The sequence below is a fragment of the Mytilus galloprovincialis genome, chromosome 3, assembly GCF_965363235.1.
Source record: "Mytilus galloprovincialis chromosome 3, xbMytGall1.hap1.1, whole genome shotgun sequence".
NCBI classification, from domain to species: Eukaryota; Metazoa; Mollusca; class Bivalvia; order Mytilida; family Mytilidae; genus Mytilus; species Mytilus galloprovincialis.
The window spans coordinates 58,438,265-58,496,661 of NC_134840.1; the positions used below are offsets into that span (position 1 = coordinate 58,438,265).

Sequence of the window (58,397 nt, forward strand, 5' to 3'; positions counted from 1 at the left end):
GCCGACTGACGGCCTTGGAATGATATAACTCGGGCATCAATCTGTTCATTTTTCATTAATCTCTTCATTTATGTAAGTTTCACCTACATGTACCTGCCAACCTTTATTTTTCCATATTTTAACAGTTTTCACAGTGACCCATCGATTTCGGCATTTTGCCTTTCATTTTCAAAGATAATCACGTGACCACAAGAAAACAGTGATGATTTATGCAAATGACCATAATGTAACACCTCGTTCATTTACGATGCAAGTTATCTAAATGTCCGAGAGCTTCCGATTGTAACGTGGTCGGAACTAAAGGCTTCATACCGATCTCCTGTAAAGGAGGTGAAAAAAATAAATATTTGCATATTTTGAGTCTCGAGACCACGAACTCTCTCGTAACTTGACGTCCATTTGAAAGTGAAAGTCAAAATGCTGAAATTGATGGGTACCTGTGAAAACTGTTAAAATATGGAAAAATAAAGGTTCACAGGTAGGTGAAACTTACATAAATGAAAAGAAAAATGAATAGATTGATGCCCGATTTATATAATTCCAAGGCCGTCAGTCGGCATCAGAAGCGACGAAGCAGCGCATCTATTTTGGGTGGGCAAATATCCACTTTTTGATATGGGACGAGCTCTGACGTCCCACGTCCCCAGCTTGTCTGGCAAAACAGCAGTTGGACGTCAGAGTAATCTCGGACTATGTTTACCTATGATATTATCCATTTTGAACCTACGATATTATCCATTTCGTACCCTATGGGCCAAATGCATTTTCCATTTTGTACCTCATGGACTTAATACATGTTAGCAATTTCGTATCATATTTTTGTAAAGTTTTTCATGATTTTAATGTTTTTTTTTAAATATATCATATTAAATTGAATTATGCATCTAGACGTAACAATTTTATAAAGACTTGATGATTGGTTTGATTAAGCAGCACTTGGAAATTTCAATAGTTATAATAACACTTTGTTTGTTTGCATGATTTGATCTTTATTTATTGTTAAACATGTGGAGTATACAGTTTTCACCAAGACTCATAACACATAAAAATGAAATGTGATACATAATAATCTTCCATGACTAGCATGAGATACAAAATGCATTTGGCATACATAGAAATCTTCCATGAGGTACGAAATGGTATTACATATAAATCTTCCATGAGATACAAAATGCATATGGCATACATAGAAATCTTCCATGAGGTACGAAATGGTATTACATATAAATCTTCCATGAGGTACGAAATGGCATACATATTAATCTTCCGTGTGGTACGAAATAGTATTACATATAAACCTTCCATGAGGTACGAAATGGCATACATGTTAATATTCCATGAAGTACAAAATGGTCAGGGTGCGAAATGGCCAGGGTACGAAATGGTTAGGGTACGAAATGACTATAAATCGTTGATGGATCACAGACACCTGTATCTGTTTTAATTGTACATTGTAAAAATTTGTATGTGTATGTAGATGCCAAATCTTTGTCCAGCCTCAAATTATTGGTCTGTGTCCTTTCCTCAGTTCTGTGTTCCATGACATCATGATTAAAATCTGTGATTCTTTGTCCAGCCTCAAATTTGTGTCTTCCATCAATCGGCATCATACGTCTTATTTTGCATTTAGCAATTTTAACTTTTTATTATTACATTAGAGCTTGAGCTCTTGATCACTGATGTGAAACTGATCGTGGTAATTGCAATTACCACAAATGGCACATTCCTAACATGACATAGGTACTGGTAGAAATAAATACTGTACAATGTATCAATTTGATCAATTTGACAACTATTTTGAGGCCCAGCTGCTAATGACATGGTCCATTGACTTTAATACAATTACAACTTTATAAATGTTAAGATTTCTGATTAAGTGATAATGATAGAAACCACTTCAACTACTGTAGACAACAATATTTTCTATAAAGTCTGCCTGTACATCTCAGTTTATCGAACAATTAAATACATGTATAAAGCAATGTTGCTGTCCATCAGATTGTCTTTTTCTGAGGTAAATGCAGACAAGTGGGACATATCTCTGTGTCAACTGATTATTGTCAGTAACGTCTGCTAACATAATATTTGATAAAGGATTGTGTCATGGAAACAATGAAGGTAATGGCACCATATCATTTTTATGCCCCACCTACGATAGTAGAGTGGCATTATGTTTTCTGGTCTGTGCGTCCGTTCGTCTGTCTGTTCGTTCATCCGTCCGTCTGTCTGTCCCGCTTCAGGTTAAAGTTTTTGGTCAAGGTAGTTTTTGATGAAGTTGAAGTCCAATCAACTTCAAACTTAGTATACATGTGCCCTATGATATGATCTTTCTAATTTAAATGCCAAATTAGAGTTTTGACCCCAATTTTACGGTTCACTGAACATAGAAAATGATAGTGCAAATTTCAGGTTAAAGTTTTTGGTCAAGGTAGTTTTTGATAAAGTAGAAGTCCAATCAACTTGAAACTTAGTATACATGTTCCCTTTGATAAGATCATTCTAATTTTAATGCCAAATTAGAGAATTTATTCCAATTTCACGGTCCACTAAACATAGAAAATGATAGTGCGAGTGGGGCATCCGTGTACTGTGGACATATTCTTGTTAATCACTGCAATATTTTTTTCGCTAAATAATAAAAATTTCTACATTTTATGGCTTAATTAACACAGGCACTTGCATTTTACTATTAAAAAAACTATGTACTTCTCAAGTTCTGACAATATAATATTAAGGTATATATACATGTAGTTAAATTTAAATAACAGACAAGTGACAGTGTGTATTACCCATGATTAAGGTATATTAAAAACCAAAACTGCATTGACAGTGCAATACTTTAATATTTAGTTTATCCTAAATCATCCCTTTCCTTGTTACCCTTCACTACAGGTCTGCATATTTTTGTCATGTTTATTGTGTATGTTATATTAAATTACTTGTGTGAAATTAAAATATGTGTATTGTCAGAGCAAGTGCACTTTTTTCTTTTTTTTACATCCATGGAAATAATATTTATTTTCAGTGGGAGAATAGAAACTGGTTAACAAACAAACATGACCATGCAGCATATCTTAGAGATTTATACATTACAGGAAGTGAATTTATACCTAGAGTAAGTAATATAATATCATGAAGTTGCTTAAACAAATATTTTTCTTTTTGGCCTTTATTTAAAATAGTTGTATTTGCTATTTTCAAGAAATTGCTTATTTTGAACACAATATATATGCCTAAATTCGTCTCAGCTGATCTATTAAAAAGCATTAACCACTTGATTTAATAATTATTATTATTTTTAAATTGATTGATAAAAAGTCTGAAGATGTGGTATGATTGCCTATAGGACAACTATAGACTCCAGAAAAAATTATGTAGATGTTAGCAACTAACATATTTTTTTTTTAGCATTCAGTTGGAATTAATTTCTTCAAATGAATTTAAGCAGGTGGATAATTTGCAAGCTTTTTTTGTGGTTAGGAATTGAAGTTGTTCATAAATTTAAAAAAAATCTGTTTCTACTACTAATGTCATGACTTAAGTATATTTTATCTGTAAATAATTAAAAATGTACCAAAATTATTTTCAAATAAAGATTATAATTATTTTTAATGTTGTTTAAAATTGTGGTCTAAGAGACTAAGACTTATCATGATAATTTCTTTTCCAGGGATTAGAGGCCATTCCAGATGAAGAAAAATGAGCCGTGGAAAAAATTGTGTTGAAAATAGACTTATAGATTGAACTGTACATTTGTTCATATTTGTATTTAAAGTATTGGGCAGTAAATATGAAAACATCACTTATTTTGTCCTCTGATTCTTGTTGTTATATTTTATCATCATTTCTTGGAAAATTTTCCAGTGACGGAGGCCGATTTAGAGGGTTTTTCAGGAGTCCTGTGCCCCCCTTTTGTGGAAAAATTATTGGTAATCACTGAAGCATGACTGGAGCGGCCCTCCTCTTAGGCAGTCAGTGGGCCCCCACTTATGAAAATTTCTGGATCCGCCACTGAGTGAGCTATTGCAATCATTTGGTCTCTTGTTAAACTTGATAAAAAATTTCTTGAATCCATGAGAATCACTTAGTCATTTTATCTGAGTGACTTTTACTCCACACATTGTTGTCAATATCATTGAATTGTATGCAACTGGCATACAAATGAGAGGTTTAGCTTGCTATAAAATCCAATTTTATCCACCATTTTCTACTTTTGATTTGATGTGTTTAAGCTTTTGATTTTGCCATTTGATTAGGGACATTCTGTTTTTAATTTTCCTTAGAGTTCAGTATTTTTGTGATTTTACTTTTTTGCACAATTCAAGTAGCATGTTGTTTTCCAGATTAGATTCATTTATAGTCAAAATATTTGATTTGTGGAATAGTTATGAGTAATAAATCTAACGGTATATGGCATTGACTTGCTTTTAACATTTTATTGGTCCATATCATTAAAGTGAAATAAATCTAAGAACAATGCAACAACAAAGAAAACAAGTCATCTATTATACATTTTTTCAACAATACACAAGTGTCAATATGTTGTTAGCGTTCTCTAAATCTCTTTGGGTAAAGATAAGTTTTGCATAAATTGAATAAGGACTGTTCCAAGAGGTCAAAAGGTACTTTGTTTAACATTTGATTGGTGGTTAGTTTAGAAAGAGTGAATAGTCTGATCATCTGATACAATTTATGCATGGCACTAAGATAACACAAGTACAACGCCTACAATAGCAAAACAGTTATTGAAAGTAAGCTGATATGGCTAATTTGTGAAGAGTTGTCTCTTTGGCTTCTTTCTAGGGTAAAGATTGCATGAATTGCAATCAAAACCATTTGTTACTGATTTGATGTCCAAATCTTCCAAGGCTTATTGCTACATTTTTATACGACCGCAAAAAAAATTTTGCATCGTATAATGGTATCATGTTGTCGTCTGCGTCGTTGTCGTCCAAAGACACATTTAGTTTCCGTACTATAACTTTAGATTTAGTGAATGGATCTCTATAAGTTTTTACCAGAAGGTTTAATACCACTAAAGAAAGGTTGGGATTGATTTTGGGGGTTATGGTCCCAATAATTTAGAAATTAGGGGCCCAAAATAAGCATTTTTGTAGTTTTCAAACAATAACTTGTGTTTAAAGTGTATGAATCTCTCTGAAATTATACCACAAGTTACCATACCATGAAGGGATGGTTAGTTATGACTTTGGGGGGTTATCGCTCAAATTTTTTTGGAATTGGGGGCAAAAAAAAGGCGAAATTAAGGCAAAAAAAGGGAAAAACTAGGTTTTCCGGACAATAACTTTAGATTTAGTGAATGGATTACTATAAATTTTTACCAGAAGGTTCAATACCACTAAAGGAAGGTTGGGATTATAAAATTACATAACAGGTGTGTTCTAGTATTTTTCTTAATCAGACCTACTACTATATGCAAGAGGAGTGTTGTGTTCATATCTCCAATAAAAAAACATTTAGTCTGGTGACTGAGAGGAGTGGGTGTTCACATCCTTCTCAGTCTGAAAACAATATTAGGAGGAGGGAAGCGTTCTTATCTCCTCTGCAAAGGGTGCAATCAACAGTTTTTTTCTATGACGTCACATTTTGAGGGACCATGCATAAGTGACCCTTAGTGGTGGACTGATTAATAAAAATACTTGTATAAAACTAGATATCACTGGAATCAGAATGTTCTCTAGTTTATAATGAAATAAAAATAATGTGTACTTTTAATATATTAAAAATATTCCATCCAATGAACATGGGGATAAAAGGTCTAATTTGAACATAAAAAAACTTGAAACCAGGTCATGTGCACACCCATGAAGACATGATCCATGCACATTTTACATAATCAAAACTGTATGAAATTTGTAGGTTTTTACCTGGCCTTTCAAAAAAATCATGTTTCAGGATACGGTTTTCTGCTCCGAAAAGAGCTACAGTGGCTGCAAATAAGTTTTCAATTTTCACTGCCAAAAAAACAGGATGTTTACAGTGTTGTCTCCCCTCAAAACATGTAAAGTTAATATAATTTTTAAAATTATTTCAATCATTCAACCTGTTTTAATTCAAAGCTAATTAACTAATTTTTACAATCAAATACAAAAAACATGATACTTTTTCACCAATTGAGTAAATAAACAGGGGTTTCCCTCCATGGTTATTTTTAGTCGGGGAATAACCCCTAGTTTTTTCGTGCTTAAATATAAATACTAAGAAAACTAAAGTGTTGATATTCAACAAGGCAGGCAGACATATCTCTCAAAAATTTATTTTCAACAAAGATGAGCTGGAGTGTGTATCTAATTATAAATATTTGGGTATCCAATGTAATGCATCATGTTCTTTTTCATATGCTCAGAATGATTTATACCAAAGAGCCTTAAAAGCATACTTTAAACTATGTAATGATTTTTTAGTGCATAATCCTACTGTTAAAAATGCAATTCATGTTTTTGACCATACAATAAAGCCTATACTTTTATACGGGTGTGAAATTTGGGGATATTTCAATCCCTTTACTGCACGTTTAAAAAAAGAAAACATATCGGTGGATACAATTTACTCAAGGATACTTTGTGAAAAACTTCATATTAAATTCTGCAAATATATTTTAGGTGTTAATAGAAAAAGTACAAACTTTGCAGTTTTGTCTGAATTAGGCCGTTTTCCACTTCACTATGATATAGTCAAACATGTTTTAGGATATTGGCATCGTTTAGAAAATATTGGCTCATCATTTCCCTTGTTAAAAGCTGCATATAATTGTTCTAAAAAGCTATTTGAAACAAAAAAACCCTCTTGGTATGGATCAATTAATATTTTAAGGGAAAAAATGTCAGGCATAGAAAAGCATATTCCTGAAAAATATTCAACATTTAAACTACACTGTGGTCAGATTGTTAAGGGATACTGTACTGCATTGTGGAAAAAACAGCTAGATATACATAAAGATGGTAAACTACGAACTTATGTAACATTCAAGTGCAACTTCGGTTTTGAAAATTATTTGTCAATAATTCAACATTTTGAGCAAAGGAAATGTATTACTAGATTAAGAATATCTGCTCACAAATTGCAAATTGAATCTGGTAGATACCAGGGTACTCTTCGACAAAACCGAATTTGTCTCAGGTGCACCTCAGGTGAGGTTGAGGATGAAGTTCATTTTTTATTTAAATGTGACACGCATTTATTAAAAAGAGAGGAATTGATGCAAAATATATTAAAATCATGTCCAAACTTTCAAAATTTAAATATTGATAACAAATTAATTTGGATAATGAATAATGAGGATCCCAATGTACTATTTGCATTTTATAAATATATAGAAGATACTAAGAATTGAAGGACAACTTAATCTGCAATAACTAACAGTGGCGGATGCAGGAATTTTCGAAAGGGGGGGTGCTAGCCCAGGGCAAAGGGGGGGTGCAGGGGGGGTGCAAACATATGTCCCGATTCAAATGCATTGATCGGCCAAAATAAAGGGGGGGTGCGGACCCCCGGAACCCCCCCTCTGGATCCGCCACTGACTAATTCATTATAACTCTTTAATATGAATTTGGATACCCTGTTAAGCCTGTACAGATCATAAGAAGAATTTCAAATTCTCTGGCACCGTCCCTTGACGATCCTTGCTGGCTGGACACAGAATCTATAATCTTAAAATATGTTTTTAAAATATATTTTAATAATTTAGGAGTTTGACTCATCTGCATAAACTTATCATAATTCTAGAGAGAAAATATAATTCAGAAGTTGAGAAACTCATTCAAGCATGAAAACCTAACATTGATTCATATGAGATAACTCATTATAGAAACCAGTATTGAAATTATATATTTGCCCCAGATGCGTGTTTCGCTTCAAAACCTTTCAGTGACACTGGAATCAAAAATGTTAAAGGCCAAATAAATTACTAAATGTTTTGTTCAATACAGCGAGATAATCTATGCCTGAGACGGACTTTATACATGAGCTTCTAAGGAAAAAAACTTTCAAATATATGACAGATCTGTCCCACTTCAAATCCCTTTTTCCTAAAATATGTCAACAAATTACCTAATTTTTTTACTTATAAAAAGTAAGTATACGGGTGCAACATGTCGATCTGCTTCAACCTTGTCCTTCCTGAGCAGCTAAGACCATTCTCAGAATTAAGTGGGGTTAGAGTTGCTCAGTCTTTAGTTTTCAATGTTTGGTCTTATTGTGGTTTTCCATTTCATCTTTTGACTGAGTCAGTTTAATATATCCTGGTGTCTTCTGTCGCTCTTGCACTTATATTTGGCTTATTAAAGTGGTGTTCAATCTGCCAATATAAACTCGACAGAAGGGAATGATGGTTAATTATTTTGGTTCAAATTCCACCATGGTACATTTCTTTCAAAAATCGTGATGAAGTGATCAATTACTACTAAAAATTTTGTAACAATTCTACATCTCTGTCACTATATTGCCCTTGTGGTTATAACTCTTGAAGAGTTCGGTATACATTGGCATGACACGGGTTATGTTCTTCTCATATATGTTATGATGGTATGATACTAAACCCCTAACGGGAAGGATTGTGCCTGATATTCATATAATGAAATCATAATCTTTCAATCAGTTTAATTGAAGTCCGGAGCTGGCATGTCAGTTAACTGCTAGTAGTCTTGTTATTTATGTATTATTGTCATTTTGTTTATTTTCGTTGGTTACATCTTCTGACATCAGACTCGGACTTCTCTTGAACTGAATTTTAAATGTGCGTATTGTTATGCGTTTACTTTTCTACATTGGCTAGAGGTATAGGGGGAGGGTTGAGATCTCATAAACATGTTTAACCCCGCCGCATTTTTGTGCCTGTTCCAAGTCAGAAGCCTCTGGCCTTTGTTAGTCTTGTATTATTTTTATTTAGTTTCTTGTGTACAATTTGGAAATTAGTATGGCGTTCATTATCACTGAACTAGTATATATTTGTATAGGGGCCAGCTGAAGGACGACTCCGGGTGCGGGAATTTCTCGCTACATTGAAGACGTTGTTGACCTTTTGCTGTTGTTTTTTCTATGGTCGGGTTGTTGTCTCTTTGACAAATTCCCCATTTCCATTCTCAATTTTATGGTGACTTATATGACAAACGAAAATTAAGTGCAGCACTTCGGTGTTGACATGAGTATCAATTATGTGGTCATTTTTATAGCTGGTGGACGTTTCGTCCCCGAGGCTATCGCCAGCCCAGTAGTCAGCACTTCGATGTCAACATGAATATCGATTATGTGGTCATTTTTTTTTATTTCCTGTTTACAAAACTTAAAGCTAAGGATTCTCGTATCCAGGCAGAGATTACCTTAACCATATTTGGCACAACTTTTAAAAATTTTGGATCCTCGATGCTCTTCAACTTTTTACTTGTTTGGCTTTACACCAATTTGATTTGAGCATCACTGATGAGTCTTAAGTATAAGAAACTCGCGTATGGCTTTCTAAATTATAGTCCAGGTACCTTTGACAACTATGAGCAAAGCTCATATAGTGATACCCTTGCTTTTAACAACTCCAATATAAATGACTTGTATGGAAAAAAATCCACAATAGAAGATGCCAGCCAATATGCAGTGAAGATTCTGACAATTTAACATTAACCACTGATGGTGGAGGGGAGTAGGAGAAGAGTATCTTAATGTATACTGGAAGATCAGGATGTTATTCCAATGGAAATCGCAAAATTCATTTCAGATTGAGAAATGAAAAAAAGAATTACTTAAGTAAATCTTTTGAGGAAGATTCTTCAAATATCATTTTTTATAATTCTGACAAGATCTTCAAGGGAAGCAACAGATACAAAAGTCAGACAGAAGACTGACACCAACATCAATATATACCACTCACTTCAAAAAGCAGCTGGTATAATAACTAATGTCTAAAGGTATGGAGACTTTTTTTTTAATAGAAAGCAATTTCGAACCCAAAACCTCAACACCTTTTCTTTTCCATTATCATGCATGGATTGGGCTGTTGTCAGATTAATAAATATACCACATATCTTATCTTTCATATTGTCAAAATAAAGGCTCTTGTAATCATTCAGTATTGCTAACTGTCTGAATCATTTCATTTGAAAGTGTATAGCTTCTCAATTTCGTCTTTACTTTTTGTTTTGAATACCGTACATTGTGTCTGACCCTAATTTTCTTAGTATTTCATCAGATTTCTTCATATTGATATCAAACCAATGTTCATTTTCTAATTGAGATAAAATCAACAAGATCAGGTATATTCAATCTATTATATACACACAAAATATCATGAAAATGTTGGCACAGATCCAAGATGATAACACAACTTTTTAATGTACAATAAAAGATACAGACATTCCTATGAAAATAATGGCGTCAATTTCATTCACAAACACATATAAAATTCTAGGACCTGTTCTGTGTATATTTTTTTTCAAATCAAATGCACAAAAGACAATAAATGATTTACAATTCAAATGTGAAGTTAAATAGAAATGCTTTCATTCAAACAAAAATCATGAAGAAATCTTCGTTCAAATTAGATGTTTTACCTATCTAACAGTGAATGAATGAAAATGAAAATCCCTGGGAGTACTAATGTACATGGGTTTCCCTCCAAAATGTTCCAATGGCTGCATATTTTGGATAAATCTAAAAATTATGTGTTGCTTAATTTTTTATTCAACTTATTTGTCAACTATGATGGTATCAATTCTTGTGCTATAGAAAAAGGTGTTTTATTCTAAGGATAACATGGAATTGCTATAAAATTAATTGTTAAGTAACTCCCTATGAATCCCCTAAAAAGGAATGCAATGAGTAACCATATACACACAATACAAGTCTTTTCAGTTCATATTTCTGATTATTAATTTTTTATGTTTTTGTCTCATTGACATTGATATAATATCTTCTTAAAGCTTGTAAAGAAAAAAACACTTGCATGATTTAAACATTTATATTAGGAAAAGTTCTGATTCTTCTAAAGCTGTGCCTATTTCTACTATGTTATAACTTAATTGGACAATGAGGCTTAGTTTTATATCCTAATGTGCAAACACAGTACAAAAGTACACATCATAAATGTCCACATTTCCAACCACTAGTGATAATCTGGTGAGTCTGGTGTGCATATTTCAATCCACTACCATGGAAGTGTAATAAAAGGGGTGAATCTTAAATATTCAACAAAATAACATTGATTCAGCACACTTGTGCTATTTCCTGGGTGTGTCCTGAGTAAGGGGTGAATTTTAAATATTCAACAAAAAACATCAATTCAGCACTCTTGCACTATTTTGTAGGGTGCCGTTTTTGGTGGATAAAGCAACAATGCCTCAAGAGAAACACCAACCGTCAATTGATAATCAAAATAACTAATGATTCTGCAAGTCACAAAAATTGATACCAACAATAAATAAATGAATCCACAACACTAAATCCTAATAGATCACCTTTGTAATATTATATTACAATTTATCACCTTTGTAATATTATATTACAATAGATCACCTTTGTAATATCATATTACAATAGATCACCTTTGTAATATTATATTACAATAGATCACCTTTGTAATATTATATTACAAAATATGTAATTGCTTACTTAACCTGAATATTAAATCTGTTGCAGAATATAAAACTCTTTTGAAGCGTTTATGATGTCTATAAAAGTTGATGCATTTTCCTCATAATTAATGTTTTCTTAATTATAAAAATTTTACATTTCATGATTTAAATGATTACTTGTTATATAGTAATATAAAAAAAGAAAAACAAAGATGATCTCAAAATGTTTGTTCTCATGATTCTCAAAATTCTTACAATTCACAATCAAACATTATTTTTGTCAAATATCAACATTTAATTCCATAACTAATAAATAACTTAACACTGTTTTTAAAACAGATACTGTTAGAACTAAATGTTTACTTTCATAATGACCTAGTAAAAGACAGACAAATGTATTTGTGTTACAATTACAAAATACATTGAAGTAATGAAGCTGCCAATCAAATTTTGTTCAGTAATTTAATTATGATTTACCAAACCCAATAAATAAATGGCCTACAATTTTTTGTATTTATTCATCAGACTTGATACTAGTTTACTTTTTATATTATGTACATAATATGTGGATTTTATCTTACATTTTCTCACCAAATTTCATAAGAAAAATACAACATATCACATGTGTTTACAATGCTTTTCTATCAAAATATTCTATTATCTTTTTCTTCAAATTATTTTAAAATCATTTTTTATCTTGTTAACTAGAAAAGCTATTCCCAATCAAAATGGACTAGCTACAAAAGTATTATGCATAATTTTTTAACAATAATGTACAGTAAACATTACTGAAAATAATAATCAGACTACCCCAAAATAATACATCACAGTGAGAATTGTGAACAACATTCATTGTCTTTGTCTTAAGGATTTATAGCTAAATTTACAAATTGTCAAATTCATATAGCACTACATGTATGTATGTTAAGTTTATTAGCACTTCATATATAATTTAAACTTATTTCTCATTATCGTGTTTTATCGACTTTAACACAATTAACAATCTTCATGATCTTTGCCATCGTGCAATTTTAATGAATCTTTAAGTTATCCAATGCAGGATTTAAGATAATCTTAGAAATTAACCCAAATTATCAAAATGGATTAAAATACTAGTTTTTTTTTAAGTGAAATTCAGATTTTTCCAAAAATGACTTCAAATTTACTCATTTTTCAAAGAATAGGAATCAATGCCCATTTCTGATCTATCTAGCATGAATCTAGCCTGAGGAAATATATCTAAATACTGACACCTAATTGACGGTCAACAATGAATCTCACTTCTTTAAAATGAAAAATTAAGAACGAATTCCATATGCCATAACATAGCGACCTTATGTTATATGGAAATCACTTATTTTTCATCAAAATTTTTATTTAATAAAAATAAAGAAATATATATTCGGGAAAATGTTTCTGTCCAACCCATGATCACATATACACATACACATATATTCAAATACATCAGGTTTTGTTTGTTTAAATAATAGAATGCAGAATGTCCAGATAAAACATCTTGGAAAGGTTGCAATGCAATAAACAAAAAATCATTAATATAATGACTGACTCTTTACTTCCAAATGTATGGTTGGAGTATCTAATCAGATGATCATTCATGATAAAATGGGAAAGATATTGTATAAATTATTAATTTTCTCAAATCATTTAAGCTATAGGAAGAAAATGCTTGCAAGTATACGTAGTTCCCTGTAAAATAGTGCATTTTCTTGTTGATGACTGCAAATGATTGACATAACACTGTTGTAACTAGGATTGTCCATTAAAATTTCCATCCAGTTGTAAGAGAAACACACATACATAATGTACACATGCTATAACAGATGAACCAATCATTCAGTTATGCTAAATGACAACATATTTTATAAATGAACATGGACTTTATAATCATTTTAGAAAATCTAATCATTTTTCAATTTGCCAATATTTTAGGAAAAGATTAGACTGTGCAACTTATGTGGGTTTTTGAATTCACATGTATTCTGGATGGAATATTTCAACAGTACAACCATATAGATATCAATTAACAAATTTATATAAAGCCTATAAAATGACACATAAAATCATCCGTCTAAGGGTGGTCCTAAGTAAACCATAGAAATTTCTGTATTTCCATAAACTGCAGATACTGAGGGGTATAATGGTGTGTCAGGCAGTCCACGGAAAGCTACACCTGGAAAAAAAATCAGTTGCTAACATTATAAACACATGTTTAATAAATGACTTTTTAAAAAGTGAAGATATGGGTGAGATTTGAATAAAAAATTTAGGTTGTTTTGTTTTTAAAACAATAAGGGCACAGTTTTTAGTATGAATTCATATTTCCTTAAAAAAAATCTGTAGTTTTAGGTGACACTTTACAATAAATACCAAACACCAAATAACTCATACACATTTCTTCCAGCGGTCAGATGCATTCTCATTTCAACTAAAGAAGCCATAAGAAGTATTCTTAAATACATCCCCTACTCCTCCCATCGGTTTAAAGCAATTAACTGTTAATGTTAAATGCAACTATCAATACTTTTTACTAATAAGGGTTCTCTAAATTAATGAAACATTGAAATCAAGCCATGAATGTGTCTATTTCTTGGAAAACATGTTGAAGGTTAAGCATTTCAGTTTTTCATGTATATGGATGTTACAAAATGTGTCCATTCTTAATCATGACGTAAGGTGTGAATTTACTATCTCTTACAGCTTATAGCTTTAGTTAGCAACACATTAAGATAATTAACAAGATGAAGTGCAATCGATGATAAACTACAAATTACCTAAAAATTCATAATTCTTTTCAAACGCTAACGTATTATCTTCACAATCAAGTATTACTCTTATTCTTTCTCCAACCTGAAATAAACAAATATTTAAATAAAACAATTTAATAAAAACAAACTTGAATTTATAGCAAGTTCAGTCAAACTCTGAAAAGTACATATAAATATGTATCTATCTATAGTAACAATATTTATATCTTTGGTTAAAAAATGTATGAAGGTACTGCCTTTTTCTAGCATGTCTAGGTAAATTAATTAGACACTGTATCAAATATCCCATTTTTTAAATGCAATTTTGTTAAAATTTGCATTATTACATTGTGGCCACATTTCTTCAACTTGTCCTAAAAAATATCATCAATGTTTACATGCTCATTGTTAAAGACCATACAGTGACCCATGGTTGTTAATATAAGTGTCATTTGGTCTCTTGTGAAGTTTTGTGTCATTGGCAATCATATTACATTTTTATGCTAAACGTTCAAAATAAGGAATAGTTATAGCATAAAAGTAATGAATTCATCCTTCATATTTTTTTGGCAATTTCAACCTTTTTAGTTTATATGTTATACATGTGGCCTGGGATAAAAAAAATATCCACAATTTTCGTATATTCTGTCTTTCAGTTGTTGACTAAAACAACTTTTGTTGAGTGCCTTTTTGCAAATCCATGAACTTTTTCTTTTTTATCTTGATGTCAATTTCGCATTTCCCATTTTTGAAATCATACACAGACTAAAATTTAGTACACTATTCCTATCCAACAGTACATGTCTAATATTTATTAGAATGCTCATGGGCCAGAATGTGCAGATTTTCATCTGTGTATGACATATAAAAAGAAGTTTTAATAATTTGAGTAATGAGGAAATTTTTTTTAATGTTTCATGATGACAGAAGTATACCTTTTAAGAGAAAGTGTACTTTATATTTGTAATACATGTAAGTGTATATAATGTTGTTTATTTTTTTGTATAAATAAATTGTTTTCAAAAGTATCACGTGGTGTTTTATGCTAAGATATATTGATATATGTTATACATGTAGATTTAATATAAATGTATTTCAATATGTGTTTTTACAGTATCTCATAACTCTTTTTAGAGTGTCTCTTTTATAAATTGATCTGATAATAATATATTGTGTTTTATATCAAATGTTTTAAAGAGGTGAGACTCTAATAAATTATTTGTTTGTTTGTTATTTGCTTCAGCATTTTTTAGTTATTTTATGCTGATGTTCAAATACATGTATCTTATTTTTCTTTAAAGTGTACATGTACAAATGTATGCTTCTTACCATCTATATATTTAACTCATCTATCGATACCAGGTTTAAATCCACTCTATTAACTGTATCATATACATTTTGCAGATGATTAATTTTTAACTAATTACCAGTGATAGTAATTGCACACCCTGAATAGCATGTATGTTTATCGTAGATTCGTACAAACATATATGAAAATTACTATTTGTTTTGTCTTGACATTATTTTTTATGGGGGGGGGGGGGGTAGTTTAGATCTGCTTTTCATGCTTTAAGGCATGTTACTAAGACATGAAAATGAAACAAATATAAATGACCACATTTATACCTAAAAAATACAAAGTTTCTTGTTATTTGTTTTATAAAAATCAAGTAACAAGTACTGACATTGTCAGTTTATTTTCAATTTGTATTTGTGAGTTTTATATTCTTTTTTCCATTTTTCTGCATTTTTACTGATACATGTATGTGTTGCAGTATTTATGTATTTCTATACAATGCCATACTATTTCTTGCCTCGAAAAATGGATTATGCTTTTTTTTAAATGACTGAAATTCTGACACATAATGGAATGTGTTGCTTGTGTATACATATATATAGTAACCTAGTAGGTAAATGCTATTGCTAATTAATATCACACCTGATAGGTTGGAGCATTATTTAATGTAGGATAATTGCCTTGACTATCACCATTGTGTATCAGGTGATTGTCAACTAAATTCCATCCCCAGCTCTGATCGTCTCCTCCTAATAAACTGACATATCCTATATTATGTAATGAAGCTTTTTTAGTTGCTAATCCAATCACAGCTACTGTCCCTAAAGGTCCTTCCCACCACACTTCCCAACAATGTCGACCTGTCTTAAAACCTATTTTCCCTCTAGCTCCGTCCGTACTTTGAGCTACTGGATTTCTGTGAACTGTAAATCCGCCAGATTTCACTACAATGTTTTTTGAACAATCATTTAAATTCCAATTATGGAAAAATGCTCGAAGTTTCGCTTTATATGTTGGAACGTTTTTCAAAATGTCAGACTTTAGAACTTGTTCTGTCACTTTTCGTATGCAGTGAAACCGCCATACATCATTATTTTCATCGTTCAAAAACTTATACCATTTCTTACACACTAAGGAACATGTTCTTAAATCAGATATATTTAAATAGGAGAAAATTGATTCTAAAATCTGAGGAGGAAGGTTGGCTGCTGCAGCCATAACGGCGAGACATCCGGTCAATATAGCTACCAAAATGTGAGATACAATAAAATGGACAAATTGGTATTCTATTTATTAGAATACCGACGATAGAATATTGGTCTGATATCTTTGTAGGTTACAATTTGTAATAATTTTGACATTTGGACATAGTAGCAACTTGTATAGCTACGTAATGATTATAAGCAATGGACACATTCATTTGTACGTTGCATTCTTATTTTTAACTTTTAGGTTTATGATTAAATTTTTAGCAATCACGTGTAAATTCATTCAACGAGATTCAAGATGTCTGCGCCCATGTTTTGAAGTGAAAAAGTTAAAATTATGTTTAAAAATCAAGAAATATATTCGATATTGAAGGAAAGGTAGACAAAAATGCCACAACTTAACAGAAATGTCATAGTTCCCTAAACGAAGGGCTCATGAGACACTGTTAAACGAATTATCATACTTTTTTCATAGATAAATAAGATATTTTGCTAAAAAAAAGGTTTTACAAGTTTTTCTATTTATACAACTTATAATATCCCTATCCACCACAAGTACTGGACATCTCAGTTATTCCTGTTAATTTTTGACATCATAACAGTTAATTGATTATTGAATGAAATCAATATTTCCAAGGACACGGGTTTATTTGTCACAATAATATGAGGTAAGCATAACCTGTGAATGGGGATTAAGTCTGTATGTATTATTTTTTTTTAATTCAAACATGTTTATGAAAGAAACATTAATACCGTAACGTTTCCGATTTTGGTTCTGTTGTTAGGGATTTAGCTGTGACGTTCTTTAAGTTATGACGTCATATTCAATGTAAACAAAAACGCTTTTGTCAGGTAACGTTTTTTTTTCATATCAAACAATTATTAAAAATGAATTTGTATCAAGTTCCAATCTTATATTTTACTAGACTGATAAATATATATTTTATTCAAAGTCTCATGCAAACAAGACCGAAAAAGGAAGTAGATTTCTGCGCAAATGTGGTGAAAACCGGAACAGGAAGTAGATCTGAAAAAAAAGTTAACGATTTTGAGTTCATTAGTAGAATGAATAGTAGGATGAAAAATTCCGGAAATTTTCCCGATTTTTTTTTTTTTTTTTCTTATTGATTTTTCTACCATAGTTGGGGACTTCGTCCCCATAATACTGGTATTAGCATTTTAGATGCCACAATATCCATTGAAAAAGTCTGCATAGTATAATTGCATATGACGTACAAAAACATATGATGTGACAATAGGTTCAATAACTCTGTTACTACGTGGCTTCATACATTCATATTGGCTTGTAAACGGTAAAACAAATTTCCACATTGATTTTTGGCATTTTTCAAAACTCAGTTGACATTGAAATCTCAATTGTGAGGTTGATTACTTGCAGCCCATGATTTTTTGGAATAAGAACATGGCTTAATTTCTTAGGGAAAGAAGCATGTAAGGCCACGGTTTTTTAATTTGTTGGTTTACAGATTTTTCCAATAAAAAAGTCGGGTCGGTCGGTCGGTCAGGGAAAAAAAAGAAAAAAAATATCTTTCAAGACAGAAAAATATGCATAATATATATATTTCACCTTCCTTACATGCTATTTTGTCATCATTTCTTAAATTTTAGTTTGATGAAATATTATTGCTCAGCTGTCATAAACATCGCATCTAATAATTTCCTGTAAAAAAGGGGTGTACATGAACAAAGACGAAATTAAATCGTCATTTAACAAACAAGAAAAAAAATATCTTTCAAGACAGAAAAATATGCATAATATATATATTTCACCTTCCTTACATGCTATTTTGTCATCATTTCTTAAATTTTATTTCGATGAAATATTATTGCTCAGCTGTCATAAACATCGCATCTAATAATTTCCTGTAAAAAAGGGGTGTACATGAACAAAGACGAAATTAAATCGTCATTTAACAAACAAGAAAAACAGAGTCGCGTTGCTCTTAATGAATTCCAGAAAACTTGGTGAATAATGATCTTCAAGCACGAAAACTGATAAAGAAAAAAAATGTAAAAACGTCGTTTAAGTTTCAACACAAGTGTCAAAAAACGTAATACACACGACCACTGGAAAACGAGAATATTGGGTTAATCTGTTGTCATGCATTCCCTTTTTTTATCCAAATGACCGATATTTTTTTTTTATCTATGAAACAAGAAAATTCCAAATGATTTGTGAATATTCAGTATTTTAACATGATATCACATTTGGACAAGTCTATTCCTATGAGATGATGCATCTTACGGACTAATGACAAATAAGGGAAACAAACTTATTGTGTCAGTGGTTTTAAACACAGGTTTCGTTCTGCAATATTTGCGCAAACAACATTTCAAGGTCAGTTATAATTGATTTGTCTATTTTTAGAAACGTAAACTGGAAGTTCTATTTTTTCACAACAGAAAGTGTTATCAATTTTGTTAGTGATTAATGCATTACATTTCATAAAAAAAAGAATATTTTAATTATTTTTCAGGGTTTATACATTTTTTATGGTCGGCGGGAATAAAAAAGCATGAAAAGTCAATTTTATTTTTATTCTGAAAATCGGCAAAATCGAGTCGGCGGATCCGTAAACCAACAAATTAAAAAACCATGGCCTAATATAAGAATATGATAAATTTATTATTAAGTGTTGTGATCTTTGGCGTAGAATCCCTACTAACACATTATATGTGATTAATATAGGGACGAAGTCCCCAATTACAGAAGAAAAATAATAAAATAAAAAAACAGGAAAATTTCCTGAAATTTTCATTCTATTAATGAACTCAAAATCGTTAACTTTTTTATTTTCAGTCTTTTTTAAATTCCTGCATTTGCGCAGAAATGTACTTCCTTTCTGGTCTCTTTGACAGGAAACTTTGAGTAAAATTTATATCTATCAGTCAAGTAAATTATAAGAAGGAACACAATACCAATTTTATTTTTGATAATTCTTTGATATGAAAAAACATTACCTAATGATAGCATTTCTTTGTTTACATTGAATATGTCTTCATAACATAAATAACGTCACTACTAAAGTCCCTAACAACAGAACCAAAATCGGAAACGTTACGGCATTTCCGTGTTTTTTTTAACCAAGTTTGAAGTTTGAATAAAATATGTTTGAATTGAAAAAAAAATTATCATATAGACTTTCGTCCCCTTTTACAGGTAATGCCTGCCTCATATTATAGTAGAGCCTTCGACTTTAGTCGAAAAAGCGAGACATAGCGATCCTACATTCTGTCTTTGTCGGCGGCGGTTTCCACAATTATTCACTCTGTGGTTAAAGTTTTTGAAAGTTTACTAACTTTCTCAAACTATACTCAATTTCTACCAAACTTGAACAGAAGCTTGTTTATGATCATGAAATAGTATCTAGAAGTAAATTTTGTAAAAATAAAATTCCATTTTTCCGTATTTTTTACTTACAAATTGACTTAGTTTTTCTGCGGTGAAACATTATATTCACTCTGTGGTTAAAGTTTTTAAAATTTTAATAACTTTCTTAAAATATCCTGGGTTTGTACTAAACTTAGACAGAAGCTTGTTTATGATCTTAAGATAGTATCCAGAAGTAAATTTTGAAAAAAAATATATCCATTTTTTCCGTATTTTACTTTTAAATGGAGTTAGATTTTCTGCCAAGAAAAACACATTCACTCTGTGGTTAAAGTTTTTAAAATTTTAATAACTTTCTTATTATATCCTTGATTTGTACCAAACTTGAATAGAAGCTTGTTTATGATCTAAAGCTAGTATCTAGAAGGAAATTTTAAAAGTTAAAATTGTATACCTGTGCATCTGTATTTTACTTATAAATGGACTTAGTTTTTTCCCATTTAACATTACATACAGTCTGCATTTAAAGTTTTAAAAACATTCATTAGATTCATAAAATTATAATCCTGGATTATTTACAAACGCAGACAGAAGCTTCTAACAATCTGAAGATAGTATGAAGAGGAATATTTTTATTGATTTTTTCCTCATTTTTGTTGAGCCTGCGATTTACAGCAAAAGTAGGCAAGACACTGGGTTCTGTGGAACTCTTACAAATTTTTACTATAAAAATCTGGAAATAAATTTGTTTAAGGATATGTATTACATGATCATGTATTTTCAAAAAAATATTTTTTAATGTTCCCTGTGTAATACCTGGATAATTGTGAAATGTGAACTGTTGGTATATTGGCCACCAAAAACACATGTACTTTGTGCTTGAATTTAAACAAAACTTTAAATTCATTAAAAAACATCATACATGTAGATAAATGCCTGTATCAAATTTATAAAAATTGATACCCTTTGAATGAAATGATTTTACATCAGTATTAATAAATTATGTCTGTGTTTCATTCAAAAATTTGCTAACAAGACCTTTGGTGACATGTCAATTGTCTCTACTTATTATTTGTTATTTTTGACTCTATAAAACAGATTTGTAGAATTAAAACTATAGGAGATTTTTTATTTATATCTTACAGGTGATAGACCTTAAACAAATTCCAGTATGGTTTGGTTTATAGGAAGGCGCTCTTTAAGATACATCCAACCAGTCATCTTAAGGAGATCTGTGTCAACTTTATCACCATTAACTCAGTCTTTTAATGCCAAACCATCAAAGAAGTTTAATCTTAATTTGAGAAAGGGACAGTCAGTGAGTATTGCACATGTAATAGTTATTCAGTGCACTTTTTTTTTCTTAACAGGTTGATTTTCAACAAGGAATGCTTCTGTTTTTAGGTGAATTGCTCTAAAATTCATATAAATTTATGGTAAACTTTTGTCTTAAAGTTTCTACTGTGTTTTAAGAAGCTTTCACATTGGCATTCAAATAACATTTGATCTAATTATATTGAAAAAGTTTATTTCAACCTCGCAAATTTTGTTTTACTTATTATAATGCAAAAGTCTGTCATAATCTGTGAATGTGTCTGTTTAATTCCTATTATATATTTCTGTATGTAGGTTTAACTTTTTTACTTCTTTACTTCTTTTCTTCTTTTTCTACTTTTGTACTTTAGTTTTAATCACAATGGGGCATGCAGATGCATATCTTGTTTACTGCATTTGGTGTTTGCTTAAAAAACAAATAGATTCTGTTTTAACCTTTACATATAAATTGTTTTGAGAATTCCATGACAACAAGTCACCACACAATTAGCAGAAAATGTAATGAGTTATAATAAGCAGAAAACTCAGGCATGTTGTTGTTATCCTGATTTTTGCCTTAGCAATTAGTTTTATACTAACACCTTTTACTTCTGTTTTATCCTGCTATTTTTCATGTCTAATTGTTTGTTTGCTATCAAATATTAATATTTTTTATCTCTTTTTGTAGGGCTTGTTTTTAATACCAGAATTATCCAGCCATGAAGGATTTTATCTTTTACAACAACAAGTTGAAAATGAAATTGATGATCTGGTTAAAGAGACTACAAGTACTAACAGGAAGAGAAAGATTGTACAGATATTTGATCAGATGTCAGACTCTATCTGCAGAGTAGCTGATATGGTATTTACAACATTTATTATTTTAATGGCAATGATTGTTGTATCAGCATCATCTTATTTGGCCTTCAAACTTTTTTATGCCCCACCTACGATAGTAGAGGGGCATTATGTTTTCTGGTCTGTGCCTCTGTTCGTTTGTCCGCTTCAGGTTAAAGTTTTTGGTCAAGGTAGTTTTTGAAGAAGTTGAAGTTCAATCAACTTGAAACTTAGTACACTTGTTCCCCATGATATGATCTTTCTAATTTTAATGCCAAATTATAGTTTTGACCCCAATTTCATGGTCCACTGAACATAGAAAATGATAGTGCGAAGTTCAGGTTAAAGTTTTTGGTCAAGGTAGTTTTTGATGAAGTTAAAGTTACATCAACTTGAAACTTAGTACACATGTTCCCTATGATATGATCTTTCTAATTTTAATTCCAAATTAAAGTTTTGACCCCAATTTCACGGTCCACTGAACATAAAAAATGATAGTGCGAGTGGGGCATTCTTGTACTATGGACACATTCTTGTTGTTAGATGAATCATGCATCTGGCGCAAATACAAAATTTCAGGGTATCCATGATGAGTTGATTTACATGTACACACCACACCAGACCTTATTACCAAATTATTTTAGAATTGTTATCACTGTTCTTCACATTTATATGTCTTTTGTTTTTTTACCAGTAAATAAAAGATCTAACCTGATACCAAGGGGTCAGTTCAAACCTAATTGATCCTAATTATCTTCTTAACTTTCGTAGTAAAATCCTATTCTGAAATTATTTAGTATTGGTATTTGAACCCAAATGTTGAGATGACTTTTCTGTTGTAGTATGATGAAAAAAAAATTTGCATGATAAAGGTCAATCAAATTATTGTGATACTGCCAGATAAAATCTAATAAAGATAAGTGTAACAATTAATATTAGTAAACAAATTTAGAAGATTACATTGATGTAACTTTTTTTTTAGTCAGATTTTGTTAGAGTTGCCCATCCAGATGCCCAGTTTGCTTATGCTGCAGAGGAGGCTTGCATTAAACTTACCAGCATTGTAGAAAGGTATATCATTTTATTTTAATGAAATCAATTGTAATAATGGATAAAAATACTTTATAAAGGTTATCCTGCTTGACATGTGTGATTTTATTTTTGAAAATAATCTCTAAAATCATTGTTTATTACCGGGTAATTGATTTTGTCAAATATAACATTTCTCAGAACACAACACACAATTCACCTTATTGATTAGATTATGATGTTTTGGCTTTTACAATCAGTACAAATAATATATTGTCAAACATTTCTTATGATTATTTGCCTGATTTTAAAAGATGAGGTAAACTCATTACAAAACTTGCTATTTTATTCTTGAATACATTTACAATATTCTTTTCTTGAAATTTTTAATGATTAAATTTAACCCATGTGTTCTTAAAGTTTTGAACCCTAAATGTCACATTGAGTTATCTCCACCTACTTCAAAGTTTTGACTTTATGTCACTGTGAGTTATCTCCACTTACTACAAAGTTTTGACTTAATGTCACAGTGAGTTATATCCACTTACTCCAAAGTTTTGACTTAATGTCACAGTGAGTTATCTCCACTCCAAAGTTTTGACTTAATGTCACTGTGAGTTATCTCCACTTACTTCAAAGTTTTGACTTAATGTCACAGTGAGTTATCTCCACTTACTGCAAAGTTTTGACTTAATGTCAGTGAGTTATCTCCACTTACTTCAAAGTTTTGACTTAATGTCACAGTGAGTTATCTCCACTTACTTCAAAGTTTTGACTTAATGTCACTGTGAGTTATCCCCACTTACTTCAAAGTTTTGACTTAATGTCACTGTGAGTTATCTCCACTTACTTCAAAGTTTTGATGCCTGTGTGCCAGTGAGTTATCTCCACTTACTGCATGGAACTTTTTACTGTATTTGAATAATATTAAAACTATTCATTCATTATTAAAAGGTAAAATATTATTGAAAGACTGTGGTTTTGAATTTACCGTACAACAGTAGAATTTTCAATAAAATCTGGCACTGTTTAATACTGATATTCTGATCTTCTGTTTGTTTTGAAATACATGCATAAAAATTTGGCTTTGGGAGTTTTATGATTTTTAGCATTGTGTATGATAAAAATAAAATAAAGAAACTATAAGTACTTCATAGATACTTAGATACAATTGCAAAATGGAAATGTAAGTGTCAAATAGTTTAACATACCTGCCAACTTTCACGATTTAGGCGTGTACTACACGATTTTGACCCTTTGTCACGATTGCACGATCGTGATCGTGAAAAAAGCTATAAAACACGATTTTGTGAAAATTTACACGAAAAATTTCATTGTTCCCGATTTTGAACTGTGTTCAAGGGAGACAATCGTGTTAGCCAATCAAATTCAGTGTTTCTTGTGATCAAATTAATGAGCCAATCAAAAACGTTTTTTCTCAAGATTATTCTAACATGCTAGATTTTGAACTTGTGTTGTAGAATTTTAAAATCTTGAACATGGGTGATTTTTCACCTTCAATGAGGTTCTTACACAGATTAAGAATAAAAGCATGGCTGATTGACAAAATTCAATGATGCAGTACTACCATCAAGATAATAAATAGTAGTTTATTCACTAATTTATTGACATTACACTTGCTTTAACATATGTTATTTATCTATTCAATTATCGAATCATTAAAGTACAATGTACTATTCTTTATTTTTCACAGGAACCAAACAAACAGGTAAATGGGGGACTGTCCCTAAGACAAGGGTCATTTGACTATAATAAAAAATAAATTAGAAATTTTTTTTTACTTGAAAATGGGAAAATTCATTATATTTGTAAAAACTTTTCTAATTTAAGTTTGAAAATAAATCCTGGTCTTATAGCTACATGTTCATCTTTTCTATTGATATAATAACTAGAATCATGCAAATATCCTTAAGAAAAAGGCTTGTAAGCTCATCATACAAATATGACACTTTTTATAGACCACAAAACAACACGCGCAAAATACGTCGCAAAGAACTTAACCTTTGAAATTGTTGTCGCGCACTAAAACCCCCATGGGCACTTTCAAAAGTTGGCAGGTATGGTTTAACAAAAGACAGATTTTTTTTTATCAAAATCTATTGTAACAGAAAAGTATTTTTTTATTAGTTTGAATACAAATACAGAAATATATAGAGCTTTGTGTCGAGTGATCGAGCATGGTGATATCATACCAACAGATGAGATGGATCAACGAGTTGGTGAATTATTCCTGTTTGACTTTGAACAAAGTGGCATACATTTGACAGAAGATAAAGTAAATATATATTTTAGACTAAACCACCATGATAAAGGTATTGTTTTGAGAGTGTATTATGTGTGGTGTATTTATAATCAAAAACAAAATAAATATACCCGTAGTACTCACTTCTGGTTACATCATTCAGGAAAAGAATATTAAAATTTATCATACATTTAGTAGTAATTACAGAAGTTCTGAATATTTGATAAATAGCCTGCTGTTTAATCCATATCGCACAACTTTGATGCGCACCCTTTATCATACCCTTTATCACACCCCTACCCTTTATCGCATCCTTTATCACACCCCTACTCATTTTTTTTTCTTTTTTTTTTTTTACATTAACTATGTTTTAATTTATGCTAGCTTCTTCAAAAAAAAATTTCCTCAAAATGGGTCCTAAATAAACGGTCATTTGGGCATGACCCAATTTATTAAATGACATCATTGTTTGGAACGTTACGTAACAAACGTTGAGTTTTCATATTTCTAACTTACGAAATGCAACTATAAAAAAGAACTCAATGAAATACCATACAAAACACACAAAACAAATACAATAAACAAAATATTTTTAAAACAACAGCACGCAAATTGTAAGGTAACCCAGGTGCTTTGGATGAGTAATTGAGCAGTTCTTTTAAAACAAGACAAAAGTAGAGCTGAAAGTAACCCAGGTGCTAGGGATCAGAAAGCAGTTCATATATATTCTCCTGTTGAAATATATGATAAAGCGTATATAACATGACAAAATCCGTATCAGATGCCGTTTCATCCTCGACCAATATCATCCCTCGGGCCTAAAGGCCCTCTGGTTGATATTGGTATCTCGGGATGATACGGCATTGATACGGATTTTGCCATGTATTATTCTCTATATATTGCATTGAAAATTATTTATAAAGATCTAAATTATCAAACAAAGATGTTATTGATTAGAAAAACGCAAAGCTTCCAAAAGGTTGTACATTTCAATGATAAAAAAATAGCAGATTTTTTAACAGTTAACTTTACAGTTTTAACTTAAGAATTAGAGATACACATAAATTATATAATGTTTAAATTTAAACTAATACATTTCAAATAACAGAATATAAGTGATAATGAGTATAGATTTCATTTCCAGAGAAAGAAATTTGTGCAACTGAATGAGAATATAATGTTACTGGGAACTCACTTTATGAAAGGAACGCAGAGTGCAAGAGCTATATACAAACAGAACTTACCTGAAAATATAAGAGATTGGTAAGATATGGAAAATAAAAAAGGAATTGGAGGCTAGATATTAAAGGACTAATTTGTGACACTAATTCTGTTCAATGGACAAAACTGCAGGATAACAGGATACCAAAATTATAAAACAGTTAAACAGACCACATTTAACGCTATTACCCTGAAATCTCAGGGGGGGGGGGGGGGGATGGATGATCAAAACAAAGACAAACAAAAAGATTATACAAAAACAAACAATATATGGTCCAATTGTGCAATATGAATATACAGTTCTAACAACAGTATTTGAGAATTCTTCTTCGTGCACACCATTTTCCACATTTTTTTTTAAAGGTTTTTCATTGGTTTCTTAAATAAAGAAAAAGAATGCTACCTGCAGGCCAAAACATTTAGATGTTGTTAAACGTTTATATAATGTTCCCTTCATATTATTTGATTAACACAACTTTATAATTTCAGTTTTAGTATGGAAGGAGACAATATCCATGTAACAGGACTCTATACTGATCATTACAGTGATACTGTAAGTTTTACATCACATATTATATCTCCTTCTTTTTTCATTGAAAATTTGGTATGAACATACAAAATCCTTCATTTTCACAGAATTGAATGAATTCTATTTCCCAGTAGTATTAAGTCAGCAAATGGCATTAAGTGTAATTTTATTTTTAATTGAGTATGGGCCAATGAATACAACAGAAAATGGCCCTAAAAAAAATTGCTTTATACAGAATGTTCTTCATATACTAGTATTTGAAACCAGAAATATAAGAACAATTCCTCAAATCTTGAAATTTAGCATCAATGTTTATATTCAAATTATTTTTTTTTTTCCAAAATTATTTTTGTTTACAGGTTAGAGAGGCTGCATATAAAATATTTCTGCATCCAGACAAACACCAAGAAGATTTACTGAATAATTTACTTTTATGTCGATACAATCTTGCCAAACTAGTGGGATTCCCAACCTTTGCTCATAGAGCATTGAAAGGCACAATGGCTGACACACCAGGTAAACTTTTATATATTTACAATCACTGGTATATACAAATATAGACCACAAAAGGCTTTTCAATAGAAGTTTTATTTAGAGTGAAAACCTGGAAAAAATCATTCATACTTTTTTTGTGGGCAGTGAAAATCCTCAAAATCAATACCTTAATAAAAAACAAATGCTGTCTATTTCTTTAAATCAAATTCCATATTGACTATTTCCACTTTGCCATTTAGAAGTTATTTCCCTAATTATTAAAACAATGACACTTATAAATGTAACAGTATATGTAGAAAAACTTGGGTTTCTGCCATTTTGACAGCTTCATGTTAGCTTATGACCTTATCCTTGTTTTAAACTTTGGCAGAATTCTTAGATTTTTACTTGTCGAATTCACCATTAAATATAAACTTCTTTTTTTCCTAGAAAATGTAATGAGCTTTTTAGAGACACTGTCAAACCGAGTGAAATCAAGGTATTTATGCTTATAACTTTATGCCACTCTTGCTACATATAAAAGAACCCTTGTCAAAACACACAGAGGGGTCAGTTGCAAGTCATCAGGAATAAATTACATTGCAGAACCTGCATTCTTATAGATAATTTACTGGTTTCTGTCCTATATATAAAGAATTGCCATTTGATGTAAAATATGTATCAATCAATCAATCAACCTATTGATTTGTATTTTTATTCTTCTGAGAAAGTTTGGTTTTGTACAAACAAATTAATACAGATTTTTCCCCTACACTACTTAGTTGAAGTATTGTGTATCTCTTTTAAATGAAAAAATCATCAATAAACAAATAATTGTGTATAAATAAAGTTTGTTTTCATGAATAGGTTTATTATAACACTCAACAAGGGAAATATACAGTTGATGTTGTTAGCCCTTATCAAATTGCCTTAACTAAATGCTATGAAACTTATACACAATGTGTATAACAACAAAACACAATTTCCAGTTTTAATTTTAGTGGTGTCACTTTTACCTTCAAGGTTTGCCCGAATGTTGAAAGTTGAAAATGAATGTTGAATGTTAAAAACGAATGTTGAAAGTTGAAAATTGAATGTTGAAAACGCCCCTTTACAAATTAAAAAATTGCTGCATTTTTCGTTTCCATTCACTAAATCAAGTTTTCATTAATCATATGATATGAATTTTATACTCAATGCTTATAACCACAAAACACAGATCAAGTTTTAATTGTTGTGGCGTTACTTTTACTGTTCTTTAGTTATGCCCCTTTACAAATGAAAAAAATGCTTAATTTTTCTTTTCCCTTCTGTAACTTAAGTTTGCCTCAATCAAATGTTACGAAACTTATACATAGTGCTAATTACAAAAGACTCTAATTCAGTATGAATTTGGGTAGCACGTCACTTTTACTGATTTTGAGTTATGTCCATTTGTATGCAAGCAGGGGCATCTTCTCTATCCCTGGGACACATTCCCCCATTTATTGAATACATATCATAACTACAATTTGCATTTCAGAGCTGATAAGGACTACACAGACATTTTGAAAATAAAGAAATCTGAAGCTGGTGTAGGAAAAGTAAGCTCTAGCTTGATTTAAATTGTTTTTCAGCATATAAGATATTTACAGTTTTGTCATTTTTTATACCATTTTGATTTTTTTATTTTGTCTGTAATTAATTTGCAGTAAAATAACATAGAAGATAAGAGTTCAATCAACTTTTGCTTAATTCTGATAAAACATGTATTTCTTTGTGATCATGATCAAATTCTATCATATTTTCCATACAAAAAAAACACGAGCTTAAAATTAAATTAAAAAAAAGATGCTTGCTGTATCGTGGTCTAACACTGTTTTTTTTTCTTTGTAGAAGGTTATGCCATGGGATCCACCCTACTACACTGCATTAGCTAAGGGCAGATGGTAAGCACAGAATGACTTATAAAAAAACCCAAATCAGACATTAAGGCTGTTACAATATTAATCAAAGGGGGATGGGGTAGGGGTAAGAAATCACTTCTGTTAAAATTTGAAGGATGGTGGTTAAACAGTTGATTTTTCAAAGATATAACAATAAAATTTATGAGTGGATAATAATGTTGTTTAATTGTTAGTGATTTTATACCCTTGTGTTGATTCAATGCTAAACATATGGAAATTTTATAGAAAATCCACAGCCTTTATCCTTGTACTCTCATTTTTTGCAATTTGATGACTGATAGATATAGGATTATTGCATGCAGTGCTAGCTTTGATTTCCTTAAAATAAGTTTATTTATGTAGTTATTGGCTAAAATAGATAAAAATATGGACCAAATCAAGTACACCTTTTAGGGTACTCTCAACTTTAGTGAGTCAGCACTAGGCATTTTGGAATTTACAGGTTTGTTAGAATTTTTTGTAAAAAATAAATACTAGCACATCATAGAAAAGCAAGTGAGTAATCTATGTTTCAAATTTTATAACAAAAATCTTTGTATTAAAGGCTGTGGATTTTCTATAAAAATATTGGTTTATTTGCTACAAAGTACTCTTTTCCTATTAAATGCAATGCAACAGTAAAAAATAATGCTTTGCATCAAGTTTCCCCTTGGTATATACAAAATGGCCTATCTCTATTATTCATTATATCTGTAGATTTGATACAATTGAAGGTTTGAAAAGTTCATACAAAAATGGCTACAGAAGGGGTCATAAACCTTAAACAATGTTGCACTTGGATATGAAATAAGGAAAATATCCTTTATGGGTACATTTTAGATATAAAAAAATATATGCCTTTTTAACACATTATGACGAAAATAGGTATAATAAAATATAATCAAATTCTTAATTATATATCTTGGTTGTCAAGGAAACAACCAATACCAAAACAAATTAAGGTGTAGAATATGCATAATGGCTATGATTAAATAGATAAGTTCCAATGGATTCTGTTTTAATCAAAAGTAAGTTCTATCTAGACTTTATTTTTTATTTACAGTGTTAGCCTTCGCAATCAAGATTTGTTACCATACTTTTCTCTTGGATGTTGTATGGAAGGATTAAACAATCTGTTCAGATGTCTATATGACGTTACATTACAATATGTGGAGACAGAACCTGGTGAAATCTGGTCATATGATGTTCATAAAGTGGTATGTTTTTATTGTATTATGAAGTAAATTGAAGAAAGGGGAACACAGCATATCTTTTAAATTATTTTACAGGTTAGCATGTACCAAGAAGTCTTCAATGATAGACATGTGTCCTTACAGTATGTCAAGCTCTTATATTGTGATAGAAATTAGATATTTCATCTGTGTACAAAGCAATACATTCCCTGTTCAAAAATGCTTCATTGAGTGCAAATATCAATACTGTCAAAATGAAATAACTTCATAAAAAAGGGATAAACAAAAATGTGTTTATTAAATGTGAAAACTGCTTTTTCAAAATAATTGTTCTTTGTAGGCTGTTGTCCATAAAACAGAAGGTGTTTTAGGATATATTTACTGTGATTTCTTTGAAAGAGCAGGAAAGTCACATCAGGTTTGTATAACTTTAAGAATTAAATCTTTATCATTACTCTTTATTTATTATTACAACTGATAAAGATCCTGCCATAAGCAATAAATTAAATAGCATTTATACTGAAATATATTTCATAGGTGTAACTTGTTGGTTATTAGATATCATGATGTGCTGATTAGCCTGCTTCATACAGGGTTAAAGCTAGGATTTTGAGGGCTTTAGTCACTTTTGCATGCTATCAAAATCAACCTTTTTTTGGTGTAACAGCTAGGGACCAAGGATGTATATTACTAGCTTCATCTTTGACTTTGTCAGATTTTAAAGAACTTATAGGCATGATTGGCAGTCAGTATTATATGATTTGACTGTATTGGTCTATATTATGAAAGATTCTGACGTGGGATTCAGAAACTTAGTTCACAATTTCTCTTCAGTTTGTTCCAGGGGACATTCATTTTGAAAAGTTGGATTCATTTTTCAGTTTAAATAAGGAATCACAGCAGATATTAACTTGCAACAATTATATCACTGCATAATCATTATCCTAATAAAATGATTTCTATTAAGTTGGAACTGTATAAAATGCTTTTTGGAACGATTATAATGACTGAAAGGAGTTGTAAACAAATCAAGAATAGATCATGTTTACTACTTTCGGTTTTAAAATGAAAGGAAAATGGGAAGTGACACGTGGATAATAAATTCAAATGAGTCCGGATTCATCAGGAAATTATCATTTTTCGATTTAAATTCCTTTAGTAAGAGATATATATTTGTCTCTCTTTTTTAATTGATTCTAAATGATCTCGTATTTTACATTTTTAATGTCTATAAATAGTCGTATGAATACTTTCAAGCATGCGTAGCACAGAGCACAGGAAGCACCAGTTTAACTCGTGAAGATATTTCTGAATGTTTTGAATAAAGTTCTGTATTTTAAATGGAAATTGTCAAAAGTTTTTGTTGAAAATTTCTATTAGATATGACGAAAATGCGTTCGAGTGACAAATGTAAGGCAGCAACCATTTGATTTTCTGGGGGGGGCTATGGTTTTTTTTTCTGTACAAACTTTTTTTTTCGCCTGTGGCGAAAAACAATCTATTTTTTTCTCGACAAGTCGAAAACAATTTTTTTCTTTCAATTTTAGCATTACATATAGTGGCGGCTGAGGGTGTAACAAACAATTTTTTTTTTTCAGAATTCAAAACAAATTATTTTTTTCTCCAAAAACTGGAAACAAACTTTTTTTTCCAAAAAAAACCATAGCCCCCCCCAGAAAATCAAATGGTTGCTGCCTAAGACAAATGAACATCAAATTGTGGTCGTTTCTGAAATATTGAAATTTAAATGCGAACTGTCCAGAGGGTAAAATTTTGCAAATGACAAAACTATATTTCGTGGTTGTTGAAATGCTGACTGACTAATATCCTGGTGGAAATAATTATGATGGTCAATTTTGAGGTTTATTAATAATTAACGGATTAGTGATCCATCCGATGGTGATGAGCGGATTAGTTGTAATCACAACTTGTAACACCTGTTGAAAATGTGAATTGCCTGGGGGTCATAAACTTGTCAAAAACAAAAAGACAGGTAGATATATAGTATTTTAATGCGAAAGTATTTTTACACTTTCAAAATTTAAGTGATGAAATTGATTTGAAATACTTTCGTCAATGCGAAAACTCTTTCGTAAATTACGAAAGTGACGAGCGTTAGCAAAATCCCTGCTTCATATACCTTTGAAAAATAGACAGAAACATAAAACTTTACAAAGAGAAACAAAAAACATGTCAAGAAAAAGAAACAGAAACATAAACTGTACAAAAGGAGTCAATAACATGCTAAGAAAAAAAACAGAAAATAATATATTTGTAATTATGTGTGCACAAAAGATTTCCTTGTTACAGTACTGCTGCTTAACTCCAAAAGAAATATTTAACATACATGAAGTTTAATGTCACTGTTAATTAATTTAGTAACTGACTGTCTCTGTTATCTTTCGCCCCTATTTTAATTGTAAAGGTTCATTATATGACAGTTGCACTTATTACCGATGACATTGTATTTTTGTTTTATTTAGGATTGTCATTACACTATTCAAGGCAGTAGACTTAAAGAAGATGGATCTTATCAACATCCAATAGTTGTTCTACAATTAAATTTTCCACCTCCACAAAATCACATGCCCTCTCTGTTGTCACTTGGGATGGTTGATAATTTATTCCATGAATTTGGCCATGCTATGCATTCAATGCTCGGACGAACAAGATACCAACATGTCACAGGTTTGTTATATTTTATATTCTACATGACGTATGAGTTTAGTATTGAGCTATTTATGTCAAGGTGACATTTGGTGTAAAACTGTCTTGCTGGTAGGGAAAACTTTCTGTGTTCACTGTAATCAGCTGTTCCTTAAACTTAATATTTAGTGTGTGAACATTTAAGTTATTCACCTATCTTATGAATAGAATGTTTGCATTCTACTTAAAATCATGCTTTTGACACACCAAATGACTCCAGATTAGCATATTAATTTTATGTCTATATAGACATCTATTCGAAGTTGTATAAACTTATGTTCTATCCATTTGTTATGAATTATTTTGACTAGGAAATATATTTAAACTAATGTATTTAAGTGAGTTGTATATAGTTAGTGTTAGATATCATATATATTTTAAATGACAGACGACACTTTTATGAAACATTTTATACAACCCCAATTTTAGCTTTACTTATTTTTCTGTGCATAGGTAGTTATTTAATCTTTCTTTCTCTCTAATATATTTCTTTGTCTTTATAGGTACAAGATGTCCTACAGATTTTGCAGAAGTGCCATCAATACTCATGGAGTTCTTTATATCCGATCCAAGAGTAAGTAATATTATCAGAATAAGTCTAAATACCAATTTGACAAAATAAATACAAAATAAGCACATATGGAAAGGAGAGGAAATAATTGATTATACTCTACTTAACACATGTTGCAATACTATATAAAAAGAGATGGTCAATGTTCACTTGCTGGTGATAAAAATCAGAATCCATAAATAGTATTGTTAATATGTATATTTTGTGTCATGGAAGATAAGTGTTGCTTTGAAAAGTTAAAACAGGAAATGAATTATTGCTGGGAGGAGTCTCTCAATAAATAAATTTTAATACATGTAACAATTCTTTATATATATCAGTAATGGTAGCTGACACTGTGTCATATCTCACCAAATGTCTTAAAAACTCAAATTCAGTTCCAATTACCCCTTCATGAGTTGGCTACTTAGAGTCTGTATAATGGAATGATTTTATATTTTCTAGAACTTTATAATGTTGAGTTTAACAGAGCCATTCTGATATTTCACTTCTTGTTTAACGTAACTTTGAATATGTGAAATAACGACTGAGCATGAAAAAGACAATACATGTACTTTAAAATTAATATAATACCTGCTTAGCATGGACTTTTTTTGTCATTTCTAATACCGATTCTGAGTGATATCTGTGTATCACCAGGAACTTCTTGTACAAGTCTGTTTACCATATCCTGTGAAAATGCCATTTTTGTAGAGCAGAAGTACAATTACATACTAATGATGATAGATACTTATTTCAGGTACTTGCTTCCTTTACCAGACATTACAAGACTGGAGAACCTTTACCAGAACATATCATCACAGAGTTGTGTCATGCAAAGAAAATGTACTCTGCATCAGTAGGTGTTTGTTTGTATATGTTTATGTTAATGTTAATGATATATTGTCTTAGAAATGAAATTAGAAAAATTTCAATATTGAAAAAAACATTAGAAGGTGTAAGTTATATAAATTTAAAAGACATCCATGCTTAAATGTTAAAATGCTAGAAAATGTTGTTAGCTGTATTTCTGTATCACTAGCCTGTCAACACTGATATTGTAAGTTTGATACCTGCATGTGGCAGGTACACTCAACTCCAATCTCAATTGACTATTATTGTCAGTTTTCCTAGCAAAGATCAGTGGTTTTCTCTAGGCCTTGAGTGTTGAAAGTGGCGTTAAACACCAATCAGTCAATCAACCAATCAGTCAGAATCCATTGGTCAACTTAAGGTGGTCAATACAATCATTGCAAGGTTTACCCGTGAAATTGGGTCAAACACTAATTTGGCATTTAAATTATGAATATTATAAAATAGGGCACATGTGTACTGAGTTTCAAGTTGATTGGACTTCAACTTCATCAAAAACTATCTTGACCAAAAACTTGAACCTGAAGCGGGACGAACGGATGGAAGGACGAACAAACGAACGCACATAATACCCCTGTACTATCGTAGGTGGGGCATAAAAATGTTTTACTTTAGATATTTCATTTTTTTTAGGACCTTCAGTTACAAGTTTTTTATTCACTGGTTGATCAGTTTTTACATGGTAAGCCTGTTGTTGGCCAATCTACCACTGATGTTCTACAAGAAGTCCAGAATAGATATTATGGTATACCATATGTACCTAGTACTGTAAGTATATATATTATACAATAAACTTGAAAGTGTGAATTTACTGTAAAAGGAAGAGTATGAAGTTGGTGTATACAGTAGCGGGTCCAGAAATTTTTATAAAAGGGGGGGGGGGGCACTCCAGTTATACTTGAGTAATTACCTAAATAATCAACCAAATGAAGAATACTCAGAACCAAATTATTGTTCATAAAGATTCTATAATAAAACGCATAAAATAAGATAAGATAAGTTAAGAAAACTTTATTTTGATTCGGCATTAAAGTACAAATATACAACACAAGCTACAAGGAGCTTTTGACCAAATATAAAAACATATATAAATAACATAAAAACAATCCAATTTGACATTTAAAAACAACCTGTAATACAAAGTTGAACTCATATACATAGCATGCAATAAAAATAAGCAACAATTTTAGATTAAAGTAAAACATGCTAGACCAGAGCAACCAAAAGCAACATCAGTTGTGAATTTGTTCTACAAGATTGTATGAAATGCTAGAAAATAACCAAGAAACATTAAGAATATCTTATTTAAGCAAAATTCTCTTATAAATGTCCACACAAAGATGTGCTGGGGTATAGCAAAACAACTCTCTGATAATCCAAGAGAAGTAACCCCTATGCTAATTTGTTACAATTAACCTGTACTGGATGTAAAAATACATTTAGAAGATATGTAGAATAGCATTGACTTTTCTTATTTGTTTTGCTTGATGTAGTCCTACATGTAGTTATTTTACAGAATACATGTAGTATTAAAGTGACTGATGAAAATTAAAACGAGAATCTTGCCAAACCAAAAACATACAAGGAAAATGTAAAAACACAAACAGCATCAAGCAAACAAGTATTGTTGAAAGGTAGAAAGAACTCCCAAAAAAAGGGAAGCATATAAATCATGAATATTCTTTGCAGTTTGTCAATGATACCCACATGATCCTTTCACCTAGATTCCAGCTGTAATGTTTCTAACAATGACCTTGATACTGTAAACCAACTAATTTTCGCGAGCGATTTATTTTTGTGACTTTCGCGAGTGAAAAAATATCACGAATATAAATTGTCGAGAATATGTAAAACTTGGATTTTTCCTTACATAACTTCACAAAGTAAATTTGAGAATCACGAAATTTACCACAGCGAAATGGACTAGAAAGGGCTAAACGCGAAAATAAGTTGGTTCAGTAAAGAAATTAAAAAAAAAGTCTTTATGTACATGCCATATTCATAAGTTCATATTATCAATATTCAGGAATAATAATTTAAGGTAGCACAATACAAAGATTTTATAACTCCAACTCCCAAGTTTTAACATGCTGTAACTTTCTTAATAATGCTTGAAAATTTATAAAAGTAGTAGTTTTGGATAGCTAACAGATTACTCTTTCAAATTAATACAATGTTAGTATTATGCAACAATTATGTCACCAATTATAATGTTAACTGAGTCTAAAATATTTTTCACCAAATTTCCACTTTCAAATGAAATTAGCTTCTGCATGTGTATCCCTAGAGGGTTGATTTTATTATATGTTGTTCCTATGGCCATTATCTACAAAAGGGTGTCTCAGATTTCAGATAGAATGTATAGAACAAATTTTACACCTAATTAAACATTTTCTTCTTTTATGTGGTTAGGATGTTTACACTAATTAGAGATTTATGAGAGAATGGAACACCATAGAGACAATCTGAGACACCCTTTTGAAGCCCATGAAGTGTTGATTAAGATTTGGTTAAAATTTTCTGTATAGTTAAAGAGATGATAGAGCTAAATTCATTCAAGTGAACCTACCCATATTTTGCCACTAATTGCATAATAATTGATTACATAATAATTGCATAATAAAAATATTGCATTCATTTAAAAGATTGATCTTTTATCTATCTATATATACCTCTTTTATTATTTTCTATGCATTCATAAGAAAGTTACAGCATTTCAAAGGTTAGTGATTGGAAGTAAAAAAATCTTTGTATTGTGCTACCTTAATCTAGTAGATAACCATATTTTATGTCTTCACAGGCATGACATTAAGGTTTTTGGCCAACTAGCAGGATATGGTGCTAGATATTATTCATTTCTCTTTTTCACACTTGTAGATTACTATTTATAATTTCTATCTTCACAGGCATGGCAGTTAAGATTTGGCCATCTAGTAGGATATGGTGCTAGATATTATTCCTACCTCATGTCCAGAGCTGTAGCGGCTATGATTTGGCATCAGTGTTTTAAAAATGACCCATTTGACAGGTAAATGTTAGATAGTTAATAGTTGTAATTTTCCTTTTGATATCATACTGTGAATTCATTATTATTTGTTGGATACCAATTTTAGTGGGTTTGGTGGGCACAGGTGATCCATGAATTCAAATGTTTCAAATTTCAATTTTTCTATAGGCTTTTTAAGCAGACTTTTGCAAAACAAAAAAATAAATAATCCACAAAAATTGATACCAATGAAAATAAATGAATCCACTATAATAAAAATTACAGTAAACATCATTTTTTTAAAGAATGTTTAATAGGCATTTATTTCTATTTTGCATTCAGAAATATTAATAATTGAAAAAAATATATATTTGAAAGATTTTAAAACAATTGTGTGATGACATAACATAGAGTGACATTTCATTTTCCCATATGTATCGGAATTTTGAGTTCTTAAATCTTTTGAGAAAATTATAGGAGGAAACATTTTTGCTAGCCAAAAAAATAGCATTTTCGAACATTTTATGAAGTTAAAGATAGGTTAAAATGTGTAAATTGTTGATTTCTATGGAAAGTGAGTTAGTTACCCACTATCTCTTTTATTCTGAATTTAAAACCTGTCTTTTTCTACCAGAGAGATGGGTGAAAAATATAGACAGGAGGTCCTGGCACATGGAGGAGGAAAACATCCATCAGAATTATTTGAAGGTTTGTATTACATGTAGACTTCAATGGTTTTTCAATTGATTACTAGTATATTTCCAAACCAAGGACATTTTTTATGTTCATTAAATTAAAGTTTTGAAGATAAATGTTTCAATTGTACTATGAAGCTTTAAGAGAAATATAATTCACAGAGATAAAAGTATTCATCATAAAGTTTTTTCATAAAAACATGCAACTAGGTTATATCCTGTTTTTCCTTGAGAATCAGCTATGGCCTATATAAAAAATAGTTAAAGTTTCAAAGGACAGAACCAGTTTTGATTTTATTTTTGTCTCATCAGCAATGAATTTTGCAGAATGAAAGATACAGGGAAGCGAATTAGTGTAAACTATTTGTTTAAAGTTTGTTTTTTTCTGAAGGAAGAATACCTTGATACTTCATATCTTGTACAGTATCTAAGATAAGAAACAAATTCAATTACGGAAACTAAATGTTGTTATTGCAAGAGCAAGTTAAAATGTTTAGTAATATAGCTAAGCAGAATGGGAAAAAATGATATAGTAGATTCAAAGATAAACAGATAATATCATAAAGATGATTAAAAAGCTATAAGAAATTTTGTTTTATAGATTCTTCGATCAATGTAACAAAGATTAGTGAAAGTTTTTCAGTCAGAATAGGCACTTATTATCACTCAATCTCCATCAATTTTACAGTTGAGATATATGCAGTGTAACATTTCATCAATCATTTCTTTAGATTTGATATAGATTCATATTTAGGCTTGCTAATACAGAATTAATAGTGTTTAGATATAGGAAGATGCGGTATGAGTGCCAATGAGACAACTCTCCATCCAAATAACAATTTATGAATGTAAAACATTATAGGTCAATGTACGGCCTACAACACGGAGCCTTGGCTCACACCATACAACAAGCTATAAAGGGCCCCAAAATTACTAGACGTGTAAAATCATTCAAATATGAAAACCAAAGGTCTAATCTATATGAAAAAACAAGAAAAGAGAAACATGTATAAATTACATAAACAAATGACAACTACTGTACATCAGATTCCTGACTTAGGACAGGTGCAAACATTTGCAGCGGGATTAAACGTTTTAATGGTACCAAACCTTCTCCCTTTTTCTGAAACAATAGTATAACATCACAACATAGAAAAACACATGATAAAATTACTTATTTCTTTATTTCAGCATTATTAGGTGCCAAACCAACAATAGATAAACTAGTGGACTCAGTTATACAGGAAATAGATTCAGATGTTACGTGACAGATATAATGGTTTTAATGAAAACAATCTATTTTATGTGATATATAATATATTATATATTATGAGAAAACTATTGCCCTTTGGGTATGCTTCTAATTGAGGAAAGTGTGAGACACAAACATTCAAATCATATTCTTTGCCTGATGATTTTATCTAAATGACAATGAAATCTAGATGTGTGTCAATATTTGGAGTGAAACATTAGTGCTGCATAATAAAGTTCAAAATATTCTTATTATTTTCAAATATTTATCATACAACTGCCATTTATATTGAATTGATTTTTTGCAGTGAGGTTGTCTTTTATTTTTCATACAATTGTATTAATGAATGTACCAAAGATGTATGAAAAAAAATAAATATTAAAAACATCTTTTATAGTATTAATATTTTCTCAAATATTTATGATTTTTGTATCAAGATTAGAATAACAGTACTAGAGATAGAGGATAAAATATGAATTTCTTTGAATCTAGATTTTACCTAAAAGAGTTATTTATATTGTAGAGGTTTGACCTCAGAGTTGTTGAGGTTTAGTAATGTGTAAAAGTACAAAAGAAAATAATAAATTATTTGACTTATACAGTGGGGAATCTAGTGAATAAGAACAAAAAACAGGCTATTATTTCAACTCAGAATTATTTTTAATTATGGAATTTGCATAATTTCTTGTGCTTGAAATTTTAACAAATTACATGATTATTCTGTATTATAATGTTTTGAGTCGTGCATAACACTTTCCATACAATGTATTTTGTATAGATAGTGTTAATAAATAAAACAATGCTGGTGACGACACTGATCAAAAGTTTTTCTAAATAACAATTGTACATTTTAAACGAAATTATTTGTTAAACGGTGTTATAAGAAAATAACATGATGTTTTATGTACAATTTTTATCCTGATGATTCAATTAGAAGCTTGGGAAACTGAAATATAAAAAAAAGCCAATCTTTGCTACGTATTTATAACAAAAATTGGAAAAATTCTTTACATACAAAATCTTAAGATCTTTTGGGTCACCAATTTTTGCAGTGTTCCACAAAGTCATTAACATGTTACAATTTCCCACAATATAATTGATTTTCACATTCTTAGTTTTTGAGTGAACCAGACTCCTGTTGTCACAGGAAAATTCAATATAGCAATTAATATTGTCTTTTCATGAATACAATAATATGAAATTCTGTCTGTGCATGGGGAAAAAAACCCAAAGACAAATAATCATAGTTCAAACCTATTTATTTATAGTGGATTAGGAAACAAGTTTTGCAATATTTATTAATCTCTTTCCACTTTACGGGTGCCTTGTAGCGGCATTAGCCTGCTCTTTTTCAAAGTCAAAACCTCCTGATAACACATACTAGTGTGCAATTTCCCCATTCATATAGAATTCATATGGGCACATAATAACTTTTGAACTTCCCATTGTCAACAACACTTTTCGACAAAATGCTTTTCAAATAATGAAATGCCTTGAGCATACTCCATAAATTTACATAACAGTATCAAACGTATGATTTACCTTCCTTTACTCATGTATTTAACTATCACAACTTAAATATAGAACGAAAGATTGATTGAATGATGATTGTTTGATACTACTTTCAACACTATTGTGCTATTATGTGGTGATCAATTTTTATTGGTGGAGGCAGCCAGAGTGCCCAGAAAAAAACTACATCCTTGGACAGGAAAATAGATGGATGGAATAATTCTACCTTTCTCCTATTCATTTTTATTAAAATTATATAAAAATATCTTTTTTATGAAGAGCTACACTCCTTGTAAAAAATCTCTCTGATTAAACAGTATTCTCTAAAACTTCATCCAGATATTTGCCTTTTTTTATTTACACCATTTTTGTAATGTTTGGTGAACTTGATTATTTTTTTCCTTTGGGGACCATTTCTGTTACTCTTCTTGTCTTTTTCCTTTTATATCTTGTATGAATCAAAGTTCATACTGGGGTTTCTGTAGAAAAAGAAACTAGCATTTTATCCTTAACTTCACGTTCTGCTAGATAGAATATAGGTATATTCTCACTAAGCAATTTTAAGTTTCAAAACTGTATTAATCGCATCTATCACATTGAACTTGAATTAAAAGATAATACAGGTAGTCATATTTTAACTTGTATATATAAATTGGGTGGTGGGTTGTGAACTTACTTTTACAACATAAGGGATGATTCAAATTGTCAAGCCACATCTGTGTTTTACAACTTCAGGTCAAAAGATATTCTAGGTCTTGCATTTATAATTATGCTTTCCTTGACAGAGTGTCTGCTTACAAAATAGTAAAAATGTAGAAAGGGAAATTGAAAGATAGTGCTTGCTTATAATTTTCTTATAAAAGTAAAATGATAGAAACTGAACTGCAAGGGAAATACAAAACAGAAAGTCCTTTATAAAATGGCAAAATCAAAAGCTCAAACACATCTTTCGAAAGGAAAACAACTGTCAAACTCCATGACTTGGTTCAGGCATTTCTTTATGTAGAAAAGGTGGATGAAACCTGGTTTTATAGCTAGCTAACCCTCTCACTTGAATGGCAGTCGTATTAAATTCCATTATATTGACAACAATGTGTGAATAAAACAAACAGACATAAAAATGTGGTACAGCAGTCAACATTGTAATTTATTATATTTATATACTAGTAGTTTGCTCTATCCCATGGCTCAGCGGAGAGACAATTTCACCCTCTCGTGCAAAACAATCAAAAATCGATAATTTAAGGAAAATGAATTAAAGAATGTTCAAGGTCACTGTTTTGGCATCATAAGATGTTTTTCATATACTGTCAAAATGAAAGAAAAACTTTTAGGTTGTTGTGTATATAACGTCATAGTTGAGTACTGTCAGTTTAATATTTTATAATAAAAACAATAATGATTGAAAAGTAAAATCACAAAAATACTGAACTCAGAGGAAAATCAATTCGGAAAGTCCATAATCACATGGCAAAATCAAATAACAAAACGCATCAAAAACGAATGGACAAGAACTGTCATATTCCTGACTTGGTACAGGCATTTTCAAATGTAGAAAATGGTGGATTAAACCTGGTTTTATAGCTAGCTAAACCTCTCACTTGTATGACAGTGGTATCCCATTCCATTATATTGTCACCGATGCGTGAACAAAACAAACAGACACAATAGTTGAAAATGTCAAAAATAGGGGTACAGCAGTCAACATTGTGTTATCATCTATAAAAACAACAAATGTAACGAAGAGGCACAAAAAGGCATACATCAAATTAACATCCTCATTTTGATTATATTATACGATTTTATTTGTTTATGTAAAATGCACCCATCAAGGAAGGAGGGTTTTGAATACTGGTGTATAATTGCGCGTTTGAAATTCGCACAGGTAGACATGAAATAATTTTGTCGTTCAAAGTATGACGGGATGCATAAATACAGTCACGCAAAATAGATATAACAAAAACTGACTAAACAGTATAAAGTAATAATAAATAAAATTCAGTTTAATAAATTATATAGCACATAGCTGAAAGGATAATAGAGCAGATTGGTACCCCTCGAAAAAGCATTGTCAACCTCGGCTTCACCCCAGTTGACAATGTTGATAGCCTCGTTTGTCATAGATTCTGGTACTAAGATTACCGATTATGTCAAATTCAAGGTACAAGTCTAAAAATGAGGCGAAGGAAGTTCTGTCCGTTGTTTCTTTAATTTCTAGTTAGCATATCCTGCTTGACATGCATGAACACGTAAAGAAGTCCGTATAGTGTAAACATGCAAAGCGGAACGCATCAGGAAATCCCGAGCATCTGATGTGATTCTACAAGTTGAAAAGTTACCATTCAATTCTTTCTCAACCAGAGTCACACGACGATGGAGTGGTCTTTTGTTAATTGTTATTTTATTTTTGGTCTATATTCTTTCAAGATATTATGATCCCAATAATATTTTTTTATTTCCCTTCTTCTCTTTTTCCTTTCATTATCTATTTAAACATCAATCACATAAATCTAAGAAATATTATGTTCCTTATTTGTAAGTTATATTGCTCTTGTAAATGAATTGTACTTTCATGACATCAGTAGTATAAACAATTATGTATTAAAAAATCATAAGTAGACATACAATATAAAATAAGGAGAATATGTTTAATTCCCAAAATAAACTAAAATCTACATTCAAAATGACGTTGATTTTAACAATTATATGGTACCGAAGTACACCATTTGATGAGGGGAAAATCATAAGCGGCTCATATTGTCGTTTGTGTCAATTATAGTATTGATTTAACAATTTTATGCAAGTTTATGACAAAGAGTAGGAATAAATTTACCTCCCCTTGCAAAGTTTAAGTTAAATTTTCAGACAAAATTTGGATCATTCTGTTTTATTTCAAAACGTTTTGAATACATTAGGTTTATGGGATCTATCTGTATTATTGTCAATTAATCACTACTAGTCCTATCAAAAAGGTATCACACATACAATCAAAAATCGATAAATTAATGAAAATGAATTAAAGGCAATGCTCAAGGTCATTGTTTTTTATGTTTGTATTATTTTCAATTAATCACTAGTCCTATCAAAATGTATTTCAGTCCGTTAAACTATTGTGTCCGGAATTACAACTATATCACCAGACATTTATGGAAGTCTTATATTGTCAATATTTTACAAAAAAATTGATACTCAAAAGTTTCTGTCTGCAATTGTCTCGAAGAATTTAAAATCGAAAATTATTTTAACCGAAATTATCAAATTCGATGCAGAAACAGAATTTATGTGCCAGACATTTCATTGAAAAAGGAAACGCAAGTTGTCGGGAATATCGCATAATCTTTATGAAGGAACTGGTATGAACGTAGTTCTCAATATACACTAACTGTCAATTCTAGAGCTTAGTCAAGATATCAGTCAAAATTAACTATATATGTCATTAGAAATTCTATGACAATGTGTAGTTTGTTGTAAGGAAAGTGCTCAACTTATCTTCACAAAAACTTGCTTTAAAGAATAATCAATAAAAACATCAATAAACTACTACGTCATTTTGTTGGTTTTTTTTTTCTCGAAAAACACATCTGTTTTTATTTGTTATTTTAAACAAACTGATTCTGCGTAATTCCAAATAATTCAACTTTAAAGAAAAAGGATGTAATTCATAACTGACACTTGCTGTCATATTTCAATGAATTTAGTTTGCAAATTAAAAACATCTTAATCATAAAACCTAGCTTGTTGATAAAATATGAATTGAATTTTTCTGTACAAGTTTTTCTTTACAATAAAGCGTAAGTAAATATGTTTATACAATATGCCGCCTGTGACAAAAGGTGAAGTACGGCCTGCAAAAATCTGTAATTATGATGTAAGCAAAAAGAAATATAACACTTATTTTTGGACCACAGTACACATACTATTAACAAGTATTTAAACAATATGTTAATTGTTATTCAACATTGTGTATTTCAAAGTTAGGTTCGCACCTATCAAAATTACATCCCGTCACTGGTTTTGGTGTTATTTATGGTTATTTTTTGCCTTTATGTTATGTGATTTTAGGAATGATTTCGAGCACCACTGAAACACATTTTAAAATTGAGCATACGGTGCTTTGAACAAGTAAGGTATCATAATTTTGTATGGAGTCGATATCAGAAATTGCACAATTTTCGAAGAATTATTTCCTTGCCATTGCGTTGTCAGTTTATTTTCGAAGAATTATTTCCTTGCCATTGCGTTGTCAGTTTATTTTCGAAGAATTATTTCCTTGCCATTGCTTTGTCAATTTATTTTCGAAGAATTATTTCCTTGCCATTGCGTTGTCAGTTTATTTTCGTAGAATTATTTCCTTGCCATTGCGTTGTCAGTTTATTTTCGAAGAATTATTTCCTTGCCATTGCTGTCAGTTTATTTTCGAAGAATTATTTCCTTGCCATTGCGTTGTCAGTTTATTTTCGAAGAATTATTTCCTTGCCATTGCGTTGTCAGTTTATTTTCGAAGAATTATTTCCTTGTCATTGCTTTGTCAGTTTATTTTCGACATATTAGTTTGAATGTCCCGTTTGTAATCTTTCGCCTCTGTATTACAAAATTAACAGAAAAGTTATTGAAAAAAAACGTATAATTATAATTTTATCTGAACACAGAACTCCTGATTACTGGGTACTAATAGTCTATAAGACCCTTAGTTTTCTCGTTTGAATTGTTTTACATTGTCTTATCGGGGCCTTTTATAGCTCACTATGCGGTATGGGGCTTTACTCATTGTTGAAGGCCGTACGGTGACCTATAGTTGTTAATGTCTGTGTCATTTTGGTCTTTTGTGGATAGTTGTCTCATTGGCAATCATACCACATCTTCTTTTTTATATTAGCTCATCTCAGGGTACGCAACATAAACTTTCTTTGTGTTATCCAAGATAGAAGAGGGACGAAAGATACCAGAGGGACAGTCAAACTCATAAATCGAAAATAAACTGACAACGCCATGGCTAAAATGAAATTGACAAACAGACAAACAATAGTACACATGACACAACATAGATAACTAAAGAATAAACAACATGAAGCCCAACACAAACTAGGGGTGATCTCAGGTGCTCCGGAAGGGCAAGCAGATCCTGCTATACATGTGGCACCCGTCGTGTTGCTTATGAGATAAAAAAAAATCCGGTAAATAGTCCAATTCGGTAGGTCACATTCATGAAAGGGAAGGGGATTGTAGTTACGACGTAAGGAACATATCCGATATCATTTGTGAAACGGTTAGTCCATAACGGTCAACCAACTCGTGATGGTGTCTGTAAAATTAACGAAGGTATGATTTCAACTTCACCATTTGGAACTCTTGGTTTAATAGCTTCTTTGTGATCAGCAACCCTCTATCAAGAAAAGCTGAATGACTAGTGATAATTGTAGAACTCTATTTGACTTATAATTCTGAATATTAAATATACTGCACAAAGTTTCAAAACAAGGTACATTTTGCCTGTTTGTCAGATCTGAAGTACCTGTTTTGGTACATCCGAGGTTCCGGGAACCATTTTTTTCGTATATGCCATGATGGGTATGTTGATTTTTTAGTACAAGACAGCATAAGGTGTAGATTTGACATGCAATCATTATCGCGTTATTAGAAATTAAAACAAAAGAGATATATATAGGAATTTAACATAGAAAGCACCATGAATTAGTGATATACTTCATTAAGCTCTTTTACATTAAGAGCGCATCATCAACTTTTTTTTTCTGTAAATAAATGGATCATGATAACCGATAACCGGAATCTGTGCAATTTGAAGGACCGCCGAAAATTGGGTCGAAAATTTGAATCTTTTATTCACCACCGTGTATGAATGAAGGTTGTTAAAATTTCTTTACATACCATCATTTCAAAATGTTTTCAGACTTGAAATGTGTAAATAAGGTGTGTAATGATTTAATGTTGAAACTACTCCTTTAACTATGTAAATATCGGCGACGTAAATCCATCGCTGTTGTAGTGAGGTAGATCACAAATAAAACTGTAGTCAATGAAGCCATTAATTCGATGTTAAAATAAACACTAAATATAGAAATGTTATTAAAGCGTTCTTTTCCAATATCGCACAAATTAATGTTAATTGATAACATTCTCTATCAATGCCAGTTTCAGTTTACGTTTTGAAGATTAATGACTACCAAAAAGGGAACAATACTCACTTGAATCGCTCGATGTTTTGAAATGGAGAGCAAATCTAAAGAAATCAAAATGAGTTAAACTATTTCATGCAGTTGTTACAACAAAAACTCATCAAGTGATACGAGGTTTATAATTCTGTACGCCAGACGGACATTTCGTCTTCTCAAGACTAATCAGTGGCGTTCAGATCAAATCAATTTGAACGACAAAAGCATCTAAATAGCTTTTTGATTAGTCACATCTCAACCATGTGCATATGCCACGAAGAGGACAAGATAACAAATGTTTGAACATGAGGAGGAATTAACTCATAAAGCTTGCATCATAGTGGAGATATTTTCTTTTCTGAAGCATAGTCAACGAACACTGAACATTATGGGTTATATATTATTATTAAATCGTGCTATATTTCTTGTTTGAGCTGATTTTCGTTCATTATTATTCAATATTATCGGTATAGTAAATAATTATTATTTGATTATTTGATAAATTATTATTATGATTTAACTCATAATAAGTCCTCTATTGGAATAAAATTAGTGTTGTCAACGATTAACCGGTTAACCGTTCGAACGACCGAACACCGAATACCAAAACCGCTAACCAGTTAACCGGACTTTTTTTCAATTTTAATAGATTTGATATAAATTTGTATTGAAATCATCAAATAGTTATGTTTTCTTTAAAAATTGTCATCGTGGTAATTAATTTGACGGATCAACTGTTCTATATATTGATTGCTATTGTTAATCCAAAAATATAAAGTTAATTAAAACTTTCTCTCAGCTCGGAGCAAGAGCTCAAGGAAACATAATTAGTTACATGTTTTTTAACAGTTACTTTAAATCAGTAATACGATTAAATTTTACGATTCACTTCATTATTTCATTTTTGATCTAATATTGTGTAGACCTACATCTGAATGTGCAATCTCCGTCGTGCAAGTCTTTGTCATACTTTAAACCAATTGCTAATCCAAAAACTGTAAAAAACAAACCAACGTGAATGTTATCAATGTATACTTGATGGTACGAGTATCAGGATTAATCAATTTAAATTAAAACACTCCACATTATTTTCGATGACAACAAAAAAATGAAAGAATCATCGGTTTCAGACATATTCAATTCTACGAGATCAAGATTTTTTAAAATTTTTCAATCTGAAGTTAGTTCAAACGCCATAGTTGATACCGTGTATTTAATTATTAAAGTCTAACTTCGACAGGAATCTTCTCAGACAAGTTATGATACCAAAGGACAAACAATCCATCGTATTATAAAAACGTAAATGTATGACTTGAATGGAAGGTAGTCACATTAACACTCATATCACATCTTCTTATATCAATGTGTAGGGTACTATTGATAAGGCCTTCAAACACCAACTTAAACTACCGGTTAACCGGTTAATCGGTCGAACGATTATCCGAGTAACCGGTTAGGCAAAGGGGTACGATTTGACAACACTAAATAAAATGTATCTATATCAATCAATCGATATTACACAGCTGATGAATTTTTTCTGTGAATTCTTTGAATGCATTAATGAATTGCTCAACAAAATAAAAGTTTGAATGACAATTATATTTTATTATCAGAATTTGTAAAAAAGCAGAACTAACCGAAATAATGATAAGTAACCATCAGTTGAAGAATAGTCAATTAAACCACGACACTAAATAACAAAGAGAAAAAAAAGTACAGAACACTGCAAAGAAAACTTAAGCCTGAGCAACACGAACCCCACAAAAAAGGGATAATTTCATGAGTTTTAGGAGAGTGAGACGATTCTAATCCACCTATGATGCTCATGGAAGGTATACCTTCGACAATAAATTTCATTCGTCGATGTCGAGTAAAGGATGAGCGGATTTACCCTGTCAATGAAGCCAGTCTAACTCTTTTTTTGAGGGTATGTGCAAATACCAAATATAATATTTTGTTTTTACCCTTATACTTTACTTCTTAAATGAGACTTGAACATCGATAAACACTGAACATAGTAAACTAAAGACTGAGCAACACGATCCACAATAAACTAAGGATGATCTCAGGTGATCCGGAAGGTAAGCAGATCCTGTTCAACATGTGGCACCCGTCGTGTTGCTCATGTTATACAAACCCGGTAATGAGTCTAATTCGGTTGGTCACATTTTGGAAAAAGATACGGGATTGTAGAAACGACATTAGAAACATAAAAGTTATCATCTGTGAAACAGATATTTCATAACGGTCAACCAAATCAGTTAATACAAGCCCTGCAATATCGTATCAACTGGGACATATATACTTCTTATGCAGGCGCCTTTGGAGTGTTGCTACATAGAAATGAAAAGTTCACAATTGGGAAGCTGAAATCATTTCTTTTGTCGAAAAGTGTTGTTTTCAACTGACTTTTATTTTCTATTTTCTAGATGTAAGTCAAGATATGAGACCAACTTTACCTGTATCTGTTGTATCCTTTATCAAAAGTTCGATGGAATATATGCCTTCAACCTACATAGTCAAAGAATTATTGAGTGAGTGAAAATCATCTGTATAGCGAAAAGTAAAGTTAAAGAACACTGTTAACTTCTTTACTTTTTCTTAAAAAGTTCCTGTATGTTGTCAGCCTCATATGAATAAATGAACAATTGGCCAAGAAGAGGGGCACATTTTTTTTATTAGGATACCAATGATCGTTTGTTTAAAAAATACGTCCTGCAAACGTAACAAATAAGTCAATCATGAATTCAGTTTCAGAAAAAAATGTTGTCAGAATAAGAGTGATTTTTACAACGTAGGATTTCACCTCCATAAGACAATATACTGGTATATACGTTTGCCATTCTTTTTTAATGAATCAGAGCAGAGTCAACGCTTTCAATTAGTCTTTTGTTTTGGAATATGAAATACGTGTTTAAAGAGTAGAAAAGTCAGATGTCAAGATGACAGAGACTTAGATTGTATGTACTCTAAAAATGATCTTTTGAATATATAAGTATCCACGTCTGATTCAAGCAACCTCTAGAATATGTAATTCTACAATAACTTTGAACCCCGGCTTCGATTGTTGATTACATTTGATGTCATTTTATGAGGTGAATGATAGTACAAAATACATGGACAGAGACAACAATTATTTTGGTAATCAAACAAAAGATTAGTAGAGAATATATACATAAATTAATGAAAACGAATTCATTGATAAATCCATCAAAAGAAAGGAAATAAAGCATTACCTTGATTTGAGTTCTCTCTTTCAAAAGTTGTACTTATTGACATAGATCGAAACACATTTTACAGGTCATAAATTAATGTATTGAACAATTATTTATAGAATTCATTTACAGTTTAGTTCAAACATATCTTATTTACAAAAGTAGCAAAAAGGATTGGACACAAGTTATAACAACATTAGTGACGTCCTCTCGCATTTACATTTCGAGCGCCTAAATATTTTGTTCTAAAACAAGTGTGGACACAGATGAGTGTGGATAGTATGTATGGATGTTTGACAGTGTCTTATGACAAAATGAGTTCTATGTTTTTTCTATATGGTGTTATTAACCATGTTGCACGATGACAACCATTAACCATGTTGCACGATGACAACCAATCTGAGCATTATGAGTGTTATTTATTAAATTTTTTATGCCCCCACCTACAATAGTAGATAGGCATTATGTTTTCTGGTCTGTGGGTCCGTTCTTTCGTTTGTCCCGCTTTAGGTTAAAGTTTTTGGTCAAGGTAGTTTTTGATGAAGCTGAAGTCCAATCAACTCGAAACTTAGTACACATGTTCATTATGATATGATCTTTCTAATTTTAAAGCCAAATTAGACTTTTGACCCCAATTTCACGGTCCATTGAACATAGAAAATGGAAGTGGGAGTTTCAGGTTAAAGTTTTTGGTCAAAGTAGTTTTTGATGAAGCTGAATTCCAATCAACTTGAAACTTACTACACTTGTTGCATATGATATGATCTTTCTAATTTCAAAACTCATAACTGCTCCAAAAGTAATCTGATAGAATTTCAAGCATTTTAAGCCAATATTATCAACATCTACTAATGAGTCTTAATGTGTCTACATATCTAAAAAGTCATAGTATTCAAAAGGTAATGCAAAATTATTCCTTTTCATTTTTTTTGTTATATGGATACACATTTGAGTGATACATGTACCAATACAATATTTGTTGTGGTATGAAAGTGCAGTAATTAGCATTTACTGTAACTATGTTAATTCACACAAATTGAAAAATAAACAAATGAATGGACCAGATGCTCCGCAGAGCCCAGCTTTATACGACTGCAGAGGTCGAAGCCTGAACAGTTGGGGCTAGTATTGACACAACATTCAAGCTGGAAACAGCTCTGAGTTTGAATTGTGATTAAATAGATGACACAGCTTAGGTTTCTGACACAGAATGAATGTGGTCTAATGAACTTAAATATTTGTTTTGCTTTTGTGTTAGGAGCAATTCACTATGCTGCTGAATATTAATCCTTTCAAACAAAAATATCTAAAGAAATTTTCTTTTTAATTTCTGAAATGAGAAACATTTAGAGGAGACAAACTTCAGTTAAGAGATCAGAAACTAAAAAAATGTATAATTTTTCCATTTGTAAAAGGGCATACCCTAGAAAGTGCTTGCAATCACTGAATGGTTATTAATGACTGCTTTAATTTATCAGTTGGTAATAAAGTGAATATTGCATTGTATATTGTATAATTGATTTAAGTTGACTGAACAAAGAAAGATAACTCCAATTTTCAAAGAAGATTTCATAAAGCATTGGTATTAGGTAATTCAAGAACCATTCTGGACAGACTCCAATTAAGGGTCTTGAATTTACAACCAGGTGCTCCGCAGGGCGCAGCTTTATACGACCGCAGAGGTCGAACCCTGAACAGTTGGGGCAAGTATGGACAAAACATTCAAGCGTGATACAGCTCTGAATTTGGATTGTGATCAAATTTTTGACATTACATGGGTTTTTTTTACACAAAACAAATGTCAAGATTTTACAAATCAATTAAAGATTTCTTCTTCAAACTTTTTAAATCTAAAATTAAATAGTTGACACAGCATAGGTTTCTGACACAGAATGAATGTGGTCTAATGAACTTAAAAGTTTTTTTTTGCCTTTGAGCAATTCACTATGCTGTTGAATATTAATCCTCTCAAAAAAATGTTTGAAGAAATTTTCTTTTTATTTATGAAATCTGAAATGAGAAAAATTTAACCCCCCCCCTTTTTTTTCACATCCCCGTTTCCCTTTCTCCAAAACTGATATCAATTCAAATTTCTAATGGAGTTTGCAACAATAACTACTCTTTTAAATACATCATAAAATATTAAAATGTAAAATAAAGTGCTTGTTATCACTGAATGGTAAAGATTGGTTGGTAGTAAAAGTGAATATACATTGTTTATTGTATAAAACAATAAAAAAAACTTCATCAGCAACATTTTATATTGGCAAATTTCCAATGAAGTTATTTACATAAAGTTATTGGCAAATAAAAATAGAAAATGACATCATAGTCATGTCTGGCAAATTTCCAACATATATTATCAACTACTATTCTATACAAAGAAAGATAACTCCAATTGAAAATTAAGTACATTTTTAGATTCAGCATATCAAAGAACCTAACTGATTCATTTTTTGTCAAAATCAAACTAAGTTTAATTTTGGACCCTTTGGACCTTAATGTAGACCAATTTGAAAACGGGACCAAAAGTTAAGAATCTACATACACAGTCATGACAGTTAGATTCGGCATATCAAAGAACCCCAATTATTCAATTTTGATGAAATCAAACAAAGTTTAATTTTGGACCCTTTGGGCCCCTTATTCTGTTGGGACCAAAACTCCCAAAATCAATACCAACCTTCCTTTTATGGTCATAAACCTTGTGTTTAAATTTCATAGATTTCTATTTACTTATACTAACGTTATGGTGCGAAAACCAAGAAAAATGCTTATTTGGGTCCCTTTTTGGCCCCTTATTCCTAAACTGTTGGGACCTAAACTCCCAAAATCAATACCAACCTTCCTTTTGTAGTCATTAACATTGTGTTTAAATTTCATTGATTTCTATTTACTTAAACTAAAGTTATTGTGCGAAAACCAAGAATAATGCTTATTTGGGCCCTTTTTTGGCCCCTAATTCCTAAACTGTTGAAACCTTAACTCCCAAAATCAATCCCAACCGTCCTTTTGTGGTCATTAACCTTGTGTCAAAATTTCATAGATTTCTATTAACTTAAACTAAAGTTATAGTGCGAAAACCAAGAAAATGCTTATTTGGGCCCTTTTTGGCCCCTAATTCCTAAAATGTTCGGACCAAAACTCCCAAAATCAATACCAACCTTCCTTTTGTGGTCATAAACCTTGTGTTAAAATTTCATAGATTTCCATTCACTTTTACTAAAGTTAGAGTGCGAAAACTAAAAGTATTCGGACGACGGACGACGACGACGACGACGACGACGACGACGACGACGACGACGACGACGACGCCGACGCCAACGTGATAGCAATATACGACGAAAAATTTTTCAAATTTTGCGGTCGTATAAAAATGTTTGTTTTTGGTCCGTAATTATTAGACTGTTTGTCCCATAACCCACACAATATATCCGAACCTTCTACTTATGGTATTAAACATTGTGGTACAATTTCAGAACAATTGAAATACTTATACACAACTTTTTAAACCGACACTAGATTAAAGCTTGTTTTGGGCACCTTTGTACCCCTTATTCCTAAACCTTAGGGACCATAACCCCCAAAATCAATCCCAAGCTTCCTTTTGTGGTTATAAACGTTGTGTTATAATTTTGTTGATTTCTGTTGACTTATAATAAAGTTATTATCCAGAAACCATCTTTCGGACAGGATACCAATTTACCACCCCAAATTTTTTGTGGTTGTATAAAAATGTTGAACATGTGCAATGAAGTATAGTTTTAGAAATCGATTAGGGAGCTACCATTTGATTTTTATGGGGGGGGGGGGGGGGGGGGCTAGGATGGAAAATTTTGTCCTGCCTTTTTTTTTAGTTGTAATCTCTGTCCTGCCTTTTTATTTTTCAGTCTATTCGGTCCTGCCTCTTTTTTTCTTAGCTTATCCTGACTTTTTTACAACAATTGTCATCCTGCCTTTTTTTTTTTTGCCAAGTTACTCATCCTGCCTTTTTTTTTTACTCAAAATCCTGTCCTGCCTTTTTTTTCAAATTTCATCCTAGCTCCCCCCATAAAAATCAAATGGTAGCTCCCTTAGACTGGATAGGCCTTATAATTTTTTTCCCTCCTAATTGAAGGACCGTTTACACTCAGGGCCGAGTCATCAGCAGGCAATACAGATGTATTAAAACAACCTAGCATCATATTGCTAGTAGTGGGAGTAGCATTGTCCGGTAAATTTATTCCCACTTTTTTTTATAAAATGTATGGTTCAAATCAAAATAGAATGCTTTTATCTCCTGAATACTTACATTGTACATAGAGATGATACTACTTTGACAAATCCTTGTCCATTAGAGTTGTCTGTCAAATCTTAATTTCACAAAGAATGAATTGCATAACAATGAACTGAGCTCAAAGCAAAGTACTTTAATAATACACTTAGACAAAGAGCTAAATCCAGTGATATACTTTGTACTACAGGTCCTTCATGACCATCCATCCACCCAAACCATATCTCAATAACATTCCATACTACATGATTGGATTCAGAAGTCCTGAAAAAGACATGACTTTTTTTATCTTGTTTTAAGTATATATGCACAGGTTAAACCTTTATTGAGGATTTAATCATTCAGTATCTAGCAACTATCAATTTGCTTCATGCACATATTGATATAGGTTGATTGCTCCTCTGTTGGAAATTAGAACACACCTCCATCTAATTTTAGTCAACTGACGAAGAAAAATTCAAAACTATATAAAATGTTATCTAAGACTTGTCAGTGTCTATTTCCTTTGCCACTGAATAAGATTCCATATTTACAACCAATGAAAATCAAATATCCCTCTAATAGACTTAGCATTGAAATCGTTTTCTAAAATGGTAGTTATGTGGAACCTAGAACTAAAAAAATTGAAACAATATATCTTAAATATTTCAAATACATGTACATTTAATAATTCTCCAAAATTCACTTTATTTTTCCTTTTTTGGTTTTCTGTTGGAGACTGTATATTGACCTCTATGTAGCCTTTTCAACTTATAAAAGGGGGGATACATTTCCATAGAATTAAACTTTTCTGAAAGAATTGATTCCATTTATTTTCAATAAACAATAAATATTGAAGTCTATAACAGGCATCTAGGAACAGGCTCAACATTATTTCTAAACATGTATTAATATATACCAAAATGTGGACAAACCTACATTAAATATTCTACTTCAACGACTTTAATTAGTGGAGTAGATCAAATTAAAAAGTCACAATGGTTAAAAACTCCAATGGCAGTCTTTCCTGCTAAAATCTTGATGTGTAGAATGTGATATACCATTTTTTGGGTCTATATACTGTCCTTTAAATTTAGGTCATTTTGACACGGCAAAATATGAAAAAAAATGTAAACTATGGTCTGGAAAGCACACAGTTTGTGATATTTTAAGGTATCTTTACTAAGAAAACCTGCAAATCTCAGTGGCAGATCCAGAACTTTTCAAAAAGGTGTGGGGGCTCTGATGGACCAGAGGGTTGCCCACTCCCATCAAGCTTCAATGATTTCTTACATATATGTCATAAGCTAAATTTCCCCCACCCCCTTGGTCTGTCTATGCATCTGTTTATCGTTCTGCGAAATAGTACTAATACTAATTTTTCCCCTCCCTTACCTGGCCCTAGACAGTTGCTTACCTTTGTAAACATTTTATAATTATAGTCAGGTATATATTGATTGAGAGTAACTTACATAGTAGTTAATGGGACTCTTTTTCACACGGTTCTGTGAAATATAATACGGCAAATATATACCCGTACATACTATCCGCATAACACAGAAATCTGATAGATTTTCACTCCTCTGGGAAAAATCAACCTGTGAAATGAAATACCATGCCTGGAAAAAAATTACCGGGACAAATTATCCTCAGGATAAAATATCACAGAGGACGAAATAAACCGTTACATTACATGAGAAGCCGGTTTGGTTACAAATAATTATGTCACGTGAAGGCGCACTGACGTCACAATTTGCATTAATTTTGCAATACACTACAGTTCACTCATACAGAACCCATTATCATGCAAACATGCAACGTGAATGTGATTGGTTATCAAATAATACAGAATTTATGCACGTACAGTTAATATAGAAGAAATTAGTTCATCAAATGTGAGTTCGTGATCTTGTGGTTAAGACCGATGGCTACAGTGCTGAAAGTCCTGAGTTAGATTCTCACTTGGGGTGCTAAAAATATCAGTACATCAGAAGGGTAATTTTCACCCTCTCACACACATCTTTGTTAATGTTCCGGGATTGTTGAAAACTTGCATATTCATCAATATTTGATTTTGTGGTTTTAACAATCCAGACAGACAAATAGCAATAAGGTGTTTAGGAAAACATGACCTAAAACCTCCTTCATATATGACAAAAATACATGGGAACTCATATTGAATGGTCAAATGTGTTCAATATGAAAATTGAAATTAAGATGGTAAAATCAAATATTAGCCGTTACTGTAAATGGACTTAAAGTATGACTTTTCAGCAAATTTAAAGGGAAATGACACGGAAGGGGCCAAATAGTGTTCAAGGGGAGCAAATGCTATTTAAATTAGTATGCAGGTTTTAAATATAGAGGGAAGTTGAGTCATCTTTTTGGGTGAAGTTAAATACTGACTAGTGTGTGGTTCTTATTGGGTCTAAGCGTGACCAATATTGACAATTTTTCGCAAGCGTGAAACGTGAAAGTCAAATTATTGTGTCATGAAAACGGGAAATGAGGTCTGTCGTGAAAACGGGAAATGGGGTTCTGCAGGACCCCGGAAATGACAAAAAAATGAAAATTGCTCATGTACATAGTGTAAGCGGGATATGGGAATCTGACAAAACAGTAAGTGGGATCTGGGATCAGAACACCACCCCCCCCCCAATGAGACCCCCTTATGTAGATTTACCTTCTAATTCTATATAAAAAAACACAACTAAGAACTACGTTTAATTCACTTTGACTACTGATATGCAAACCTAGAAATATTTCATAAAATAGTGATTGAAAGATTCATAACACTTTGAAAGGATAATTCAGACACGTGTTACGCGGGGAGCATGTTTTAAATTTGTTTACAAATAATAATGTCACGTGATCGCGCACTGACCTCAAGTTGCATCGCCCTTACAATTCACTAATACATGACCATTTTCATGCAAACATGCAACGTGAATGTGATTGGTTATCATATAATACAGAAATAATGCATGCACAGTTTAAGAAGAAATTAGTTCAATAAATCGATGCGATTTTCACTTTTGACACGAATAGGTCGGGTTGACATTACTGTCATCGGAGATAATATTGAGATAAATGGGATAAAACGGACCGTCAAAAAGGTCTAGAGGAGCACATCAGTAGAACCTTAACATTAATAAGTAATACTTACCAAAATTTCTCTAATTAAAGAACTATATAACTGA

At 31.1% G+C, this 58,397-nt stretch overlaps 2 protein-coding genes across 4 annotated transcripts; one reads left to right on the forward strand and one right to left on the reverse strand.

Moving 5' to 3' along the window:
• Nucleotides 1-10,258: 10,258 nt before the first annotated feature.
• LOC143068446 (F-box/SPRY domain-containing protein 1-like) lies at nt 10,259-16,891 on the reverse strand. 3 transcript variants are annotated; one of them, XR_012976171.1, is made up of 4 exons: nt 16,284-16,891; nt 14,372-14,447; nt 11,579-13,770; nt 10,259-11,462 (listed from the first exon to the last, which is right to left on the reverse strand). XR_012976171.1 is itself a non-coding variant. In XM_076242525.1 (3 exons), exons 1-3 carry the CDS (start codon nt 16,857-16,859, stop codon nt 13,661-13,663), a joined length of 762 nt encoding a protein of 253 aa, XP_076098640.1. In that variant the 5' UTR covers nt 16,860-16,891; the 3' UTR covers nt 10,259-13,660. The 3 variants fall into 3 exon arrangements, 1 of the variants encoding a protein (XP_076098640.1); XR_012976172.1 differs by having other exon boundaries at nt 11,521-13,770; XM_076242525.1 differs by having other exon boundaries at nt 10,259-13,770.
• Nucleotides 16,892-17,132: 241 nt separating this feature from the next.
• Nucleotides 17,133-40,451, forward strand: LOC143068445 (mitochondrial intermediate peptidase-like). The gene is made up of 20 exons (XM_076242524.1): nt 17,133-17,227; nt 21,347-21,519; nt 22,204-22,377; nt 23,335-23,423; nt 25,530-25,677; nt 26,789-26,907; nt 27,355-27,418; nt 27,754-27,910; nt 28,319-28,367; nt 29,391-29,451; nt 29,744-29,796; nt 30,857-31,010; nt 31,327-31,404; nt 33,470-33,674; nt 34,196-34,266; nt 35,003-35,101; nt 35,749-35,883; nt 38,022-38,143; nt 38,736-38,809; nt 39,988-40,451. Exons 2-20 carry the CDS (start codon nt 21,373-21,375, stop codon nt 40,062-40,064), a joined length of 2,076 nt encoding a protein of 691 aa, XP_076098639.1. The 5' UTR covers nt 17,133-17,227; nt 21,347-21,372; the 3' UTR covers nt 40,065-40,451.
• The last annotated feature ends 17,946 nt before the right edge of the window (nt 40,452-58,397 follow it).

Coding starts and splice junctions, on each gene's coding strand:
- LOC143068445 (XM_076242524.1), top strand. CDS start 21,373: ATGGTTTGGTTTATAGGAAGGCGCTCTTTAAGATACATCCAACCAGTC. Junction 29,452..29,743: donor CTGAAGCTGGTGTAGGAAAA/GTAAGCTCTAGC, acceptor TTTTCTTTGTAG/AAGGTTATGCCATGGGATCC. Junction 38,810..39,987: donor TCCATCAGAATTATTTGAAG/GTTTGTATTACA, acceptor TCTTTATTTCAG/CATTATTAGGTGCCAAACCA.
- LOC143068446 (XM_076242525.1), bottom strand. CDS start 16,859: ATGGCTGCAGCAGCCAACCTTCCTCCTCAGATTTTAGAATCAATTTTC. Junction 14,448..16,283: donor ATAATGCTCCAACCTATCAG/GTGTGATATTAA, acceptor TGTTTATTTCAG/GTTGGAGAAAGAATAAGAGT. Junction 13,771..14,371: donor AAAGAATTATGAATTTTTAG/GTAATTTGTAGT, acceptor TTTTTTTTCCAG/GTGTAGCTTTCCGTGGACTG.